Below are 64321 nucleotides of genomic sequence, written 5' to 3'. Positions count from 1 at the left end.
TAAAGGATATTACAGACACTGTAAAGTCAGCCTCATATCTTGACCTACACTTAGAAATCGATGGTAAAGGAAAACTATTGACCACACTTTACGACAAACGTGATGACTTTTCATTCAAAATTGTCAACTTTCCTTTCATCTGTGGCAACATCCCTTCAGCACCTGCGTATGGAGTGTCCATATCACAACTCATACGTTATGCCAGAGCTTGCCTAAATTACGCAGACTTTTTGTATCGCGCTAGAACTCTAACAAATAGGCTTCCGAAACAGGGTTATGTTGCTACAAGATTGATGTCATCACTACAGAAGTTTTATGGTCGTCATCATGAACTCGTGGATCATCACGTTTGTCGTAAATTTTGATCTCCATCAATCTCTAAGTGTAGGTCAAGATATGAGACTGACTTCACAGTATCCTTTATCTCTTTGGGGGTAGATGCGATGTATCAAATCCCCGGAGCTAGGATTGTTTAACGATATCACATCAAACTGAGAAACGGAAACTGAGATTAAAGGATCTAGCTAAACGATGCTCTTTCTTTCAGATCAGATCAGTTATAAAGTCAGCCTCATAAGAGTGAAGGAATAGGTCAGCAAGTAGAGGAGCACAATTTGTTCCCATAGGAATGCCGACCGTTTGTTGAGAAACGCGCCACCACATGCACTGGACAACTATGTTGTCTATAAAAAATTCAAGCATTTTGAAAACATCTTCTGTATAATTGGAAGATGATCTGGAAGTATTTTTACAAAGTATGAAAAAATCTCTACCAAGAACTATGTATTTGTATCTAGGTGTACCATCTTTTTGTTGAAAAACAACGACGTATAATATTTTTGAGTCGGGATTTTAACTGATTACGGGGAATAAAGGTACCCGGTATACAGTGTTGAAAAATCATAGGTTTTAATGCTACTATATTCTGATAATAATCTTGAATTGAGGGTCTCCAAAAGATCTTTCGAATTTTTCAGGATCCACAAGTGAATAAATACTACTACGGGAATAGTTAACAAGTGTTGCGGTAAGACTGGAGACCCTCTTTGACACTATGAGTATAGAATTTAGAAGTTTTGAAAGAGGTTTGGTGGTACATTTTGCAGATACAGCTATATAAAGTTGTTTGTGCGCATTCTTGTGGATTTTAGGAATCCAGTATATAGACGATAAATCACAATCATCGTCTTTGGCAGAGAGACCAAAAGAGGATAGCACAGATTTATGGTTATCCACTATCTCTTCTTTGGAGAGTGTAGTTGCAGTATAGGTCTTACCACTACTATTATTTTCTACATCTACCTCTGATAATAAACAGACTATACAAAAATAAGCGATGAAGATAGTCAGACCCTAGACGCTTCTAGCAATTTCTTAACAACAACCTAGGCAGGTACTTGATATTATATTATTAGTATTACATAGTTACTGACCTAAGTTACCTATCATCAATCATCATCGTTTCTATAATAAATGTTATCCCTATGCTGCTTCTAGCTGTTGCTACGAATTCAAATATGCTTAACTGTAATGCTATATAAATACTATATAGAGTAATGTATGTTTGACTGACTTTATAGCTGATCTGATCCGAAAGAAAGAATATCGTTTAGCTTTAATCTCAGTTTCCGCTGTAAAGATGACGTATTATCTTTACACAATCCTAATTTCGGGGATTTGATACATTGCATCTACCCAAAAGAACTTGAGATAAAGGATATTACAGACACTGTAAAGTCAGCCTCATATCTTGACCTACACTTAGAAATCGATGGTAAAGGAAAACTATTGACCACACTTTACGACAAACGTGATGACTTTTCATTCAAAATTGTCAACTTTCCTTTCATCTGTGGCAACATCCCTTCAGCACCTGCGTATGGAGTGTCCATATCACAACTCATACGTTATGCCAGAGCTTGCCTAAATTACGCAGACTTTTTGTATCGCGCTAGAACTCTAACAAATAGGCTTCCGAAACAGGGTTATGTTGCTACAAGATTGATGTCATCACTACAGAAGTTTTATGGTCGTCATCATGAACTCGTGGATCGTTATGGTGTGTCCATATGCACCATGAAAACTGATTTATTCAACGGGTCATAGTTTTCCTTTCCTCGTTTGTCTGACACCCCGGACTTGACTTTTTATGAGCAACTCGGCAGGTGTTTCTAGAAAAGCAGAGGACGCTTACCCTACCGGTGCACCTGGTCCATGCTCCCAGTTTTTAGTGGAGTCCGAGTTGCTCATTTGCTTTTGTTAGTTTGTATGTATGATTTTAGTTACTTTATGTTCTTCGTTGTGTATGTCTGTTTTCCATGTCTGGTCTTTGTCCCTGGATTACATTCTTTTGATTACCGCTATAACCTTGGTTCCCTTGGTTACTCTTTCCTTAGCTTTAAGAGATTTAGTTATGAATGTATTACACATGGCAGTCTGCCATGGGTAACGAAACAAAAAGAGTAATAGCGGAAATCAATAGAGTGTAATCTAACATAAAGTAACTAAAATAATACATACAAATAAACAAAAGTAAATGAGCAACTCGGACTCCACTAAAAACTGGGAGCATGGGCCAGGTTCAACGGTAGAGTAAGCGTCCTCTGCTTTTCTAGAAACACCCACCGAGTTGCTCATAAAAAGTCAAGTCCGAGGTAGAGGAAAGAGGAAAGAAAAACTATGACACGTTGAACAATTCAGTTTTCATGGTGCAGATGGATACACTAACGATCCACGAGTTCATGATGATGACCATAAAACTTCTGTAGTGATGACTTCAATCTTGTAGCAACATAACCCTGTTCAAGAAGCCTAATTGTAAGAAGTCTAGCGCGATACAAAAAGTCTGCGTATTTACGGAAAGATCTGGCATAATGTATGAGTTGTGACATGAAAACTCCATACGCAGGTGCTGAAAGAATTTTTCCGTTCAGTGTGGTGGACGTGTCTTTCAACAAACGATCGGCATTCCAATGGGAACAAATTGTGCTCCTTTACTTGCTGACCTATTCCTTCACTCTTTTGAGGCTGACTTTATAGCTGATCTGATCCGAAAGAAAGAATATCGTTCAGCTAGATATTTTAATCTCAGTTTCCGCTATATAAATGACGTATTATCTTTAAACAATCCTAATTTCGGGGATTTGATACATCGCATCTACCCAAAAGAACTTGAGATAAAGGATACTACAGACACTGTGAAGTCAGCCTCATATCTTGACCTACACTTAGAAATCGATGGTAAAGGAAAACTATTGACCACACTTTACGACAAACGTGATGACTTTTCATTCAGAATTGTCAACTTTCCTTTCATCTGTGGCAACATCCCTTCGGCTCCTGCGTATGGAGTGCTCATATCACAACTCATACGTTATGCCAGAGCTTGCCGAAACTACGCAGACTTTTTGTATCGCACTAGAACTCTAACAAATAGGCTTCTGGAGCAGGGTTATGTTGCTACAAGATTGAAGTCATCACTACAGAAGTTTTATGGTCGTTATCATGAACTCGTGGATCGTGGATCGTTATGGTGTATCCATATGCACCATGAGAACTGATTTATTCAACGGGTCATAGTTTTCCTTTCCTCGTTTGTCTACCCCGGACTTGACTTTTTATGAGCAACTCGGCAGGTGTTTCTAGAAAAGCAGAGGACGCTTACCCTACCGGTGCACCTGGTCCATGCTCCCAGTTTTTAGTGGAGTCCGAGTTGCTCATTTGCTTTTGTTAGTTTGTATGTATGATTTTAGTTACTTTATGTTCTTCGTTATGTATGTCTGTTTTCCATGTCTGGTCTTTGTCCCTGGATTACATTCTTTTGATTACCGCTATAACCTTGGTTCCCTTGATTACTCTTTCGCACAGATGAAAGGAAAGTTGACAATTCTGAATGAAAAGTCATCACGTTTGTCGTAAATTTTGATCTCCATCAATCTCTAAGTGTAGGTCAAGATATGAAACTGACTTCACAGTATCCTTTATCTCTTTGGGGGTAGATGCGATGTATCAAATCCCCGGAGCTAGGATTGTTTAACGATATCACATCAAACTGAGAAACGGAAACTGAGATTAAAGGATCTAGCTAAACGATGCTCTTTCTTTCAGATCAGATCAGTTATAAAGTCAGCCTCATAAGAGTGAAGGAATAGGTCAGCAAGTAGAGGAGCACAATTTGTTCCCATAGGAATGCCGACCGTTTGTTGAGAAACGCGCCACCACATGCACTGGACAACTATGTTGTCTATAAAAAATTCCAGCATTTTGAAAACATCTTCTGTATAATTGGAAGATGATCTGGAAGTATTTTTACAAAGTATGAAAAAATCTCTACCAAGAACTATATATTTGTATCTAGGTGTACCATCTTTTTGTTGGAAAACAACGACATATAATATTTTTGAGTCGGGATTTTAACTGATTACGGGGAATAAAGGTACCCGGTATACAGTGTTGAAAAATCATAGGTTTTAATGCTACTATATTCTGATAATAATCTTGAATTGAGGGTCTCCAAAAGATCTTTCGAATTTTTCAGGATCCACAAGTGAATAAATACTACTACGGGAATAGTTAACAAGTGTTGCGGTAAGACTGGAGACCCTCTTTAACACTATGAGTATAGAATTTAGAAGTTTTGAAAGAGGTTTGGTGGTACATTTTGCAGATACAGCTATATAAAGTTGTTTGTGCGCATTCTTGTGGATTTTAGGAATCCAGTATATAGACGATAAATCACAATCATCGTCTTTGGCAGAGAGACCAAAAGAGGATAGCACAGATTTATGGTTATCCACTATCTCTTCTTTGGAGAGTGTAGTTGCAGTATAGGTCTTACCACTACTATTATTTTCTACATCTACCTCTGATAATAAACATTGGCTGTAATACGTTTTGCAGACAAAATCAATGCTGTTTTGGGCTTTGTCTGCTGGTACGACAACATATTTGTCACATATAGTAGACAATGTTTTTGCTACATCAGGGTCTTTGAAAATTGATGTAACATTGACACTCATTGATCTACTTAAAACTTTCATTCGTTTCAAAATTAGACCTCACGGCCTTTATACCCACTCTGACAGAGAATCAATGTCTTCTTGTTCTCGTTTTCAGGCGCGTAGCTGAGGCCAAATTAAAGTGTAGGCAAACTTACGGCAGGGGGTCCAGGGGGCGAAGCCACCCCCCGAAGCTCCGCAGAGATAGCGTTTTAGAGCATCATTTTTGCCTCTCCTGGATGTATTTTATCTCCAAAAAAAAATTTAAAAAAATTGGCAAAATTAAGTGCAGACAAAAGCTTTTTTGCCTAACGGCAGCTGCGCGCCTGGTTTTATCCATTTTCTTGTGTAGTCCTCCATAAGAACTTTAAAGTTGTAATTCCAATTTATAGAGCGTGATTCACGGTACTTGGGACATTTAGAAAGGACCTTACGTAGAGATTCGTTTTCGATTATGCTTAAATCTCCCACAATGACGTGACCGGAAGGACCATATTTGAATGGAGAGTTTTTGCAAGTACAGTCAGGTGGTTTAACTTTTAAATCCTCAATCTCGAGTTTCTGCAATAGCATTTTATCATTAAAAATTAATTTTTGGATGCAATAAATGAAGTATAGGAATATGAAATGACCGGTATCGATTTGTCCTTGAAATATGGGGGAATTTTGTTGGTTACGTTTTAAAAATTGTGATGGAGGAGATTAGCCAAATTGCATCTATATACCTTCGTTGACAAACGGTAGTGGAAGAAATAATCGTTTTTTCTTCATCTTGACCCTTTACACAAACTGGTTTAAAAAGTCTTTGGCAACCAATATCCAAAATGAGTCTGTATAATGATGAGGTAGGTTCAGAAACAGGAGTGTCAAGACTTGTTTTGTATAGGGAGTGCATGTAGTTGAGTGAGAGGTATAGCATAGAGTTTAGTTTGAATGTGATAAGTCAAAGAGGTTTTTTTATGAAATGAAGAAGACAATCTATGAAGACATCACGCATATTATGTGACTTTTAGTGGTGATTGCCACGACTCCTTATCCTACTTTGATATTTGTCAAATATATTCATCACATTTATGACATTGTTATATTGGTGTGAAAGGTTTCTCAGCCTTTTGTTATGGAACGCCTAAACTGTCTGATGAGATACACATTTGTTTACGTGTTGTTAATTTTATATTACTTGCTGTGGTTTTATAATTACATGTGGTCATTTTGTATTTACCTTATGTAGGAACATCTTTACTTTATGTCGTTTTGTGTTTACGTTCTGCCATTTCGTCTTTGCACCCGTAAGGTATTGCATTATCTAATCTGCGTATCCAGTATTCCTCTCTTTCCATACGATAGTTTTCACTTAAGACTGATACTATATAAGATACAAGAAAACTTAATTTTGATTTGGCATGTGCAACAAATGTATAACGCAACAGAAATCAGTGAAAGTTAGGCGCTACGTGCGCCCCTAAAATTGGGAGAAATATGGTTTTTTTCCTTGCATGAAATTTTAATTTTACTCTACTTTTACCTCCATTTTTCCGACACAGTCGGTATAGTTTCGCTTTTTACTCTTTGACCTTAAAAACGCTCTTCCATGGAAATCCAAGTCACCTGATCGCAATTCTGCTTCAAAAATGGCCAAATACTGATAACTTAGTGGCGTTCGAAAAAAAAATGCATCGAAAATTGAAATTTCGTGCCATGTGTTATTTTCTGAATGAAGTGTAGAAAATTGTAAGTAAAAAGAACAAATTTTACTGCGTCGGCTATCTTTTTTTTAAAAGATAGTACTTGTTTTTGACTCGCTTCGCTCGGCATTCAATTCTCAGTAGTATTAACGCTCCCCATTAACCCGCTGAGAATTCTTGATCCTCCCCTGAAAAATCATCGATATAAAAGCACAATAAACTATACTATACCCATACTCGTATGAGTAGTGAAGGACGTTAAAAAAACCCTTAGTAGTACGGTGATTTGCACACCCACTGAATTCAAATCCTAACACCACCCAAACCCCAGGGTCAAAACTTTTTAGTTACTTGCGGAATCAGAAATTCCGGAAACATTTCCAAGTACGACTTCTTCCTTTAGAAATTCACGGGTAGACAACTCTTTGTGGGAAAACAAACGGAGGTCATGGCATCCAAGGTTGCCCAAACCGTAAAACAGGGCGTTAAAAGGGCAAAACCTGTTTTATCGATCGATAAAGCAGAAGCAAGACAACGTGTTTTGAACCTGTACAGAGCATGGTTGCGACAGATTCCTTACACAGGTGAAAATACTATGATAAAACGTTGCACTCGGTCAACTAATATCAGTATCAGGTCTTGTGGCAAGCTATATTTATTGGCTATAATTTCTTAGGCTTAGTACCATCTGTGGAGAATGACAACCTCTTGCATTATAGGAGTGTACTTGGTCATTAGCAACTCTCGTGACTTTTAGATTTATATGCAGACACATGCATAAAGATAGTTCAGTGCCGGGCGGGGGCTGTGTGTCACAGACTCAGTGCATGTTTTGAGTGAAAGTTATGCACTGATGGTATAGACATTTCATAAATACAAGTCTTATTTCAAAATTGAAAACTAATCAAAAATTGATCTTTTGATGTGGATTTTATAAACAAATTTAAAAGATAATTTTAGAATAATTAAAAGAAGTATTTTTACAAAAATGAAAATAATTCATAATTTTCACTTTAACTAAACTCAACTTTTTTGTTTCACAATATAATAAAACATCTTGTTTCACATTTTTGTGCCATCTGGGTGTCTGGTACATTTATTTCAGATCATTTCATCTAAAGGGGAAAAAAAGATCAATAAATCAGTGGAAAGGTCAGGGAATCTTGTTCTCTGTGGTGTGATAATTTATCAATGAAGTAGCTAATTAACAAGTTTCTTATCTCTGTATATCATTTGTCTCTGAAACAATTTAAGTTTTTAATATGAACAAAAATTTACTTCAAACTTTTTGACTACTTCATTTATCCCTTAAACTTCCTAACTTCCTCTTAGCAATAAAAACAACAACTTTAAGTTGCTTAGAAATGTCAATAAATGAAAAATTGGAGTTTGTACTTCTTGAAATACTACCTATATGTAATTACAGGCTACTTTTTAAAAAAAATTAGAAGGATCAGCATTCCTTATTTTCTGGACAAAACAAAACAGTGGCCCTCTATTTTAATATTCACAATAATTGTAAATAATTCCACAAAACTTAACAAGACCGAAATAGAATTAACAAGTAGGGTGACTTAGAATGATACACGTGCACATTAGTTGTTTTCTCGGCTGTTTTTGAATAGGGTGGGGTAATCCAGGTAAGGCCATAAAAAAATATGTTTGTTTTTTCCTTGATGTTTGTATATGGTTTCCCGACCGACCCAGTCCGTTTTTCTTTGATGTTTGTATGTAGTTTCCTGACCAACCCAGTCCCTATTTTCTAAAAAAAATCAAAATTTGTAATTTCTCATTAAAAATGCAAATACAAGAATAAGGGGCCACAAAGGGACCAGAGACTTGTATTTTTTTCCGATTTCTTGACAGTATAATTTTACCGTAATACTTCAATTGAATTTCAGAATATTGTGCAATATTGTGTCCAAATGAGTTGTTGTGTTCATAGTGAACTGTATGCCCCTATGTTTAATATGTCAAAAACTAATATTGTGTCCACATATGCCTCAAGTTTGTTAAAAAAGCTGAATTTAACCCTGGTTATCAGCAACTTTGACTGATGGTGATCATGTGCAAAGTAAAATTTCATGACGTCATAGCAATACATGTATATACTTACATCTATATGCATGTCTTTTTTCAGTAAGAGAATATGACCTTACCTTAACAGAAAGAGACTGTAGAGATAAACTGAAAGAAGAGTTTTTGAAACATAAGGATGTCACAGATCTTAGGGCTATTGATATATTAGTAATTAAGGTAAGAGTTTTGTATATTTGCCCTCATGGGTGAAAAAAAAAAACTCGGAATGAAACTTAAGCCAAAGCCATATACAGAGATGAAAGTTTTCCACGGATTTTCCCTTTTTTTTTTGGTGATTTTGGTCATTTTTGAGATCAGTGTAAATTTGTTGAGAAAAGTTTAGGTGGGGGTGAGGTCTGATTTGGACCATTTTTTCCCAGTTAGCCCATTCATAACGCTTGGTTGTCTTTCTGATTAAATAAAAATCATCCAGAAACTTATGTCAGTAAAATCGACCCATTTTCTGGATGATTCTTGGCATATTTTATTTGAACATTCCTTATGGCTTTTGTAAACTTTGTTAACTGGTTCTGTAATTGATACCCTTATCGGATTCTGGTAACGACTGAATTGTGAACCAGTCCCGACTGGTTTAAAAACAGAAGTTGCTATCTCGGTGGCGAAAACATTAGGGTGCACTATACAGTTAAATTAAGATGCACTGTTTCGCACACCAAGTTACCCCAGTCAAATTTTGTAAAATTTAAAATTAAAAGTTAAAATTTGTTGGATTTATTGTTTAAATGTAGTTAAGCATTTATACATAAACAGATGTAATATATGTAAAGGTAAACAGGTGTAATTTAAAGGAAGAATGGTATCCGGAACGTTTCAGTCCCCTGCTGTATTAGGTTCTTTCCTCAGCATCAGATGGCTGATTTTCAAAATACCTGATTTCGCACGAATTTTAGGAACTAAAATTGGGAGAGAATGAATCGAAAAGGGTCTTATTATTTTTACCCTTTTTCCAACTACTCCATGCATGCTTTCATCCTGTGGGAGTGTCTAAGTGCCTGTTATTTTATATAACATAGTAATTGACTGTTATTTTTGGAAAGGCACCCCTGATTTGTACTAAAACTCAGTAATATTTTTTTCAGTATGTTACCATGGCTACTGGATTTTATAACAATAATCACTAAATTACTAATAAATGACTTGAACCTTCACACACCAAGGATTGCACTTTTTTATGACAAAACACTAGAAATTTTGGTGCGGACTGCCTCAAACAGCTTTATTTCAACAAAATGAGACCAAATATTCAGAAATTACCTAACTGTATTGTACTACCTTATTCATAAAAAGGAACCAGTTGATTTTGTATCTGGTGGGGGTCAACGACCTTTCTGAAAGGAACGAACATTGAAAAATTAGAGAAAAAGGACGAACTTCAAGAAAGGAGATTGATTTTTGTCTTGTTTCTCCAAGTTTCTTGATTTGAAATTTATAAAGTGTGTCAATATTAAATAAATCAGTAGTTTGCATTTTCTCATATAAATACAAAAAAGGAGAGTTCGCCAATCTCATTAGTGATGTCATATTCACTAATTTGCCTATCATTAAGTGCCAAATTAGTTGGCAAATAAACAATTGACAATTTCATGATTAGAATCCCAATTTTCAAAGCATTATAACTGTTATTTTATATCCAATTTTGGTTCTGTAAAATATTTCATTTAGATAAAATAATTCATATTTTGTATATTGGAATTTATAACACTTTTAGTCCAATTACTGAATATTTATTTAAAATTTCATGGATAAAAAGAGCTTTATTGGCAGTGTAGGGAACCAAAAGAATTTTTCAATTTTCTTAAAAAATGGAAAAGTTGAAAGAAAAAGAAAAAAAAATGATGATTTAAGGTTGATGCCTTATGCCACTCAATGGATTTTTTGCCAACCAACTCAAAATTGACATCACCAAGAACTATCCTATACTGTAAGTGTAAACCATACTCAGGTCATGTTAAAAATGGTTAAAAAACCTGAAATCTCTGGATTTCACGGGGCTTTGTTTCCTGGGCCCCACCAGGTCTGCGCACTTGGACCCTGCTTGGGGGCTTGAGGCAGCCCGCAAACCCCCAGTCAGATCTTTAGATTTTTTTCAACAGAAGTCACTTTCATCTCTGCATATAAGATTAATATTGTGAAGGCAACAAAAAATAATTCATGCTTGTTCTGTAACTTTTACCTTCTTCACAAATGATGAAAGCTTGTCTATTGGCCACAAGCTCCATCTGTCTGTCCATTCGTCTATCATGCTATGCTTAGGGTTACCTACTTTGCATAATCTTTAACTCGAATATTATTTAAACTTTGCACTGTGTTTATATACATATTGAAGATTTGGTACATTCATTTTGAGGAAATTTGATTATATTTTCCTACATTTTAAGCATATTGCACTGAGCCATTTTGTTGACCATACCTAGTTAATGTAATGTTAACGAAACATATATCATTCTAACTTTGCTTAGTATTTAAACTTGTGTAAAATTTTCACCTTTTATGTGTGCACCATTATTTGTGCATTACTTTAGGAAATTTGTAATTCTAACCATAGCTTTTTAACTTGCTTTGTTGTTTGTTGAAGATGTGATACTAGTCTAGACATGTATGGTTCTTGTTTGTATTTTAAAGTTACTGTAGATGTAAGAATAGGAGACAGTCAAAAATCAAACAACAAACAATTAATAACCAATTGAGCAATTCAAGATGTAATATTACACTCTGTAGAAGTGTTAATCCCACTTCAGTAGTTCAATTTTCATTCATTAGGACCCAGAATCACTGATATAAATGTCTAAACTTGATCAGTTCATCAACAATTATTCTGAGCTCAAAACTATACAAAGAGCTGTATTGATTTTTTTTACATTTAAAATAAATGCCATATGAGGGTGTGCAATTAAGTTTTGATAAAATTCGAGAAAATGTCGTGAACAAATTTTAAAGAAAATTTCAAAGATTCTGAAATAAGATTTTTTAAGAATAAAAAGAACTCAATTTGTAATTTACAGAAGAACCGACAGACAGAACTAAAATTATGAAATGGGGGGATATATTAGTGGAGTATGAAAGTATTTATAGTCTGTTTCATAAAACAAATAATTGATATTTGTCCATTTCAGGGCCAAATGGAACTACGTGAAGTTAGCAACATTTGGAAACAGAAAAATCATGTAATGATGTACTTTAAGGATACTTATAATCCTAAACCTAGTGACTTTCTCTCTAAATTCTATGAGGGACAATAGTACAACAGATAAATTAGTGCTGGATTCATATTTGTTTAAATTAAATGCATTAAATGTTACTTTTTTCTGTTAATACCATTAATGATAGACTGCATTCACCATTATATACAACCACAAAAAATGTCAGCTGTATACATGTACGTGTTATGGTGTGGTGCTGTTGTTTGTGTCCAGAAAATAACTTAGAGTATAAGTATGTAGATCTATATAAAATTGAATCACACAAAGGAAGGCTGTGATTGAGTTTTAGGATTCACTTAAACTATTTAAGAAGTAGAGCTTCCTGATGTCCTGACATTGACTTGAGCATTTTAGTGAATAGATCTCTCAGAAATTATACCACATGGTGTCATACCATGGGAGGAAGGCAGGGACTTTGTTTTGGGGGTGTAGTCACTTTAACTTTTTAGGAATTGGGGGCTGAAAAGGGTCACTTTGCTTCTGATAATGTCGGACTTGAGCAATCTGGTCAGAATTGTATCAAGCTTTAATGATGCGTCTGTACTTGACCAAGCTGTTCTGGATTTTACCTCTGCAGTAGATACTCCTTTCAGTGTGGGAGAACGCTGGAGTTGGATCCCCTGCTCAATCATACCCTAAACTTTAATTATTTGTAGTCACTGCTCCACCTCCTCCAAGTGAAGCACATAGTGGCAACTGGTTGTGTAGGTGTCTCAGTAAAATGATGTGCGTACCTGTAGGCAAGTCTGGCTCACTGTGGCTAACTTGTACAAAGCATGATAGATCAAAAGTGCATGAAATATCTGCCATTAAAATAGAAAAACTGCAACCAATCAATCATTAGATGTAAAATTACAATCTATGGAGCAGAATTTGTCTTCCAGTTAACCATTTACATGTGAATAAAATTAATGGAACAGATCAGATTTTCTTCTCTTTATTCAGTTATTTTCTTAAGATATTTTCTTCTGATTTTAAAAATGTTTAATTGTTGGTATTTCAACTACATTTATAAGCCTTTTGTTATGGTTGGTTAAGTGACTAACCTGTCTACAAACTATTCATACCAACACTTGTTCTTCTACTCTTATGATTAGAACAGGTTTGTAGAACATCCATCCACATTCAGTATGGTATTAACCAAAAAGACTTGACATTTAAGCTGTTTGGTTTTCATTCATTTTAGGCTTTTAATAATTAATGGATGTTTGTAAAGAACTGATGAAAATAATAATTTTGTAGTACCTTGACCACCTTTATTCCAATCAGATGCTGTGCTAAACATATAATCACAATATAACTTGAGCTGTAGCCAGCTTAAATGTGTCTGTATTTGCCTATACTGTTCTGGGTTTTACCTTCATGGTCATATCAAGCTGTACCCTGCAGGGGCTGCTCTGGCTTTCAAAATTCTGTCGCCAGAAAAATCGCCAGCTGACATTTTATGTCGCCAATTTCCAGAAATTAGAGCCAGCGGGGGCCAAAAAAATTTATACTTTTTTTTAAAAAATATGACAGTATCAAGTCAACTGATGAATTATTTTTGTCAATTCATCAAAGTAACCTCTCCATTCATGACATACATGTACACAAGATTCACTCTTGATGCATCATCACATATCACATATTCTTTATTGGCACAAACACAATTACAATAATTGGCAAAGGCCCACATAAAAGTGTAACATATATAGTAGCAGTATACATGTAAATAGAATATTAATCAAATGTTATGAAGAGATATTTGTTATGAAATAATTTTTTCTGATAGAAAAAATAGTATCTAAAAAATTAGTGATAATCTTTAGTACAGTATACGAATCACTGAGTATACATTGTTTCAGTGTGTAGTAATTAATTGAATCAATATCTTTTTCGAGGATATTTGATAATTTGGATATATATATTGACTTCTAACTCTGGAGTATTTTTCACATTTTAGCAAAAAATGGAATTCATCTTCAACCTCCCCAGAGTTGCAAACTTACCATAATCTCTCGTTTGTAGGAATTGATAGATGGCATGTATGAAGCAGGTTTTTCGCTCTAGTCTGTCACTTCCATAAAATAATAAAGTACTATTCCAGAAACTGGTATTTTATTTCTATCAAGGACTTTATATTACTATTCTCACATAGTCCCTGATTTTAAAGCATGTTCACCATTGTTCTTTATGGTCTAATTTATCTTACATTATAATTTGATTTTTTTTAAAATTTAACAAACTTGATTCTTTTTTTTTAAGTGATAAAATTTCTAGCAAACTACATTTTGTACCATGGACCATTAATTGTGTCCCTTTTTAATTATCTTGGTATCTGCTTAATTAGATTTTGGGAATCCCCGTTCTATTTGTTTACCGATTTTCCCGCCAAAAAGTCACATGGCCAAAGTGTGACCTAATGTCATCCATATTCTTTCATTTCTAAGTGTTTAGACATTTTCTGATGGGATAATCATTGTGAAATGGATATAATTTATTCTGTCATTAGGTAAGTCTTTTTCTGAATGTATCACATGGTTAAACAGGGCTGTGAAGCTTGTATGTAGCCACGTGCACATGGCCATTATTGTGTTACCTTTGACCAGATGATGAGAGTTTTGATTGGCTCAATAATATATTTACATTTGATTGACACCTCCCATGATGATATTGTCACTCACGGTCGTCTGGTCTAATTACCGTAAATATCCCTTGCTTATGAACTTCCTGTCAGTTTTAATATACAAAAGTTAGGCGCCAAGAAAATCGCCAACTGGTTATTTTTGTCGCCAGATCAAATAAAAAATCGCCAATTGCGACATTGGCGATGCCCAAGCGCAACCCCTGACCCTGTGAACATTTCTTTTTGCTGATGTATCAGTATCCCAACTTAAAGAGAGATAAAGAAACAACTTCAAGAAATTTACATAATCAAATATGAATCCAATCTTCATTTTAGAAGAATTTTCAACAAATTTTGTCTTCAATGACAAACCTGTCACCTGCTTTTTAAAATCAAGATTTACTGTTATGATTCTTTTTTTTTTATCGGCTCATTTAGTTCCCATTTTTCTTACTGCAAAAAATCCGCATAATGATAATTAATTTGCAGTCAAATTCGTAGTAACAACGGGGAATTTCTAACAGTAAACACCTCTGTTGCTGAATGAAAAAAGTGAATTCAGATCCTCCACATTGCCACACTAAAAACAACAACAATTTCCATCTAATATTTCTTTTATTCTTGTTGTAAATGGGCAATCCAAATCTGTTAAATTTGGTGCAATTTCTTCCAAAATCACATTTAAAAATACTTATAATATCTAATACATATATATAAATTTGGATGTTTTTTTTTCACACAGGGAAAAATTCTCATATTACAAAAATAGCTGACCAGAGTTTCTCTAGCATACAACATGCATACATTCAAAGTTTACCGGTAAATTATAAAATACAAGTTTGTTAGTGTGTGTATAATGATGCTCTGAAACAATTTTACTACTGTAATGAATACTACTTTATATAAAAATTATACTTCAGAATTTCATGAAGTTTTTCAATGCAATAAATAGAATGTAAATTGCCTTCAACCCTAAAAAAAATCAACAATACACACTTAAATGTTGTTACAATGAGTTTACATTTAACTTGTAGGTTGTTTTGTAAAAACTTTTTAACACAGTATTAACTAGCTGTCCACCTAACAATTACGTAAATTTTCACTGAAGTGATCAATTAAAAAAAAAAAAAAAAAGTCACACATTATTTTGTTGCAAGTTTACTTTAGGCATTTTGAAACAGACATTAATTTTTGCTATTAAACTTTCTAATATAGATATTTAACTCCCAGAACGTAAAAAAATAGAGTAATCCCCCTTTAGCAGAGAAACTCCACTTGCCAGAATAATATGAAGCTTTTTGTGAAATTAAATACCCTGAAGCATGTATAAAACATATAAAAGAAATGTGACCTTTCCACAATAAAATATCCCCTGAACAATACTTAGGTGAACAGCTTTTCAAAGAAAACATTTTAATTCTAACAGAAAAAATGAGGTCCTTTATACATATTATCTGACTAGATTTGAATAAACATTCTGTTAGTTGAAACATGTTTTATTTGTAAATTAACAAAATGGATCTGAAACAAGTTATAAATATGTAAGTGGTCTTCTCCCATTCCGTTTTGATGAACTTTAACATACAATTCAAATTCAGGTTTATAAAAATAACACATGTTAAGAAACATTACTCCCTATTATTTTCAAGGAGACCAAAATAACTTAATGTTACAGATAATTCCTTTTATAGTATAAACCTAAATATGGTTTAAATATTTGAAGAAACTTGAAAATTGAAAATCACTAAAAACTCTTGAAACTTTTATAACATTATGATAAGATTCCTACTGCCCAAATTTTCATTGAAAATAATTAGTATATTTACTATGCCTCTAAATAAACAGTATCATCTAGCAGTGCTTTGATAAAAACTCGTTAACAAACAACATACAACAAAGATGGACTTGTCACTTAAAAGCAGAGTCTGTTTATAACTTAATCAAAATATACATATTCATATAGCATATAAATAGATGATAAAATTAAAGAGCACTATTGTTGCTTCTGACATCTTGACTTTCAAGAGTTAATTTAGTGAAGATTAATTGGTTTGTCAAAATTTAGACTTGGGGTCTCACTTGGTATTAAAAAGAAAACAGAATCAACGAAGCTACACTACTGTTCTGGTGAACAAGATCTAAATAAACCTTCTTATGGTGGAGTGGAGTGCACAAAAAACATAGCTTCAATACTGCATATTGGAAACATTTTAACATGCATCTAACTTTTCCTGCACCAGTATTCCTGACAGGTATTATAACACATAATTTGAATACAATAAGAAATTAAATATCCCTCCACTAACGGGGAAATGGAATTTTATAAACCTACCAAAAACAGTACTGTACCTACCCTAATTAAAATATATATGTATATTATTAAGAAAACACTATTATCAAGTAATCCTACACAATATGCTGCAGAGAAATTTCTTGCCCTCATCAGTCTTGATATTTACCAAAAGTCGTAACATAATGTAGGACTCTAATCATGATGTCAATGTCAGAAATAATCTACATGCATGACATCATAACTAATGTCAGATATATTTCCACTTGAGATTTGTGGTCTGAAACAAGCAATGAAATAAAGGGGGGGGGGTGTCCTCATTTTCTCACAAACCAATTAACCATTAAAAAAGTGTCCATTCAAAAGTAAGGATATAATTAACTACAATTATTCATGTAACATTCAAACACAACATACAATGATATTAAAAAAAACACTAAAAATGCATTCATAAATAATTTATAATTTACAATTAATTTATGTACAACAATTCCATTTTTACAATTTGATTCATGTTTACAAATTAAGAGCACACATCACAGTATTTATAGCATATCAATGAGGAAATAAAAGTATTAAAATCGTACAAGAATCCCTGAGCTAAAAATCTACATAATAAAATAGAACTGGTTATTAAATATACAAGATTATAAAAAAAAAAACAGATGTTTAAAAATCATGAAGGTAAAAATTTAGTGCAATGAATATGAAAATGAAAAAAAATCTTCTTAAAAAAAGATTTTCTCTAAAATTTTGTTAAACATAATATTTGTTATACATTATCATTCCACCATAAGAGATGATATATAGATGGATAAAAACCCTTAAAACATTACTAGTTTTATTCTATACCTGTAAACATTTTGTCTTAGAACATATTTAAACAATATCTAAAAGCAAAATAATGACATTAACCTGAAAGTAATTGAAAAAAACTGTGTGCGTAAATTATATAAATTTTCTTCAATTCATTTCAAAATCTTTAACAAATAAAACACAAGCAAATAATCAATAAAAAATGATAAATTTTTCATCTACGTGAAACAAAAAGAAACTCAACAAAAATGAATCTAACAAAAAGCCCTATTAAACAAAATGATTCAACAGACCAATATTACTCAACAACTACAATGATGTTTATTGTATTCATGGTACAAACATTCTAACCCAATAGAGTTCATGAATCAGTCATAGAAATAGACATGTAACTGATAAATGTATCTGTCATTTCAGACAGTTTCTTTTTGTCTCTTTGAACAATCATAGTATTTAGAGATATTTAACTTTAAACAAATGCATGTAGAAAATCACTGAAATATTAAAACTAGAACTCCAGAAAGGCCTTTGTCTAAAAGCACAGGCATTTGCCTAGAATTCAAATGTGTGACACCACAAGATAACATTACCCTAAAGGGACCCAGGTGAGAACCCAAATTGTAAAACTAGGTAGATAATGCTTATTCACTAGAACAAGTGGTCAAGCAATGATTTCATTTTAAGGGTACAGAAACCAATTACAGTGCAAACCATGATGATGTTCAGTAGATAAAGTTAGTCTTCTTTTGATGAAATGACAATCACCTAAACAGCCTGTCAACTGGACAATTGAGAAGATTTTAACTAAAAATATATGCATGTCTAATAACCTGTTTAAATTGTCTATTATCCAGTTCTCTATCAAAGGCAGTTCATCAGGTTATTGTCATTTTGTCGTAAGAAAACTTCATCTACTGAACACCATCATTGTATGTGCTATAAAATGAGATTACTATCCACACATGGTCTTATATTTTATTTCACATTTCAAATCCATAATGTTTTGCTCTAATCTGAAAGTGTACCTGTGAATTAGATATCTTCTGACTTCCGGTTTTACAATAGGATGGACTAAGATGTTAATTATTTTATCTAAGTACAAAAGTATGGCTTTACAAAATCGCAATATTGGTTCATCAATTTATGATCTTGATGTATATCTATTTACATTTTGTCTGTCGATGGAAAGCTACCATCTTTTCCATCATAAAAACACAAACCAAATAGCACTGATACCTCATGAACACAAATACTGTAAGAAAACAGAGTAAGGACATTATTATAGTCTTAGGCCAAAATGAAAATAAAGTTTGTTTCTCCTCACCAAATTGACCCCACCCAAATAATTTTATTGCCATCCTCTGACAAGATCTTAAAATGTACAAAGCAACATATTTCACTTCTTTGATTATGGTATATACAGAATCAGATGAACTTAAGGAAATAAATATTTTCCTACATACCTTCCCAAACCTAAGTGGTAGTGTCAGGTTTGGGGAAAAAAAACATTCTTTTAAGTGTGCCCTTGAAGAATAATCACAGATGAATATCACATAAAGTACTGGTAATTCAGGAATAATTGTAATAATTCTTCCTATTATTGGAATTATAATATCAAACCTATATGCTAACTCAGTGATTGCATTATCTACAAAAATTTGACTAAAATAATTCCTACGAAAGTTGTTACACCCATGTTTCTTATTTCGCATTGAAAAAAAAATAGTGTAATAATATCTGAATGGAAAATACTTCAATAGAGTTGACCTAATTAATAGTAATTTTTTCTAGTTCCAAAATGAGACTAAATATTTTTACAAAATGTATAAAAATAACTGCTGACAATTCTTTAATTATAAATCAATTCTCTGTCTATCCAGATTTTACTTCAATGGAAAAACTCTATAATTGTAAAAAAAAAATAATAAACTGGTTTAATGCAAGTTTCTTGGATTGTCAAATGAATGTTAACATGCATATGGATGAAAAATTAACCCTGAATTATAATTATCTGAGATCATTATTTTAAATCCACCGTTGGTATGGTCCAGTAATCATTGGCTGTGGATCAATCCATCTTGTTACCATGGTATCTGTTGTCAATGTATCAGCACGGACAGTATTAGCATCCCACATATATTTGTACTGAGCAGCACTGGTCTTTGTGATGTCAAACTTCTCTTTCTTTGTCTTTTTCTTCTTGCCTGCCTTTTCCTGTTCTACAATTACAGACTCTGGTATTTTCTCACCTTTATCATTATTAGCATTCATCACTTCTTGTAATCTTTTCTGGCGCATACGTTCACATTTCCGTTCATACATGTACATGCCATGATGTTCATAGTTAAGATTTTTGTGCTGATAGAAGACCAAACTAATTCTTGTTGGATTGTATCTATTGGGATTTTTCAGTCCAGTCGTAGCATGAAGCTCATGTTTGGCAACTTCAAAAAGAACTGACCCATGACCAAGTGCTATTGCAACGCCCCCTACATCCTGATCACGGAATGCTTTCTCATTGTACTCCATTTCACACTTTAAAATATTCTGATCAATATCTTCATTTACTTCAGTGGAGTTAACAGCTCCTGGAAATTGTTCTGATATACAATTATCATTCTTTATATAATGGTTATCCATAGTCATTTTGTTCTCTATATCAAAAGATTGTTTGCTGAGGTGTTGATAAGGCATATTTTGAGGTAGATTCTGTGAGTTTGAACGATTATCTAACTCATTACTTCTCATACTAACAGCCTCAGATAACAAATAAAGTGGCGAGTCATACGATGAGTTTGGCTTATCTCCTTTATCATCAATGAAGGTATGAAGTGAAGTATTTTTTCCAGAGGTAGCAAATTTTTGATGATCAAAACTATTGGAAAGCAGAAATGGATTATTTTGTGGAAAATGTCCACCATTGTTACCACATGCTACAGAACCTGTTTCATTCTTACATGGATCAACTTTAGACTGATCCATTGAAACATCACTTGAAAGGTTACTGCATCTTTCCGACCCAGTCAGTCCTCCATTTTTATTACCAGGATGATTCTGTAACTCAGTATTCTCTCCTGATGAACCTTTAGAGGCACATCCAGCATGTAGACCACTTCTCATTGCTTGAGTAGACTGAAATCCTGCTTCTGTTCTTGTATGTGGATCAATATTGTGTTCATATGAATTGGAATGTGTTGGAAAGTTACTTACATTTGATGGTAGAGAGGAGTTTGCAATAGTCTGTATTGGAAATCCAGCTGAACATAAGTTATGATGTGGAAGAAAATCAGTTCCTATTGGAAGAATTTGGAATGGAAATTGTTGCCACTGTTGTGGTGAAAAATTGTTTTCCATCATTGGGTTTTGACTTGGACCATCATTCTTATTCTTTGAGGACTGGGCAGGCAGATTTCCTTGTATTTGACCTGCAGGATTAGAATGAACATCTCTGTTTGAATGTTGATAATTTAAAGCATCTGCAGTTTTTAAATTCCTTATTGTAGCATTGTCAGCTTGTAACTTTTCATTTTCTACAGTTGAATTCTGTACTAATTTATTCTCCGATTGTTGTGATTGACTTCTATCACTTCCATGAGACTGTATCTGCATGTAAATGTTCTCTTTAGCAGGACAGTTGCTTCCTTCAGTGGTATGTTGTGAAGGAAAGTAATTCTGCTGAGAAGGATAGTTATTCAAAATTTGGGAATAATTTTGTGGAATACTGTTAGAAAACTTTCCCTGTTCCATATGAGAATCATTCTCCAAAGAAGACTGGGCTGAGCTTAAGTTACTACCTTCTAACTGAAGAGTTAGATTCCCATTTGCTTGAAAATTGTTGTCACTAGAAAACTGTTGAAAATTATTCCAAGTAGCTTCTTGTTGTGGTCTGCTACCACTTGGTTGTTGAGGTAGAATATTTTTTCCTTCAATAGAGTATTGAGACAGGTGACTATTCTCCACAGATAATTGTTGTGGTTCATAAGTATTTCCAGTAGGTGTTTGTTGAATAGGCTGACTGTTCTCCACAGATGACTGTTGTGGTTGATAAGTATTTCCAGTAGGTGTTTGTTGAATAGACTGACTGTTCTCAACAGATGACTGTTGTAGTTGATAAGTATTTCCAGTAGGTGTTTGTTGAATAGGCTGATTGTTCTCCACAGATGACTGTTGTGGTTGATAAGTATTTCCAGTAGGTGTTTCTTGAATATGCTGACTGTTCTCAGCAGACGACTGTTGTGATTGACTTCCGGTAGGTGTTTGTTGAATAGGCTGACTATTCTCAGTAGAAGCTGGGTTTTGAGACAGAACATTACTGTAACATGTACTAGCCATTGCTTCATGGCTTGATTTGTTCTCAATCTTCTGAGGTATATTTAAAGTTTGTTTATGGGTTAAATCCATTGGAAAACTGCTATGCTGCCCATGCTGATTTGAGGTATTTTGTTCAAAAGCACTTGGTAAAGGATTCTGAATTTCCTTCACAATGCCTGCAAAACTGTTGCACATTTGTTCTGTGTTGTTTATTTGCCCTGAATAGCGTTGAGCATTTTTTTGATTTTGTTCTTGTGGATGATTTGACTGATGGTTCTGATAATGAATTTTGTCTTCGGCAGAATTCTGAGAATTGCATTGTGGGTAATTAAACTGATGACCATGACCATGTATTTTGATGTCTGCTGCCAGATATGAATTGGGTATCGAAGATGGCCTATTTTCATGTTGTGATTCATGATCATCTCTTTTACTTGATGAAGCTTGATGTGTTGGTTTAATATGAGGGGATATTCCATTCATGTCATATGATGGCTGCCTTTTTTCTGAACTTTGGTGATTTTGATCTGAAAGTTTTGCTTTCTTGGCAAGTTTCTTTGCCTTCATTTGCATTGAAGCCACAAAATCTGGAGGTGGGAAAGACCCACATTGATAAAAATAATTCCAAAAGGAATCATAGAGATCAGTGTATCCCGACTTGGAAGACATATTCAAAGCTTCTTCATAAACATTCTGTAAATTCTTGGAGTGTGAACTTTTTCTGCCTCGTTTTGGTTTTTGGGGAGTTCCTGAGTTTGACTTGTCATTTTCTGATTGGTAGTATAGATCTGATGCAGACACATTTGATTCCTGAGGTGTATTAACGTGACCATTTTTTGGCGTGGCAGGTGAGTTGGTTTTACTATTTGTACTTCCTTTCTTTCGACCAGGACTTCCTTTCTTCCCCTCTTTTTTCTTCTTTCGAGATGGGGTAAGAGGAGTGGCTCGTATTCTAGCCTCCATCTGATAATAGTTCAGAACTTCTAATGCACCAGATTTAATCTTTTCATACTGAGCCTCTTCACTTCCATGTTCATCTGACATGTCCATGACATAGAGAGGTAGAACATGCAGCTGTTCATCATCAGCTTTATCCAGACCCCTGTGTTTGGTTAATGTTACAACCTGTAACAAAATAAATACTAATTTATTAACACTGGAGAAATTTTACACTGATTGGTACTTTTAATACCAATAGGTCAATGCCACTGCTTGTGAACAAAAAGTCACTGAGGGTATTCACCAACCCAGTACTCAGACCAACAATACATCATAATGTATTCATCGAAATTGGATATCACAATGAGTCCTGTTAGTAGTATTAAATATGGAGCTACAATAATAATGCTCCATTGGAATATTCTAGTAGAACTTATTGGTCTTTGATTTGTTGGTTTTGAATATTTCTTTTATATGATTTACTTTTGAATCTTGAACTTGATAAATATTTAGTTCTCATGCTGCTAATGAGAGTTTACTCCTTGAAACACATAGAAGTACAACATACCCATATCAGTAATATTCATATGATAGGTATTCTGTATTCGCAACACTGATAAGAGATAATGTTATCATCAAAATGTAAGCTACATCTTTATTATATGCTCTTACAGTAAATAAAATCATACTCCTAAAGAAATGATGTGGCAAAATTGAAATTTGAGTGAATGGTTAGGAACCATACATATATATACCATATTGCAGGTAATTTACTCTATGAAAAGCATTAGTAATTGTTTGTGTCCTTTATTTTTTCACATCTTCAGATTTATTTGAATAGAAATTATATGAAAAATACCTTTACTAAAATATTGTGAGCTTTTATTTTCATGAATTACCAAAGTTCATGAATATAGTGAAAATTTCCTGCTATATGGTAGAATCCCTGAAAACCTTACCACAGTACTGCCATTGTTCATGTTGTGAAGATCCTTATGAGCATGTGCACAGAAATCAACACAAGAAGTGACTCCAGAGAATGGACGACCTTCCTTCAAACCAAGTCTACAGTCCCTCGCTTTATCTTCAAAGGCAACCTGTAAAACATAACATCAAAGTAAAAAAAGTATTTAAATAAATAGTAAAATGTATTTTGTAAATTTCCATTTAATCCTTAGACCAAAGAAGTCGTTGTGTGGTAATGAGTACTTACAATAATTTTAGGATTTAGGTTTTCCAATGTGTTTAGATCTAATGCTGCAGATGAGATATTTACTCCTTCAAATGTACAGCATAATAAAAAAAAATCAATACACACATTTAATTTTTTTTTAATTCGGAAATCACTAGGTTCATGTCACTGTTGATGTAAAAAATAAAAAAAAAGGTCCTAGAGGGTACACTGGCTCAGTAATCAGAGTTGTCAAACTGGAGTTGCATCATAGACTTCTTATGGAAATAAATGACAACACAAAGTTCACAACACCTCAAACCCTAAGGCTTTATCCCATGGTAGAATTTTCCTATGCTGAATTTCAAGATTTCTTACTTTGATACTTACTCTTGTTACTTACTTATATTTTAATCTAATGCTGCCTATAATAGTTACACCTTGAAACTTGTGCTGAGTACAAACAATATGAATATACATATTTACAACATAATTGGTATTTTTTAATTTCATTAACATAAACCTAAGTTTCCTTCAAATTAGATATGAATTGTCTTTTTTTTTAATGATTCAACGACTAAATATGGGATTTTGTTAGCTTTAGATAAGTGTATGGTCCCTTTCATCAACTTCAGTGTGTGCTACATTATCATACCTGGTTGTCATAGGCATCTGGTGCAACTTGTTTATACAGAGGAGCAACATCAGTGGCTAACTTCTGAAATCTAGATTCTAATTCTTCTTCCTGAAATTGTAAAAAAAAAATATAAAAAAGGATTTACCATATGTTTAACTGATACTGTGTACACAATTTCATGGTTTTAATTTACCTAAGAGCTTGTGAAACATTTAGGAAGAGACTATTTGTGTAAAAGAATTAAAGGAATCGGGTATTCTGGGTCTTTATCATTGCATTCTGAGGACAGATCTGTCAAGTCTCTAGCAATTTGAAGCAAAATGACAGCAATTTTCCTTTCATCTTCTTTTTTCCTTCTTGATCTTTCAAATTATTTTAGCAAATCTAAAGTTGTCTTCTAAAAAATTAGCAGAGTTTTGCTTTCAATATTTTACTTCATTTTTTTACCAAGAATTCCTGCCTAGCATGAATTTTAGATCATTTATATCCTATCGTAACTACTGTAAAGCAGGTAATATTGGCAAATCTCAGCAGTCTTAAAAAGTACAAACCATTTACTCTGGGTTTTAGTTCTCAGTGTACCTATAAGCATCTGCCAAATGAAAAAACTCTAAGTCGCAAAATTTTACAACTTCCAAAATAATCCGCCAAACAGTATTAGAATACTGGTGTTAGTGTGCTTGGTAATAATCCTGACGTCTGCTTTACCTCATCTATCAGTTTTAATGAAAAAGACCAGCATTTCTGCTCTTTCTCTCTTCAAATGTATTTCCAAAATCACTGTTTATACTCCAATTTTTTACTTTAAAATGAGTAAAACTAACCTTGCTTGTATCTTTCAGTTTAAACTTTCTAGCAAACTGACTTCTGGCAAATTTACACCCATTAAAGTACATACTCCAGGAACAGCCAAAGGAGAATGATGCGCCTCTCTTTGACAGATTAATTCCTTGGCATGCACAGGTTTTTCTGTAAAACAAAAGTAAATATATAAAACAACAGGAAGTGGATCTAAACAGTGGAGTATTTATTGTTTATGGGGATACTTTATGAAATACTGGCATGCACAGGTTTTTCTGTAAAACAAATGTAAATATATAAAACAACAGGACGTGGATCTAAACAGTGGAGTATTTATTGTTTAAGGGGATACTTTATGGAATAATTTATGGAATATTTAAACAACAGGAAGAGGATCTAAACAGTGGAGTATTTATTGTTTAAGGGGATACTTTATGAAACACTTGATGTGTAAAACAGCAGGCTTGTTTTCCATTAATTGGAACAGCTCATCTGATATGTCTACTGAAGTGAAATACAGGGTACAAACAAATAACTGAGCATGAATCTGTGGTTCAAATGGAACAAACTATATAATGGAAAGCACCCCAGATAAAGGCTCAATTAGATCAATTGTTTGTGGGGTAACACTAAGAACACTGACTGTATTTTTCCAAACAATTTCAAATCCTGAACTCAAAGAATAAAATTTAAGTGCCATGGCAACCACGGCATTTGCCAAGTCATATTTCCAGGATTTAGAAATTTTACCATCCTAAGTGTTTCAGTGGATATGAAGAGAGAGTAAGAATCTGAAGTTCAAATAATTAGAATTTTTTTCTACAAAAAATCAAAGACTTTTTCATGGGGAGTCTTGATAATTGTACCTATGTACAGTTGTGTAGCACCTAATATGGCAGGTACTGTTAGAGAAGTACCTATACTTTTTGTTGGTATTGCATGCAGTACCTAAAATTTCTAAAAAACAGTACAAAACATATTTTACTTAAGAGTAGACCCAATAAAATCTGGGCTGCTACATGTCAGTAGTAATGGCAACTGTTTTCCTCTCTTATAATTGATGTTGCTATTAATAGCAGAAGATCTTGTACATTTTAGCTGAGTACACAGAAATTTATTTTTGCCTGGCCAGACACAACAAAAACTAGGCTACAAATTACCTTTCATTAGTACCACATCTCCTTTCTGTTTCAAATCCATTGGCAGTGAGTGTCTTTCTGAGGTAGTCATACATATCTGCAGCAGTATCTTGTTCTATACCTTCCCAGGCTACTGCTACAACAACAATGACAGCAGTGTCACAGAAATGACCAGGTCGCTGTTTCACCACACATAGGTACTTCTCCTCGGAGCTTGATCTTCTGATTATCTGTTGTAAATCATAAACAACATTTAGTAAGACTGGTCACAGAAAACCTGAGTCAAATTTTTGTTCATATCATGCAAGTTTTGATAACTAAACAAAGTCTACATTCTTTACCTTTATTCCGCACATCAAATTTGATTCTCACTTATAACATCAACTACAATGTAGCAAACCATCAAACATTGATTCTATTCAAGTGTGGAGTTCAGCAAATACTTTATTATTTTTAAAAGAAAGCATTCAAACAATAAAGATATCAAGGCAACAGTTAGCTGGAAGGTTAAAATACAAGATGTCAAGTTTACATTTTTTTTTTGTACCTTATCAATTATGGATCTTGAGAATAAAGATACAGTCAACCCTCGGTAGCTCGAACTCCAAGGGAGCACTGAAATGCATTAGAGTTATCGAGAGTTCGAGAAATTGAAGTTTGTAGATTTCCAGATTTTTGTCATTGCCCGTCCGGGTTTGACTTTATCATTAGAAATTGCTAACTTCCTACAAAGTTTTGTTAGTTCTTGGATATTTTTCATTCTCTTTCGGAAGATAATGATGACTTGTAAACATTAAAAATGCTGTGTTTTCTTTAAAAAAAAAAACTTTCAGATTTTAAGTTCCTTAGTCAGTTTTTTGTTTCACTTTATTTTCTTTGATGCTTTCATATTGAGGTCGGAACATTCTTGAACTTCAATCAGTACTATTTAAGGTTAAAACTACATAATTAGTGATGACTTAAATGCTACCTGTAGTTAACTAAACTGACGCTTTGATTAATGATAGGGTTTCAGATTTTCACAACTTTTATTACCCAATCTGACAAAATGGCAGACGAGTTCCAGTTAGTGAGGGTTATTCTCTAAGATATATTACTGAACAGACTGACTAGTCAGTTCAAGGGTTCAAGAAATCCAAGGTTATTTATATTGGTTATATAGGAGAAAAAATTGGTACTTCAAATTGTGTTCGAGAAATCAAGGGTGTTTGAGCCATCTGAGTTTGAGCGAGTGAAATTTGACTCCCATTCTAACCAATTGATTACAAACATGTGACTTTTTGGTCACCAAGATATAATTCAATTTCTGCGAGGGGTTTCCTATCATTATACACATTTCAAGTTTTCTACAAATCTCTTGGGGGAAACAGATTCTCCTTCAGTCTATGCTTGATTTAAATTTTTTCTACACTTTCTGCATGGTAAAATCAAGATTTTAAAAATACCCACTTAAGCTGATATGTTGAAAATCTTAATTTTACCATCTCCAAAGGAAAAAAAAACTTTGAAATCACTCATTACTGAAAGAGAATCTAAATATTAAGGCAAGTCACCTAGCTTCCAGTTACATGCATCATTTCAACTTTTAGCCCATATTTTTACTTTGATTCCTATCAAAAAAAATTACTTATGATTATAAAATTAGAAACTACCAACTGCAAAATTGAAGTGCTATTCTCTATACGAATCAAGCAGTGGATGAAGCATGGTGGAAAAAAAACACAAATCTTTCAATGAAACCATATTCAAAAATGTTATCTGAAATGTACAAATGGCATCCATTTCTTTTTCAAAAGTAAGTAATTTGAGGTATTAATTATAATATGAAATGCACTGCAATATCATCATCGAAGGGAAAAAAGTAATTTTCTACCTCTCATTCTATTATAACTTTGTACTTTTCTGCATCCTCTGACATTTTGAAGATGAACTGTTAGTTGGTCTTCAGTAAACCATTATCTATGAGTGATTTTTCTGAGGGTGATTCATTATTTTCAGATTTTGACTGATTCTTACAAATTCCAGCTTTTAATTTGGCCTAAGCTGGGACTAAGACATATTTTTTGAACATGTACTGAGGTGGTACCAGGAATCAATTACACAGGACAATATTTTAAAATGTCCCGAATCAAGACCATAAATTTGCTACAGAGTTCATGGCAATATCCAGTCTCACAAGAAGCAGAATCAACCATCATTACATCCTTACCCATTTAGCTATAGGGCATCCCTGTGAGCTCTTTCCCTCTTTACCAGTATATCTAATTTTCTCAATACGTATTGCCTTGCCAGATAAACCAGTCCTGTAATAGAAGTCAACAATGAACATTCCAACAATCAAAACAACTACTAAAACTTAAAACTTACATGTATATTGTATTTTGTTTGTTTGTTTGTTGGGGTTTAACGTCCGAGCAGCAATATTTCAGCTATATTCAGACAATGAACATGAAATGGATGATAAAATGAACATGAAATGATAAAAAAAAAGGATGGGTCAAAAGGACAACAGGGTCCACAAATTTTGATTGCCACTAGAAAAAGGGGGGATGGGTAAGGTCGGGCAATTTAGCCTCCTGTGGCGGAGCGCAAAGGTTCCTACTCCTATCAAATACCACAGCAGGGTTCTTTAACGTGCGAGGAATGTGGCATCTTTCCCAACACGGTGCACCACTATGGTTTGCGGTCAGGTTTTCCGTATTATAGCCTGACAACCCCAGCATGTAACATGCCAGGGGTACCCCATTCCACCACCTGGGGCACACATCCCAGTTGCTCTGTGGGCAGAGCGCCTAGCCCCCGGCTAGGTTTCTGAGCACTATTTAGTCGCCTTTTACGACAAGCTTAGCGCTGCTGCAGGCCTATTCTTTCGACACCCGGACCTGCATGGGGTTGTATATTGCATTTAAATAATTAAAATACCATCAAGCAAAATAATATTTTGAAGTACAAAATGTACTTTTTTTTCCACAGAAATGAGACAAGAGAAAGAATCCCATCAATTTTCCCCAATTTTCACAAATAGGAAGCAAATATTTTTTTAAAATGTTTTAACTAATAAAAAGCTTTACCAAGCACAAAATGATACGACATCAGTGGTTGAAACCTGGACAGTTGGGGCAAGTGTGGACATAATATTAGTTTTTGACACACTTAAGCATGGGGACTTTCAATACATTATGGACACAACAACTGGTAAGTAAAACAAAAATCAAAATTTCATAACAACTTAAGTTATCGTACAAAAACAAATTGTACCCAGAAGACGCAGACAACTTCGCCATAACATTATACGAACACAAATTTGTTTCCATTCACATAAGAAACCCTGCAATTATTCCTGATTTAGAAGTTTCCTGAAAAGCCAAAGTAAATATTCAATTTAGGAATGGTCTATATTTCATGATATTCAGGACTTAAACATTCTTTGTAAAACTTTCTGACAATAAATGAGACATTTATGACTAGGATTTGCTAAATGGTCTTTCATAAATCATTTTTTTATACTTCTGGTCATTGACAGTTTATAAAGAAACTGGAATATCGCAAAATATCAACATGAGTTATTTAATTTTATTATTGTTACAACCTTATCCGAGGCTCGTTTGTTATAATGTTGAAATTCAATAACTTGAGTAGATATTTTGCAATACTCAACATTCACGAATTATTAAACCTTCTTCATGATTTTTTTTTTTTTTTTAAATATTTTAGCTACTTGACATTTGAAATCAGTCATGTCGAAAATTCTAGTAATTGTTCATTTGTGACATCACCAATAGAGTAAGAAATATCACAACCTCACTATCAACGTCATATCACATCGCCAATGGTATAACACCACAAATTTCTAGTCATCCAAGAAGTAGACGAAACCACAATTTATCCTCTACATGTACAATGTACATGCATCTTTTACAGAGGACAAACAAGCAAGATTCCAAACATTATACTTTTAATTTGATGACATAATTTGGCCAGGAATTTACTCGGAATCAATTATCCTCAAGCCATTAACATTCAGACAGTGACATTGATGAACAGAGCCCACTTAAGGCGAGTTATTTAGTAATTACTCAATTAAAAAGGGCAAAAACTCTATTATTTTGTCACCAAGAGAGTCTTAAAATCCATCAGCAAAAATCAGAATCCCAATTAAGAAAAAGTTGGAATGAAAAATATTGTTTAACGAAACAATTTCTGATAAAATAGGAAAGAATAACAATATATTTGATAGGTGCTCTACTCAGTCTTTGTTATATAAACTGTATTCTGATCAATTACTCATACAATAACAAAGGAGTGATATTTGTTTTCAGCCAAGTGAGAAATGAAGGGTGATTTATCTGAAGCTGTTGATGTTAATAGTAACTGCTGAATCTAAATAGAAGGTAATGTTATTAGTCTGAATGGTTTAGTTAGAATTGCCTTATTTGTTCATTACAAATCACTGTACAATCAGGCAATTTTTCCATTTTTCTGCCCATTTGCATTACTTTTATTGGTCAGTAAGTTATTCAAATTGGACATACAGGATAATTAACATACATTTGTACATGTACTTTAGAAAAAATCAATCAGAACTACTTCACTGAAAAATGACCATGGACACAGAAAGGAGAACTACTTCTTGAAAAATATGACAGAATTGTAGTGACACGTGTATCAAAGTAGTTGCATCCACCAGGTGGCACTAAAAGTATTTAGTTAGGTATTGCTACAAATTAAGAACAGTAACTTTTCTAAACATTTTGGTGTGAAGCGAGGAGCACACAAAAAAGTAACAGTAAAAAATTCAACCTTGAGAATTGATCAGAAAAATTCTGGACACATTCTTCCACCTATCTGAGGTTTTCCTTCTTTGTAATGAAGAAGGCTGAGGAGTTGTAATTGGAGTCCCCAAAAAATTTACATACGAGACAAAGTGTTCCTCACAGCCTAAAAACACAGTAATTGTATATACACACATGGTAATGCACCAAAATGCCTATTCGTACTGAGAGTGACACATGTTACAAAGCAACCTTCACCTTTAAATACTGTATGTAAATAAACCACCATTAAAGTCAGCAGTATAAAATTGCATAAAAATGTCAGACACAATGCAATCAATATGCAAGTCAGCTTCACGAATTTCTTGTCAAGTTCAAGGTCACCTAAGACATGACATGTGCAGATGGGAATGATTAAAGTGAGAAATTAAAATGAACCATAGGTCAAAGTTTTTTTTCAAGTTTGTCTTCTTCAATAATGAAACCTAGCATTTTATTATAATATTTTGGATGTAGTGTAGACAGTATTCCAGTACTTTTATTATTATTATTATTTTTTTCTTTTTTTTTTGGTAGGAGGGGGGTGTTTCTAAATACAAAAGCAAGGACCAAGAAGAATTCTATGACTAACATATGAACATTTAGTCATAACACAGTGCTTTTTATAGAAAGAAGTTTGTTCACAAAGTTCTGTTTTCTGTATTACTTTTTGTTACACTGCTGTATTGTCAGGAAACAAGTTTATGGCAAAATACAGTAACATAAATGTATGCAATTTTTTTTTCTACATAAAACCTTCTTGAGCTGTGAAATGGCCAAAATAAAAATATCATCTCCCAACCCAATTTTTTCACCCCCCATAAAACTTTGTTTTGAATTTTTATCCGAATTTAGGTAAATTTCTTTCGAATAGACAGCATTTTTCACTTAAATTGATATAAAATTTTTTAGAAAACTGTCTACCTGTTTTCCCCAAATTTAAAAAAAATGTTGAATCTAGGAATTTTTTTTGATGGCCTATGTTAGCAAGCACTTTGCTACTGGTATATATAACGATTGCTAGTAGGCTAGTTTGCTACTGATATACATGTATGTAGAAGTACACTATTTCAAGGTAGATGTGGGAGGGATGTTACCCTGAAGCTTCCTCTCTATACACTTATATAAATGTAGGATAAATGGTTATACATGTACCTATTTTCCATTAATTCTCTGACTGCAGCAATACTTCTAGCAGCACCAAGATGGGTGTAGTATGGTCCCTCCTGATCTTCTGAGGGTATATCTGTAAATAACATATTATATAGTGTTTTGATGAAGTGTATTGTACAGTCATTCAGAACTGAGGCGTCATGTGACATTAATCAAATTCCTACTAAAAATGTCCATTTAAGATCACAAAATTTTTTGCTGAATGACCTATCATCTTATTTTTGTCAATTGATAAAATACATGTATATTGTACACACTCACTAATGACCCATGTTAATCAAACATGTGCATGTACATGTGTAAATAAGAATTATAACAAAATATTATAAAAACAGTATAGGAATATCCAATTACATGAACAAACAGCCTTAAATACATGTACACACACGTAACAGATCAAATGTATTGTTTTAAAATGCTGTCAGCAACATAAAATCATATTACTTTATTTATAGCAATGAAAAAAATAAATATATATTTATTTATATCTTTGTGTTAATTAAAATTTTAGCATGTTAATAAAGTTTACAGAAAGTCTTTATACACTGCACAAGTACAGTAACATGTACATGTATATGCCTTACATGCAATTTTTTTTTTTTTTTTGAAATAGAAAAGTAATTTGAGGTTCAATCAATCTGTTACACTTCATCCTAAAGTTTCCATTGAATTTGTAGTGAAGTTTCTCTGACATAATTTACATATGGCCAGTAAAGATGGTATTTTAAGTCAAATCAACAAAAAGTTTTTATCACATTAGAGGCTGACCCAAGGTTTATGAATGGGACATAATTAACTGCCAGGCTATGTGAATCAGGAAATAATTGACACCAATTGAGAAAAATTAGGAATTTAAGCTTAAAATATTCTTTTTTGCAATTGCATGTATAGGTGGGAATACATCCCCTTTGACTGCCCCACTGTGCATGTTCTATACATACATGTATCATCATATGTACATAAAATGAAGATTTTCTATACACCCAGTACATGTACATGTATGTACTGAACATAAACTGTATGCAATATTTTATTTTTCAAACCAAACACTGCAGAACAACATACCAGTGTATTATCAACATGTATATTGCTTTCTTCTTTCAATGTGAAACTTAACAGTAAAAGCCTGTACTAATAAAATTATTTTGATGAGTCTGTTAAAATAAACCAAGTTATTCACAGTGAAAAAAAGAATATTTCTCAAGAAGTTTTATAATAGGGATGACTTTAATGACTTGTATTGCAGACTAAAGTACATTCTATATACATGGATGGGCCATTAATGAAGTGCAGGGCTGTAAACTATAAATTCTGCTTTTATATACATTGTACATGAATTAAAGTTGACCTTAACCATTTACACTTGTGATAGAAAGCAATAGTAATTTATCCTACAGACATAACAAGTTTGACCTTAAATAACACTTCATGTTAATACAAGTGGTATGATATATCTTTAGCAATCTACTTGTGATATAAATGTCTGCCTCCTAGCTACATGTAGTACCCTTTATTCATCATTGTTGTCAAATCAGGACTAAACTGATGGCTTGTTTCGACATGAGAAGACCTTCTGAAGTGCAGACAATTTATTTATAGAAACTTAAATGGTTTTTCGGCATGACTGCACCATTTCGTAAACAGAAGGACATTTCCCATTAATGAAAACTGTCCTTCTATTTGTTTACCATGAACAATATACCAGAGCTGATATGTAACTATCTACCTCAAAAAAACATATCTTTAATGAAATTATTGAAACTGAAATTCTTAACATTATTCACACCTACAGTGCAGTGATCTAACAATGCAATAGGTTTCGTGAGATCCAAGCTAGGAATTTGGCAGGAGTGGAAACATTCGAGCTGTGGATAAAGAAATGGCTAACCAACTGAAATCTATACACCACCATGCCCCAAACTTCTTTTACAGGGGGATAAACATTACATATATGTATTTATAAAGCAATTCTGAAAGCATTTTTTTCCATATATTTTTAGACACTTAAAATTCAAACAAAAGGCCATAATAAAAAAATTCATAGATTCTCATCGAAATTTTCAAAACAATATGGGTGGGGAGATGAATTTTATTTTTCCTACAGTAACTGTCACTTTTGCAGAATAACTAGTGTTGTTTTAAGTATCGTTTGCGTGTGTTTGTGATCCATTTTACCAGCACAAATGATTGAAACAGCTGTATCAAAGTATATGTGTCTCTATAATACTGCTATATCCGTACCAGTTTTCATCAATTAGGAACCATTTTTCAAAGAAATTAGCAGTGCAAAACTATGATTTACAAACCAGAAGTTACTTAGTAATGATTATTATAAAAAGTTCCAGACAAGACATGAAATATTTCCAGAAACTTAAGAGTCTGGGATGATTTTTCAGCATGGACGAATATCTAGAAATATTTTTTGTTATGGCCAAATGTCCATTTTTTTCATTTTGGAGGAATTTTTCAACCAATTTTTTGTTTTGACCTTATTCCTTCATGGTTGAGGTAATTACCCCAAAAATCAATTCCATTTTCACATTCCTGGTGTATGATGTAGTTTCAAGGAGATCCATACCATATATCCATACTTGTAACTTATACAATTACACTGAACATGTATTCATGCTTGCTTTTGGTCCCTAATTCCTAAACATCCCCCACCCCAATCTGTCTAAATCTTTCAAGTTCATAAAGATCATTCAATAATCTTTTACTCAAAATATTTTATGGAAACCAGAAAATGGTTGTTTTTGGCTCTTTTCAGCACCTATTCCTAAACAATAAAATTCATAAACTGCAAAACCATTCTGACCTTCATGGTATTGAATCTTGTGGTACAGTATCTCTGTATGTATATTATTGTACATGTGTACTTAACTTACAGTTTATTAAATGATGATTTAAGGTTCCTTATTCCTTAACCAACTTGGTGTGTTAACTTGTACTAAATTTTCTTCAAGAATATTTCCTTCTATTCAAGAAGTTATGAACCTTACAGTTTACTTATAATAATAATCTTACATCCTGGTCCTCTACATGAACACTGAGGCATGCTGAGCTTTTCATTATTCTGAAGTCTGGAAAGCAGCTCCTCTTCTCCTGTAACTTTGGTCTTAATTTTCTGTACATGATCAGCAACCCATGCCAACTGATCTAATCCAGATTCTGGTACATTTTCACTTTGTTTTAAATCCAGTAAAAGATCATTAGATTCAGAGAAAGACTTTAATGATGGAGGATCACAGAATAAATTCTCCTTTTCATCATCAGAATTATCGCCATTAAGTAATCCAGATAGTTCAGATTTTTCATCTGTTTCTTCATTTTCAAAACTTTTATCAGTGCTGGTATTTAGATTTTTTTCTAACCGAGACAGTGCACAAAGGGAACTTTCAACACTTTCAGGTATTTTGAAAATTTCATCAGTAACATGTAATTTTTCTGAGACTTTTATATCTGACACAGAAGTACTAACAGTATTGAAATCAGATTTAGTCAGGGAAATAGCACTTTCAGAGGGAAACGAGACAGAACTAAATAACATACCAGCAGACTGAATTAACTTGTCACTCTCAAAACTTGAAGAGGCTGTCAAATATTGACTTAAATCTTCAATAATATTGTCATGTGGAAGTTTGTTGTCCACCTGAACATGACTGGAAAGTTCTTTTCGATGAGGAGATTCTTCACCTGTAGCAGAAGACTCAATCTGAGAGGCATGTTCATCTTTACTTTCACTTTTATTTGCATTTAAACTTTGACTAAGATCCTTCCATTGAGGTGCTGGAGTTTTAAAATGAGAACTAAAAGTTGGAAGAACAGAAGTTTTAGTACCTATCTGACTAGAATCTTGAGTTTTATCAGAGCTTCCAGTACCCATGTCATTTGAATGTTCAATGGTCTTCGAAGAAAATTTTGGTAACATATCTGAGTGTTCATCACTAAATTCATAAACATTGACTGGTACTTCGACTGGTCTTGAACTTGTCACAACTTCAGAAGTTTCAGATTTTGGAATTAATGAAAGACTATCACAGCTTCCATAAGTTTTAGCACTATATTTCAAAGATAAACTGGTACTGCTGGTTATAAAATAAGGTAATTCTGATTTTGAATCCACAATGTCTACTTTCTTTTTCTCCTCACACAATGGAGAATACCTCATTCCTAATTTTTCACAACTATTACAGCATAATTTATCTGTTTTGAAAGATTTATCTGCCCCTGAATTGGATGAGTCATCTTCCCCTGAATTTAACAACTGCTCGTGAGCTTCTATGAAGTCCAGATCCATACTGACATCATTTTTATCATAATTCTTAGCATCATGTTTTTTACTTTCTCTTATTTCAGCTGCTGCTGAATTAAGGATTTCTTGAACTCTATTCTGAATTTGATTCAATGCTTCAGAATTTGCTTGAACAGACTTTTTGATATCGCAAGATAAATATTTGCTCTTTTGCTTTTTTACAGTAGGATCTGACACTTTATCATTCTTAGTATTCTTATCTCCTTTTTTCTTTGGTTTTTTAATTTTTTCCTCACCATCTCTTTGAGTAGTACTTTTCCTTTTTAACATATGTCCATCATGTGCAGCATTGGGCGAGTACATGTGTTGTTGATGTGCCATTAAGGCCTTCATCATGTATGGATCACTGTAATAATTTGGCAAGAAAGGATACATGTGTGGATACTGGCCATTCGTTGTTCCCTGAGTTGGTGACAAAAGTTCTGAATCTATTTTTAATTTCTTTTTCTTCTTAACCTCCTTATTAGGAAATGGAGGTGAATCTAAAGGGTTTATCAAAGATTTTGATGCATCATTTCCTGACTGGGTAAAAGCTTGTATTGAATCAGTATTGACTGTCAATGCCTGTGATTTATCAAAAGAACTTGCCCTGTTTAAACTTTGACCAAAATTCTGACTTTTGCTAAAATCGACGGGTTGTTCTTTTAGATTTTTTGAAGCTACATTAGCAAGAGAATTTGAATCATATTGTTTAATGCTGAAATCCAAAGGTTGAGAAGTCTCTCTCTGTCCTAGATTTTGTCTTTGAGTTAAATCCAATGACTGTTCTTGATGCTGCCAGGAAGTGTTCATTTTATTTTCAACAGTTTGCTTATTTTTAGAATACTGTTGGTAAGATGGGGAAAATGGACCACATAATTTATTTTCAGCAGGACTCTGTACGGTGGGTTTCCAGTGAACTGTAGTTTCATGATGGTGGATCTGCTGCTGTTCTTCAAGACCCTGGGACAATACAGATAAAGTTTGTTGCTGAGATTCCTGATTCTGTGACACTGCAGATGTAATTTTATGATTTTGTTCAGGATTTATTGATGAAGCTGATAAAGATTGCTGTGAACCGGCTACTGAAGATTGCTGCTGTTTCCCAAGACTCTGTGGCAAAGCCAAGGATGATTGCTGCTTTTGAATGCAAGCTGCTGATGTATTATTGCTTTTCCTGGTATTAGTTGTTGTGTTTTGAGCTTTTGGTTGTGATTTTTCTGATTTTACTGTTGATGATTGGATGTTTTTATGATTAGCTGCCAAATAATTATCATAGAAACCATAACCCGAATATGAGAAATATGGGTTTTGAAAAATGGCTCCACCTCCAACATTGAGAGCTGCCATCTGTTGATATGCTTTGACAGATTTCTGCATGAGTTCTAGTTGTTGCTGCCATAATGATTTAAGGTGAGGGTCAGAACTAGCTGGTGGGAAACCATTTGACATGTTGGACATAGCACCAGAGGTTTTCTTGCTCTGAAAATAGAAGAAAAATCCCTGATAAAATTGGTTTGTTTTAATTTACTGATGTGGACAGTTGAAAATGATTTGGCCTGTCTGTAATGTATATCCTTGACTGCTTGTCCTTAGTAATCCATCATACAAGTGAATTATTGCATTCAAAAATAAGCTACAAAATCATAGCTAATGAAATATAGATTACAATCTCTGCATACTATATACCTGCCAGTTTTTTTAGGAAAGGTTGAATTTTTATATGTATTTGTATATTTTTATTCTAACAGAAGCTACATGTACAAAAGAAGGTGAAACCAAAATTTCTGGCCTGAAGGTCAAAAGGCAAGAACATTTACAACTTATATAAAACAGGAAACTAAAAACATTAAGTACAGATGTACTAAACCCTACTTGATCTATTTAGTCTTATTTTTATGCTTTTAATTTCAAGCACATCTACATATGAAAAAAAACTTGAATACACATACAGAATGAGTAATATAATCAGCAACCCAATCAATAACACAATAAATCAGAATCAGATTACTAAATACTATTTTAACATATTGCTAACCTGGAAACATATTGCTGGTAGCCTGTCAATCAATGACTCCAGTGTGACCTAGTAATCTATTTACTACATGTTAACACTCAAGATAAATATCATTACATGTACAGTAAACCCTCATAAGATTAGTGCAATAGGGTTTAATTAATCAGGTGAATTCATTAATCATATTTTATTTCTTTGATTGTGCCATGTGATGCTTGTTTTTTTTTTGAGTGAGAAAATCTGAACATGAAGAAAAATAAGTTATTTTACATAAATCAACCAACAGTACACATGTATGTACAGTGAAACCTGTCTAAACCAAACCCTGAAAAATAAGGAAACCTGTCTAAACCAAACCCTGAAGAATCAGAAAACCTTCTAAACCAGATACATTGTTGAAGTCCAAAATAGGTTTCATTTAAGTCAATAAACCTGGTCTGTATGATCTGTTGTTATCACAAGCCAGTCCTTATGGAAATCAATACTGGCCTTTTGTAAAGCTGTATTGTCCTGTGTATTTTTTTTTTATTGTTGAAAAGGGATACAAAACAGGCCAATATGACTTTCCAAATTGAACCGGGCTGAAAATTGGAAAAGTTATAAACCAGGTAGATTTTTATAATAATTCATACATATATAAGGAATAGGGCAAAATGAGAAACATATTTGTCGTGCCAATTTTAGCATATAAGCAGTCATGCCATTTAAATTTCTGACAAGCTCAAGCTCAAAAATTTTTATGAACTTATATAGTAATCCTTGGCATGTAAGTCAAATTCTGCAAGCCCATCAGCATTTTTACTAGCCATGGCTGTTGGTCAATTTTGGTAGATTTTTACATTTATTTAATGAATTTAGATACAATGTATGAATATACTAAAGGATTGTAGCACCCAGCATGGAAGGTAACACAGACACTGTTACCATTGCACCCAGCATGGTGGTTACCACAGCCACTGTACCACCCAGCATGGAAATATCACAGCCACTTCACCACCAAGCATGGAAGGTACCAGACACTGTACCACCCAGCATGGTGGTTACCACAGCCACTGTACCCCATTTGTAGGTACAGTTTGTTGTTACACTAATCCTTTAAAAGAAAAGATTTCATACAGGTCCATGCATATTGACCCCCCTTTTTTTTTAGAAAGTACATGTATACCAATAAAAATTCATATGCTATACCTCTGTCACCTAAATCTTGTACTAATGAAATTTGTTATCAAGTGTACTTTTCTTCATGGATGTTAAATATTCAAATCAATAACTAATAAGACATTGATAACCTGTACCCTATTTATTGTTAGATTTGTATTAGTATTTTGTTATTCTTTGCTTTCTTTCATACATTCTCTCACTAAGAAGAAAATTATTTAAAAAAATCTCTAAGTACTTTTCTGTTAAAGAAATGCACTTTCTAAGCCAATCAAAATATACAACCATAGCAAACAAACCCCTAATATATTCATAGTCAATCTCATTTTAGAAAAAATAATTATTTAACTGACTGATATTACAATCCAAAGATTTTTTTAACAATGCACATGTAGGTTGTAAAAAATGATAATTCCTGAATATTGTAACTTAAGTTTGATTTTTACCAGATGTCTACCATAAAAAGCAGAGCTAAACATGGAATCCAAATCTTTTCAGGGCTAAATATAGAATAGTAATAGAAAATCTAATTTAGAACCTGCAGAAGTAAATCACTTTGTAGCTTCTTAAAGTACATGTTAATACAAAATGACTTAATACAATTTAACAAAAAATGGTTTGGACTGCTTTATTTGTGTATAAAAAAAATAACATCAGTATGATTGTTTAGATCAATCAATTATCTAAATTTAGAGAATTCTTGGGTTGATCAGTAAGATGTCTCCAAGCCTGAATTTTAGGGCAATATTCAGCCATCACCTTTGTAACATTACTGAATGTTACACAGAAATCATTTTCAATGCAGCAGTTATTTTCAACATCTGTGGTTTTACCCTTCATTCCTGCTATGATGAAGACATGATACACCTGTCCCAAAGCAGGAACTCAGTGGTTTTCTTGCCCTTTTATTCGCTTACAGGTTTAGCACAACATAATCTATGTAAGACTGTTTTGGAGGTTGTCTGATGCACATTCTTCCCACATCTTTACTAAACTATTTATATACAAGTGCTTAAGAGTTTGTCTGGTAGACATTTCTTGAACATCTTTATTTAACTAGGATGTTATACCTATGTGATAATACAACTGAATTACTAAAATCAAATTCTTTCTCCAAAATGATTAATTTTTTAGGGATAAACATGTAATCCCCCTTATGTCATTATCTCAACATCTAATCATACAGATACATGTAATACCATATCTTAACCCCTTTAACAGTTTTTGTCAGGTACTTCAAAATCAAATACATATACTTAATCACATTTTATGCAGGAAACATTTTTTTAACAGGAAGGCACATCATATATATTGAACTGACTCATTCATAATATATGCTTTCCTTGTAGAATATTGTCCTGTTGTAACAAACCTAATCATACAGTACACCACACTAATATGCATAGAAAACAATTTAAAAAAATACATAAAAAGATGTAAGAGAGTTATCATGCAGGGGTTTCATTAACTTTTAAGGCAGGTTTTCAGAAAGTAGGAGGTACCAAATATTCCCTACTTGCAGAGCTCAGGATGCAGCCATATTTTATCCTGTTTTTGCAGAGTTACCTCCCGTAAGAGCAGGTATAATTTCGAAGTCTAATCGATATTCAGATTTGGGTGCAGAAAAAAGAGGTAACTCAAATGAAAATGGAATCCCCAGCAGACAAACACAACGGTGTTTCTAAAATTTACAGGGTGTTTCATTTTGTTGGCAGGTTACATAAGGATGATTTTTATTTGTATTCCGGGTAACGAAAATTTATGGCAGGGTCAGTAGAACGAGAAATTCCCTTTTGACTTTCAAGATTTTCTTAAGTATCATCCATATCAGATGGAAACCGAATAGATACCTGCTCCAAAGGGAGATAAATGTTGACAAAATGTTGGTCTGCAAGTCGGGAATATTTGGCGAGGGGTTTAGGGCGTAGCTGTGGTGGGGGACAAAGCCCCATAGATGCTCCAGGATTTAAGCTTTTTTGTGACTTAAATTTGTACTTAAAAATATGAGATTAAATCAGCAATATTTGAATATTTACTTCAGTTTTGTATAAAATATATGAATTTGAAATCAAGATATATGATAAATCATAACCGATTATGTCTGAAAACCCTAAAATCTAGAAGCTCCCCATGATTCCCACCAGATCCATTTCTAGACTAATACTGATAAATGTAATACTTGGTTCTTAGGCTTTTATTGATTTGTTACAAAATTGTTACAGACTACGAACAAAACTAAACATTTTGTTAACTGGAATTCCATATCATGATTGTGGTTCCTAGGTCTGAATTTTTTCACATTACAATGTACATTGTATTTATTTTCTATTATTATTTATAGCAGTGTTGAATCTCGGGTCATTTTTTTTTTTATTTTCTTGGCAGCAAAGGCCAGACATGTTCTTTTCAAATTAAGGTTTTCCAGAATATTTTTATCAAAACTCCCCCGCCTAATTGAATGGTCGTTCCTAAAATCATATTGGGTAAAAGTTTGTTTCACATGTTGACTCATTGTCAACACTAAAAATTCCTGCACTGGTTTGCACAAATCACAACAAATATCAGGAAAAGGGACAGGTATGGGGCAATTCCAAAAACAAACAGCATGCTTGGCACGTTTTCACAGAATCTTCACCATTGTTTAGCTTTTTGTTCAGCACAAAATAATTGGTTATTGCTCTGCCTCTTCATTTAGACATCAATTTGTCTGTTATGTTTTCGCTAGTCAACACTGTTAAATCGTCGTAGGTTAACTACTAATACCGTAGTTGGTATGGTCTAAAATGTGTAACCCGTACCCATACCAGTACCAACTTTTCCATCTACCCAAATACTATTTTGGCAATATCTTCATTATCACATGATATTTCCAACTGAAAGTTGGTACATATTTAAAAAAATGATATGATGGTTAGGCTAAATTTAATGATTTTTAAAATGTTTATCAATTTTTTCGATTTTCTCTTTTCAAGAGGTCTAAAACGTGTAACCCGAAATTCCCATACCTAAAAATCAAAGTCAAGTATTTTTGTTATCTGTACAATTTAAATGCATATTTGACATAAGAACATCATGATATTATCAAAATTTTTATTGACAATAAATTAAAATCACATCAGATTATGTTTATGAGACTTCGTTTTTTATTCTGGATAAGATCGTATTCATTCTTTGCTGATACAAGGATTGACGCTAGATACGCTATGAAATTCAAACTAGATCACTTCTTTTTCAAAACAATATCAAATCTTTCAAAACTTTATCCATAATCTTAAAGTGAAGTTTTACCCTTTTAGTGATTTTAGAAAACCATGAAATTTGGATAGGAAAGTGAGAAATAGTCAATAATTAGTTTGGTATGGCAACTTCCGGTTACACATTTTAGACCTTTTGACAAGATAAAACCGATCAAATAAGAAATATTAGACAAATATACATCATTTTTTTTTTATTAGAAATGAATTTAAACGGGCTTTTCCACATCTCATGCAATTGTCAGTCCTTTACATACCCTAAGAATGAATATTTTAGCAAAACATCATTTGGGTACAGGGAAAAGTTGGTACAGATAGGGGTACAGGTTACACATTTCAGACCCTACTAAGGGCGGTTTTAACGTCTTGCATGGACGGCCCAATTTTTAATTTAGATATTCATTTCAATTATATTTTTAACTCGTAGGTTATATCTAAGCGCTTCCAACATGGACCTCAACAAAGACACCCACAATACCAGAGATCATGATTTCGAGACACAGACAACGCATTGAGCGATCCTTGATATCTATTTAATAGGTTTTTCCTCGTGATTTTTTTGTTTTTATTTTATTCTGCCGGTACCAGACGCTACCGTAGATGGGTAAAAGTACTGGATACCCGCTCTTAATGAAAGCTCTGATCATGGGAAAAAGATTCTAGCAGAAATCAAATATAATCCAGTGACAAAGACCAGACATGGAAAACAGACACAAACAACAAAGAACATACATGTATAATAACCAAAATAATGTGTACAAAGCAAAAAAGGTAAACGTGGACTAAAAACTGAGAGAATTAACTAGGTGCACCCGCAGGGTTAGTGTCCTCTGCTTTTCTAGAAACATCCGCCAACTGCTCATAAAAAGTCATATTACCTTTAAACACCCAGTAAATCAGAAAGTTCTTTAATAATATGCAAAATGCGAAAATAAAATAAATTTACACTGCTACAGTTCTGCTACAAACCCCCCACTTGTACATGAAGTTGTTATTGGACAGCACCCCCCCACTTCTACATGAAGTTGTTATTGGACAGCACTACCCACTTCTACATGTTGGACAGCACCCCCCCACTTCTACATGAAGTTGTTATTGGACAGCACTACCCACTTCTACATGAAGTTGTTATTGGACAGCACCCCCCCACTTCTACATGAAGTTGTTATTGGACAGCACCACCCACTTGTACAAGAATTGTTATTGGACAGTACCCCTACTTGTACATAAAGTTGTTATTGAACAGCACCAAATCTAATTAAAACTACCTCTCATTGAATGTATTGGACAGACAAGGTAATATACCACCAACTTGTTGAGCAGGGGTATAAAAACTAAAGCACATATATTCTCTTTTTCATCAGTTAAAAGACCTTTTACTCTAGAACCAAAAATACAGGAAAACATAGGAAAATGAAGGAGTAATCAAGGGAACCAAGGTTATAGCGGTAATCAGAAGAATGTAATCCAGGGATAAAGACAAGTCATGGAAAACCCAAATACACAACAAAGAACATAAGGTAACTAAAATCATACATATAAAGTAACGAAAGCAAATGAGCAACTCAAACTCCACTGAAAACTGGGAGCATGGACCAAGTGCACCGGTAGGGTAAGCGTCCTCTGCTTTTCTAGAAACACCCGCTGAGATGCTCATAAAAAGTCAAGTCCAGGGTAGACGAAAGAAGAAATGAAAACTTTGACACATTGAACAAATCAGTTTTCATGGCGCAGATGGATACACCGGAATGATCCATGAGTTCACAATGATGACCATAAAACTTTTGTAGTGATGACTTCAATCTTGTATGAACATAACCATGCTTCAGAAGCCTATTTGTTAGAATTCTAGTGCAATACAAAACGTCTTGGCAAGCTCTGGCATAACCTATGAGTTGTGATATGAACACTCCATACACAGGTGCTGAAGGGATGTTGCCACAGATGAAAGAAAAGTTGACAATTTTGAATGAAAAGTCATCATGTTTGTCGTAAAGTTTGGTCAATAGTTCACCATCGATTTCTTAGTATAGGTCAAGATATGAGGCTGACCTCACAGTGTCTGCAGTATCCTTTATCTCAATTATTTTGGGGTAGATGCGATGTATCAAATCCCCGAAATTAGGATTGTTTAAAGATAGTATGTCATCTATATAGCGGAAATGGAGATTAAAGGATCTAGCCGAACGATATTCTTTCTTTCGGATCAGATCAGCTATAAAGTCAGCCTCATAAGAGTGAAGGAATAGGTCAGCAAGTAGAGGAGTACATGTTCCCATTGGAATGCCGACCATTTGTTAATAACACATCCACTACACTGGCCAAATATGGTGTCGATTTAAAATTCCAGCATTTTGTAAACATCTTCTGCATATTTGGAAGATGATTTGGAATTATTTCTTACAAAGTATGAGGAATCTCTATCAAGAACAATATATTTGTATCTAGGTGTACCATCTTTTTTTTAAAAAACAACGATGTATAATGTTTTTAAGTCAGGATTTTAACTGAGTATGTGGAATAGAAGTATACAGTGTTGAAAAATCATAGGTTTTAATGCTACTATATTCTGATAATAGTCTTGAACTGATTGTCTCCAAAAGATTTTTCGTATTTTTCAGGATCCACATTGAATTAATACTACTATGGGAGTAACAAGTGTTGTGGCAGGATTGCAAACCCTCTTTGACAGCTGTGAGTATAGAAGTTAAAAGTTTTGAAAGAGGTTTGGTGGTACATTTCGCAGATTCAGCTATGTAAAGTCGTTTGTATGGATTCTTGTGGAGTTAAGGAATCCAGTACATAGACGGTAAATCACAGTCATCTTCCTTGGTAGAGAGACAAAAAGAGGATAGCAGATTTATGGTTTTCCACAATTTCTTTTTTGGAGAGTGTGGAAGCAGTATAAGTCTTATCACTGAAAAGTCATTTTATCATGAAAAAAAACAATGTTATACAAAAAATTGTAAAAACCTCTTATGGTTTAACACACACCAAGTACATTTATCAAATTTATATGTATACAACTTCAAGCAAACAGCAAACAAGGAAGCACAAATTTATTCAATACACCACTTCTTGTAGCTGGTACAAACAAAAATCTGCAAAGGAGCTTACTTATGATTCAGATGTCCAAAATATCTGCAATCGTACCCAAATCCATGTACATAATGTACATTTAGATAAAAAAATACACTGTATGTTTAAGTAAAGACATTTCGCTGCATGTACATGTACATTCCAAATAAGGTTTTTTTAAACAAAGACACTTTTATACCCTCAACATCTGAACTTTCAAAAAAAACCACACAATCAACTAACCACTGATTCCCAAACAAAACTAAACAAACCCAAACAACAGCTTTCCTACACCTACCCAGACAAATGTTGCTTAATATCAAAATTAAGATAGAAAACTTCAATTTTCTCCTTACTGAATCAATACCATCAACACAATAGAACTGACTGATCAATTATAACTGTACTATTTAACAACAGATTAAATGAATGGCTGAATAAAAGAAGCTTATAGCTACAGAACTACACACATACGTAAATTAGCACACTTACACCTCATGTTTCTTTAAAATGCATCATAAAAATGTAAATCTGCAAATTGTTGCTAATATCATAAACCTGTGACACACCATTATCATATTTTATACTGATCATAATGGATTCCATTGATGTCAGGCAACTTAAGTAATAATCAATGGACAGGATTCCATATTTACTGGAGTGAAACCAAAGGTAGAATTATGTCAGTTATTATCCAACCAAGTATCTAAAATGGACCAGATTAACCAGGTCAATATAACAATAAAAAAATCAATAAAAATGCTCTTACTTCTGCCTGGAGTAAACTCTGTTCCATATTAACTATACAGTAATATAGTGGGGAAAAAAACTTGATAACTACTGAGGTGGAAAAAGGCTATTGTACACAAAGCAGTTATCTAATAGTTTGTTACACTGTAGTGAACACCTAAGTAGGTTCCTTTAAATAAAGTTTAAAATACTTTAAATGGGATATCTTTGTCAATTGGATATTTAAAGCTTCACTTATGCCCAATTTTAGCTATAAATACACACTAAACCACTGTAAAATATAAAAAAATTTATATTTATATAAGAAGTGTTTTCATGTTTTTTTTTCTCAACAATACAAAGTATGTATCCAGGGTTCCAGCGATTGGACCCTCCCCACCCCCTTTAAAGAAAATTTAGTTACATGTATGTGCAAATTTTAGGCAAAATTAAGACAAATATTACCCTGAAATCCCCACCTTTATTAATTGTCTGGATTAATAACCCCCCCCCCCCCCACCAACCACCACCACACACACTCCTTTTTATAAATTTCAGACTTCTGGATCCACCTCTGATCCACTCTTCTTTCCTGAGGCAATAATAGCATTGTGCTTTCTGAACTATTTTTTTTCTAGAGAATGCACTATGGGCACTATTCAATTCTACAACTTACAAAATGTGCTACACACAATGTACATACCTATTTCATACCCAATTGTGACATCATTGAAATGCAGATTTGTGAGATGCACAAAATCCTCTCTCCACCCTACTATCAAATTTGTCATCCAAAGGTCAAATGACCTTAATACAAGGTAAACTGCAATGGCGTTAATTAGAAATTATTTTTGAAATACATGTACTGTATAAAAACCCTTCCCCTCATTTCCCATTCTGAAGTCACAATTTTCATGCTCTTTTTATCAATGGCATGGACCCTTTCCCAAAAACAACAGGAAAATATTACTGTTAAGGAGTTGTAGTACTTCTGAATTTCACATGTGCAAAATAATACTCGGTTGAGAAAAAAATCATTTAATATAACATCCATGATGAGTTTGAATAATGCAGACCCTATCAAACTAAACATTGGGATCAAAAACACCCCCCCCCCCCCCCCCGAAACATACTCAGCTTAAACAGGGAACAATAATTTGGCTGTGAGTACTATTTACTGGATCCAGACTTTTAACATTCTGACACAAACCATGTGCTCTCAAAAAGGGGGAGATTAATTTCCCTTAGTCAGTCCTTAATTTTACACAAATTTTATCATGTTTCAATAATGCATGAAAGTCACATACATGATTGTAAACATGTATACCTTCACAATACATCATTAACCCTGACTGTCAAATATGTGGAACAAATCCAGGACATTTTAACCAGACAGACTAACACTTGAAAATGACAGTTTGATAACAAAGCACTCAAAACCTAAAGGCACTTATTCTTGCAGATAAATAAAATCCCATTTACATAATGCAGCTGATAGTCAACATCCTTAAAAAGTAAGACTGACATTTCCTCACTTGACCTCACAGCTATGTGCCCCTGTGATTAATTCTCTATCATTTTACTCAACTTAGATCTAGTCATAACAAAAAGTCCTGTAGACACCCAAATAAGATACTTCACTGAGCAGGGCCAAACATAAAATTACATTTGTTAACTATAACCACAATATCAATTTTTCAGTATTTTCAGTTTGATTATGCCACAAACCCATTCACTTTTAATTCCCTCCAATAAATCCACAGCCCTAATAAATTGTTCAAATATAACCTTTTATCTTATTACCTTTTCTCACCTAGGAATAAAAGGCACACATTTGCTTTCTTATTTGGCCTAGATTAAGGAATGCAGACAGTGTCTTTCATCTGTATGTAAATTGGTGCAGAGATATAAAGAAGTTTGGGAGAATCTGTCCTCCTCCTGCTATTGTTGACAATTACATAATCATAGAATTATGTGTCTACCACAGACAGATGTACAATGTACCCTTGCAATGTGATAATTTACAAATTAAAAAGTGACCAATTTTCTCAAAGTGTCAGATTTATCATTGGAAGGGAATTACAATATCACAGACAGTCTGCATTGTGTTCGTTTTTATATCCACTCAAGGTCACAGCTATATAGACTGTAGACACTGCAGTGTTCTATGTGCACAATTGCATCCCATAAGATTTCATTCACACATTTTATCGAAAAGTTTTTAAATGGTTTCATGTCTGAAATAATAGTTCATAAAATTTAATTAAACATTTTATTTCTACAAAACTACCATAATTTCCTAAAACCAAATGTAAATGAAAGAACAATGATCATTATAATAAGATGTGTAAAGAAAGTTTTCCCCCTCAAATTAAATCAAATCAAGCCTTAAATTATGACTACCATCAACAAAACTCTCCAATTAACTTAATTGAAAACTTATATTAACACTAAAGCATAGAATTTACTGAGAAAAGACAAAATATGAACATGCTACCATCATGGTGACTCATGAAAATGTTATATCTAGTACCAAAAGCCTAACAAAATTCTTTCATCTTGAGGAACAAAATTAATTTATCAACCCCTTGACAAAGTATATAAACAGACATAAAGGAAAAATAAATATTTTCCTAAAAAAAATTAGGTCATTAGCATAAAATAAATACAACTAAATCAATGCAATGTGTTATTGTCATTTTTTACATAAAATCCATACTGTTGTCATGGTAACTTAACAAATCATACTAAGAGAAGTGGTTATTGATTGTAAAAGATCTGGCATTCCTAACATTATGTGTTCTAATTTCACTGAATATTTGATAAGAAAACCAAATTAGAAATATGCATCAAGTTCAGTATCCATTGTATGTTTATATTCAATTACCTATATGTGTATGTATTACCTATAGAACTGTACTAGATAAGAAAAAAAGAGTTTCCATTTAACAAAGGTTATTCAGTTCATGTTAATTTCTAATTCAACATCTACTACAGGTTATATTAAGTGTGGGATTCTGTATCATGTTATTTATAGAAATTATAGTTGTACGGAAATCCCCTGAAACACACGACTGTTTTGTAAACACACGTGACAATCATTAACATATTACAATAAGATCATGTGACTTAAACGCAAACCTTTACTATAATAAAAACCGTTGGAAAGTTATCTTTTTTTCTTTTTCAATTCCTATCGAGCTCAGAATATTCATGAATTTATAAATACATCTATTTGACCTTCTAAAAATTGTTTTTAGCCCACACAAAAAATCGAAGACAAACCTAAACCTAATTCCAAAATTGAATACGGCAATATGTTCATCTACATGTACGTCCTAGCTGCTAATATTTGTAATATACAAACTTTGCATCATTTCTACCCGACTTCAAAACAAATCCACCTCCGAAATATTAATAATGGCATGATATTTTCTTCTTTTCAATCAAAACGAATTATTTCTTTGCATCACAATGTGTGATTTTTTTTACCTAATGTTGAACTTGAATAGTAATACTGTCATATTCACCTTCTTTGTGTACCCAATCTTTCTGAACACCACAAACTTGTATAATTCTGAATGCAACGAAGAAAAAAAAGCATTCATCTCATCAATATTCAAATTCTAAATATAATCTAGTATAAAACTGGAAATCCCCTTATTCTATACACTTATGTTTACACATGACACTCTTAAATACAACAAACCACTGATCATGTGACAAGTAAACTGTCAATGGCTTCAAATCCAACATTGTAATGAGATAGCAACTATTTCAATAAATGATTGGCATGTAAACATACTTAGCATAGTCAATAATCATCAATATTTTTATATAAAAAAATCCTGACAACGATTGCTTATGACTGCTTTTGTTAAATAAAAGAAAATCATAGTACCAGTAATACATGTAGTTCAAAATAAAATTTGTCTACATCAGTACATTTATAAATTAAACAAATTTGCAAGAGAGCCAAATTCATTAGCATTTGTCAATGTAAAAAAAAACTTATTATATCATCATCAATAAGGATATAGATTAAGTCCAGTAGCTGACCACAAAACTTTCAGTTTGTTTGGTAACAATGCTTCTCAATATTGACAACTATACTGAGTTAGAAATAGTAGCCTGCCCACCAGCCCCAAGACTGACTACTTTTTGACAGGGCTGGCTAATTTTAGCAAAAATTTATATAGCCTTATAGTAAATATATTGAAATATTGAATTTCAGGACTGGTTGGAATTTGAGTGTGTTTCCTACCTAAAGATCATTTAAAATAACCCATTCCCAAAATTCTAAACACTATTACTGTATCAGGTACAGATTCAAGGGAAGACATGACAATCTTCAAAATTGACATCAGCCAGACAGCCATGGTTGGTAAAAGTAGGATTTGGCTAATACATGTATGCCAATGATTGCTATATACAATGTAAGTTCATCAAAATTTTTAACTCGGGCTTGTTATCATAAACTGGTGTGGCAAAGCCTGGCTTGATGGACATCAGAAATAGGTGTGGCAAAGCCTGGCTTGATGGACAACAGAAATTGGTGCTGCAAAACCTGGCTTGATTGACGTAACTACCTCTATTCTGCAAATTGAAGTCCAAAACTGTTTTGCATAAAATCTTGATATTTAAATACTAACATCCCCCCAAAAAAAATTGTACAAGTTAACACTAGTGTTACTTAGGAATTTAAACTAAATATTAAGTTGACAGATGGACAGAGAGACAAATTAAGACTCAAAACTTAATTGGACCATAACAATGAACAACTTAGAAACAAATTGACTGTATACATGTACATGCACATTCTTCAAATAGCACAAAAATAACTCTGGGACAACAATGCAAATATTCGATAAACATACGTAACTTTCTGACACAGTTAAACAATATAATGCTACTATTACATAAACTGATACTTCTGCACTCAATAAATATTGTCAACTCTATGGAACCATAGTTTAATTTTCTATTAAAAACAACAATTAAATGCACACTATCATCATGATCCGTTCAAGTGATTAACTATTTATAGAACGGGAAATCACATCTAATATTGGTATACTTTATGAATACCGTATTTCCTCAAATAAATAAACCAGCTCTAATCTTCTGCCAATTATACCTTTGTGATGGGTAAATTGTTTAATAAGAAATACTTATTCTATAAAAGGCCACTTGAGATTCAAAAATAACATTGTTTAGGTCATAATAAAAAAAGTTCCTAGATTCTTATCCAACTTTTCAAAAGAAAAAAAATGAAGGCAATGGTGGAGAGGGCGAGGCCAATTCTATTTTTATTTCAATTTGGAACCATTATTGCAGTATTCCTAATTTAAAAAAAACATAACACTGAGGCTTCCTTCCTTGCATTACATATGGTAGAACCTCTCAGTGATGGATTTGGCTTCATTCCTTACATTACATATGGTAGAACCTCTCGGTGATGGATTTGTCTTCCTCTTTTGATAGTTTTGGTTGTGAGTACTTCTTGTAAACAACTAATATTTTGATTATGATCTTCCTACATATTTGATTTTAATGCTGCTGATAAGAGCTTCGAAACTTAGAAACAAATAAAAACCAAATCTGCAATGATTAAACACGTAATAGACTTAGTCCATGGCCAAGAGCACACACACATATGGGTTTAAAATCGATTCTAAATATTAACAACCAGTATTTCTAACTCTATTTTTCCATCTAGGATAGAAAAAAAATATTGGCTTTATTTTTCTTCTTTTTTTTCGGTAAGACAATCTGCAGGCTTTTAAATTTTTTTTTTCAAAATCACAAATAAAAACTTTGGGGTAGGTTTGAAGGAGGGTTGGTAGGGTGTCCGGAAATATAGCATTTTTTTAAGGCCTAACAGCCCTAAATACCAAAAAATTAAAACAGAAAGGCAGTCAAATATAACAACAGGACTTATTATCTGTATTCTTTGATTTCTCAATGTTTTACTGTCAAACTTGTATATGCACTTACACTTACATGGGAGTATCAACAGGTCATCATTCAAATTTTGTAAGGGCCAGATAGTAATTCACTGTGAAGTTGAACATGCTGTTGTATATTTCTTGCATTGTCAATCATGTTCTTCATGCATTTTTTTTTTTTTTTTGACTGAAGTATTATGAAATTTGTGACAGGGCTCTACGATTCCAGTTTTCCAGGAAAACAGAAAAATTACGAAAAATTTGCTCATTTTGAAGGTGTATTTCTATTATAGGGAAGGAAGTACATGTAAATATTCTTGCCAAACTTTCTCATATATACAAGACATAAAAAAAGAAAAATTCTGCAGCCTTGACAGTATTCCTACCTGTTTTTTCTTAACCTTGCCTGCTTTAGACAAATCCATCCCAGTATTTGCAGTATTGCTTGACATTCTACTGCTGGATATACTTCCAGTCTTAGTCAAATCTTGTAAACTGTCATTTGCACTATTTCTGGACAAGTCCATTCCATTACTGGAGGTATGATCAATTTTAGACAAGTCCATTATGCTGCTACTCCCAGGCTTTGACAAATCTAATCCTTTATCCAAAGTACCCTTCAAAAGCCATGGATCAGACAAGGACCTGTGCAGGGGTGTTAAATGAAGTGAGTCATTACTGCCAAACTCTTTGCTTCGCCTACGGAACTCTGCTAATTGACGAAGTTTAGATTTGACAGACGTATTTGTTGTCTTTTGTGAAGAAGCATTCAGGGCTGGGTCCCTTGAGTTGGGTAGAGAGTTCTTTCCTGACCTCTCCGGTCCACCGTAAAAACTATCCATCACTCATTTTCTTGCAACCTGTCAAAGAAAAAAAATATACATAAACATGAATATTTTAATATAATACTACAAACCAAGTAAAAACTATGTTTCAACTTAAGCAATTTCAATATTTTCACAATTACATTGATTCTATTCATTCATGTAATATTTTCATCATTACATGACTGCACAGTTCATGAATATCATTAGTGATTCTCATAGACAATGTAATGTTATTTAGATCTAATTTTCCTTCAGTGTAGAGTGGAATTCTACCTTTAGAGTTCTTTTTATACTGTATTAAACTTCCAATATTTGTGTTGTTTGCTAGGTCTCGTAAAATCAGTTCTGGTAATGTAAGCCATAAAAACACCAATGTTATTTTGGAACATTTTGACTGAAGTCTCATGAGTATCAACTATCATACGTGGTAGCCTTTCAGGCTCGCTTCATAATGTCATATACATGTATCATTTTTCTAAAAATTCTACATGCAGCTCACTAATAAATATTTCTTAAAGTCAGAAAGAAACAGTCAATAATAAAAATATCAGATAATTGGTGATTAAAGTCAAAACTTTTACTGCTCCATCATTCCCATGACAACTTTCTTACTGTAACAAATGCCAGTTGACCATAGTGCTGAAACTATAGTTACCTCACTATACTTCCAAACTAAACTATTACTTTTGATAGGATACGATCTGTGTAAGCAGTAGATGGTAGCCAGATAGCAAAAGGCTAGATGAATGTGGCTTATTAATTTTTGAGGATGGCCTATACAATTACAACATGTACATTGGAAATGAGCCACAGCATTTGTCTATGCCTTTATTTCTATAATAGTGTAGCTAATGCAAATTTTTACTACCGCTTACAGAGACACTACATTTTCACATATTGTGATTTTAACTACATGTATAATTATGGATTTTCATTGTATTATTTTATCCTCCGTAATCAATTTGAATCCAAAGTATTTCCAAATGTGTGATCAGAAGGTAGCAGGGGGATCTTTTATCTTTATTTAATCAGAATTGATCAACCTTGGCTTGGCTGTGCCATCCGGAATTACCATTTTGTCCATGAACTTAATTCTAACTTCTGTGTTAAAGATTTCTCATGGGTAACTACCAAAATAATGACTTCCAGTCCCTAGCATGTACTGAATCGGAAGTGGAGTAAATTGAACCGTGTATGGAAAATGAAAAAAATAGCTGCTTTATCAGTACCTTGGAGTATTGTTTCACAGTATCAGCTGCATCCTAACATCAGTAATTTATTTAAAAATCATTAAAACTATCCTAAAAATTGTTGAAAAACTCTGTTTTTTTAACAACCCAGACAAACGGAAGTTTACAAAGTTAATTACACATGATGTTCAACATACGATTTTTTACATAACAAAATTAAATTACGAAGATGATAAAAAATCTCATTTCTTTAATTACAAGAGTCATAAATCTGGCAAAAGGTGTTAATTACTGTGTAAACAGGTAAGATTACATTTTATGACAGGTAAATAATCTCTGAGGAGCAATCAGCTGACTAGGGTTTACAATTAGAAAATGAATCCTGATTGGATATACAGTAGATTCCGCTTAATTGCATACCCTATTTGCCAGTAAAAATTATGCAAATGACCGGGCTATTCTTACAACCGAAATTACGATTTTACCGGAAGTGTGAGTTCAGGTAAGACGACGATACTGTGGATCAACCAGGGATATCACTGTTCAACATTTCTGATCTGGTATTTAATTGTTATAGACCTTCATATTGTATTGTTCTTTTATCAATAAATAATAATATATATTGTGTTTATCTTGTTTGTTGACCTTCTTTACGTTGTGTGTATTTATAAGTATAACCACGTGTTTCTCATCTATAAATAGTAAAGTTATTTCCTGGCCTTTCTATGAAAGAAAATCCCGTATTTCATATTTCAGCCAGGATTCAGTGTAATATTCATCAATGTTTACAGTTTCTGGGCTTTTGAAGTGGTCTGTGCATTTTTATTCCTCTGTTCAATCACCATTGTACACTGATAGTTGTGTATTATACGTGTCATTGACCTCAATATATTCCTATGAAGTGTGGATAATATGGGGCACCTTAGGGTAGTTGAATTCATTAGACATTGTACTGAATGAATGATGACTTTTAATTTTCGGTTGATATTTATGCCTAGTATCAGGGATTGACACTAACAGTCGCCCAGTCGCCCGTGGCGACGATAATAACCATTGTTTGTCGTCCGAGTGGCGACCGTAATTTTGGTACGTGGTCGGGTTTGTTTTCCGGTTTTTAGGCATACCGGAAATCGCAACTGGTTGAATTTTGCGTACAAATACAAATAATAAATACCAGTTAGTAAAGACCATGGTAAAATGTGGCGATACATTGAAGGGGTAAAGCCGATTGCGAAGGAACAAACTAAACGATCTCCTGCAGAAAAACGAAAGTACTCTAAAGAGTATGAAACAAATAAAAGAGTTATGATCTGATGTTTGGTGTGAACAATAAATATTATTCCAGCTCAGAAAGTGACTCTGGAAATGAATCGTTGGATTCTGATTTAGATGAGGACTTTGTTTTTGAAAGACTTTTTGACTTTGGAAGAGATTGATGATGTTTCACTGTTTCAATCACTAATGAGTTTTAAGTCATGATTGTTTAAGAATTAATGAAAAAAACTATTTTATGAAATGTTTATTTGTGAGTACTCACTACAGTACTAGATGAGAACCAATAAGGTAATAAACTGAAGACGGGGAAATAAATAGTTTATTCCATAATACTTTTAAAATCTCTTGAAAAGAAATGTATTTTCAAACAATTACACATTAAACTAATATTCTGAAAAATTTTCTGGGCGCCTAACTTTTTTTCTGGGCTCCTAGATTTTTTAACTTGGGAGCCCGGGTGGCAACCAAGATAAAAAAGTTAGTGTCAATACCTGTAGTAACCCAAGCTCACTAAAAACTGTTCAGCTCATTAAAGAAAAGAAAATTTACATTGATAATCATTTGTAGTCTGAAGAATTTAAATAGGGACAAAAAATACCCCAAGCCGCATCATAAGGTGATGTTTGGCATGTCGTCAGAAGTCATTGTTGACCTAGGTGCTTGTTTATTTTAATGCAATTAGAAATCATTTAAATTGTCTTTATGTCCATTATGTTTTTAATCCATAATTAACACCTCTTGATTGATGATAACCTAGTTTTTACAACAATAAATATGATTGACATATTTATGACCCGAAGGCTTAAAATAGAATTTGGGAAACCCTGTCTTTACCTCGATGAGGCAAAATTCTCTATGCAATAAACCGAAATGCACCTGCAAGGCCTATGCAAATAAGCGATTTTTTCCCTAATAGAATAATAGGAAATGGTTTTGTGCAGAAGAAAATTATGCTAATAACCGAAATATGCAATAAAGCGATATGCGATTAAGTGGAGTCGACTGTACCACTTTTTTGTGAACATCTAATCATTTTCTAAAGATTAATTTCTACTCCACAATTAATTTGACTATATTGTCATTTTAACAGGTCTCAAATTTGTAGAACCATGTGTGTAAACAAATTTGTTTATGAGTTACCTCCCATGCAGCCTTTACATTTCCTGTAATATCAACAGTGCATTATATTTTTCCAATAAGTTTTGTTTGCAATAATTAAAAGAAATACCATTGTTTTAAAATTGTGATGATTTTGGAAGTTCAGTATCAATATTCTTGAAAATTTGTTACAATTCCTCATATACTGCACCTCATCGTATGCATTTAATGGAAAGTAAGAGTCGCCCAAGTTTCCTTCTACCTTTTCCAGGGATTTCATTAATTTTTCAGGCAGGAGGTACCAAATAAATTTGGCAAGGGGTCTTGGGGCCGCTTAAGGCCCCCAGTAGGTCCAGGGCAATGCCTTGGTGGGGGTCCTGGAGAGCAAAGCCCCCCAGAAGCTCCTGGATGTTAGCCTTTTTGAGATTTAAATTTTGACTTGAAAATATGGGATTAAGTCAGCAATACTTGCTTCAGTTTTGTTTAAAATATATGAATTTGAAATCAAGATATATACTGAATCAGAACTGATTTATTCTCAAGACCCTGAAATCCAGGAGCTCCCCATGATTCCCACCTGATCCATTTCTAGACTAATGCTGATAAACTTTGTCGACTGTTTAATACTATGCCATTTTATATGAAATTTTGATAAATGTCATATTTTGTTCTTAGGCTTTTATTTACTTGTTACAAAATTTGAACATATAGGAAGCATAGGAACAAAACTAAATATTTATTCAATGAATTTCCATAACATGTAGTGGTTCCTAGTTCTGATTTAATTATTTTCATAATAAAACTTTGTTGTTGTTAATTGCTTAATTATTACTGTGACATGTAGAGCAATTGCATGTGTCTTATTGTGAAATATTGGTCTAAAAATCATAGTCTGTTAAGAAATTCTTTGCTTCTGAAAAAGAACAAGGCTGGAAATTTTAGTCTGGTTTACTTTTAGATGGACAGAATTTTCTAAACATTACAATGTAATTATTTTCTATTATTAACTATAGCCGTGTTGATTCTCGGATCCAATATTTTTTATATTCTTTTGAGCAAAGGCCAGACATGTTCTTTTCAAACTTAGGGTTGCCAGAGTATTTTTACCAAAACTTCCCCTCCCCACCGAATCCAATGGTCATCCCTTAAATCACATTCTGTGAAAGTTGTCAACACTAAAAATTCCTACACTCATCTGCACAATTCATGACAAATATCGGGAAAAATGACAGGTATGGGGTAATTCCAAAAATGAACGGCATTTTGTTTGATATTGGTAAGTCACCACATGTTTTCTATAAATGGACACTACGTTAAATCGTCATAGGTTAAAACACTTTGGCAATTAGATTCCGATGCGGACCTCGATACAGACATCAATACAAACAATAATGAACACTAAAGATCTCGATTTTGGAGACATACCCATGGCCTACAGACGGGACAATCTTCAGATACCTATTTACTAGATTTTTTCTAATGATTTTTTTTTGTTTTTATTTTATTCTGCCTGTACCAGACGGTACTGTAGCCATAAAAAAGTACCTGGTACCGGCTTTTAATGAAAGCACTGCTCTTCTCTAGAAACTATACAGCATCACACTGACACATAACCCAAGATAGGTTTACTTTCACAAATAAACTTACTGTACTTTAATTGTTCAATTTCAAAAGTAGATTACTAACCCCCCTTCAGCTGACATCAATGGGAAGAAGGAAATATCTGCTCAATGTATTCTCAAATAGCAGAAAGGAATTTGAATGTAAATAAAAGTTTTCTCATTTATTGTTTTTTAATTTCAATAAAACTTTAATTAGGTTTGGAGGAATCAAACACAAAAACAGAGTCTTACAAACTTCAATCTAGGATAGTGCATCCACATGTTGTTCAACTGAAAAAGGCACTATAATGCTATAATGATTGGCTCATTCATACATTACTACAGTAAAACCCATGCAGTTAGCCAAATATGTCCTGCAAATGTTGGTTCACACATTGTCCCGCATAAAAACACACATGGGGATTTTCAAAAGTTGGCAGGTATGATAGTATTATAAATGTAGTTACATGTATGTCATGAAGAATAAATTAGTTTTTAAATAAAAAAAAGATGCTGAGTTTACTCTTCACAATTTAATATGGATGACATGCATAATTGCAGTGAGATATGATTTTGTATGATTATATATACACGTATACAGTACTATGTATGCACTAAAATAATGAATGTAGCATTCAAACAGGTTTTAAACCATGAAATGGGTGGGACCCACCAAGTTCATCTGGGACTCACCTTTCAAAAAAAATGACGAGTCCCAGGACTCACCACATAAAAATCCTAGTGAGAACCCTGATTAACTGTAACATGCTATAATACATTGTATGTATATATATGGACATGCTCCGAGACATTATTAATGGCTCAAATACATTCTGTCTGAATTTTTTAGGGGGGGAAATGGTGTATGCCTTCAGTGATTATTTCAACTTTTAATGCAGTCACATACAGCTTGTGTCAAGGGAAGTTTTGGATAATCCATTTGGTCAGGACATCAGCAATATAGCAATATAGTGGTGCATTATCAACAAATATTATTCAAGTACAAATACCTCTGCCCTTAATATGCTAAGCCATTACTAGCCTGACTACTAAATTAAACTTGAATAATAAATTGGTAGATTTTGAATGATTTTCTAATTAAAAGCAATTTCTCCATTATTTTAAAATTGGTTTTGCCTCTGAAATCAGAGAAAATACCAATTTTGGCAGCCCCATTGCCTATCTTTGTAGCTACACAATCAGAAATCAACAGGAATAGCAACCACAACTGCACCAATGCCTATCTTTGAAGCTACACGATCATGAGCTACATTGTCATTTAAGCATATTTTATGCCAAGAAAAAAGAATATGTCTGTTTCAGGTTACCCTATCTATCCTATCATATTTTATTGGTATTTTCTTATGAAATGCCGCTAACCTTTCATTTTTAGTTGAGCACCTTTAAAGAAAGTCCATATAAAATAATTTTAAAAAGTAGATTTTACCTACCTACCAACCTATTTCTTCAGCCAATGACCTTAAACAGACTTTTTTCTTGGCATTTGGAATATAAAATGCAGATTTTACACTATACGTGTGGTCACACAACATTGTTCTTGAATTATTTACCTGTCATACGCGTAATTTTATGTCAATATTTACGGCATCAACACACCGCTTTGTTTTGTGTGTGGTTCTATTTTTATCCAGGAGCATTTTTGTGTATCAAATATTGCACCCAATGATGGCCTAATTAACGATAACAAGGGGTTTCTGGGACAATTGGCCTAGATGCCGTTTATTGAAAGAGAGTGTTAACTGGTCCACAACGTGGGGTCTCTGATCGTCTGTGATAAAAGATCAAAGGATTTCCGCGAACCGACATGGTCACCATATTGCGGAAGCAAAAACGGGATATGTCGAGAGTTTTCTGGGCTCGAAACTGTGTATTTGCTTTATTTGTTTGCCTAATTACAATGTGCATGTGTTGTATGACGTGCATTTCTCACCTTATTTCTTTAATCAAGCCATAGACATCGCCGAGCCGAGCACTCCACTCTCACCCAATATGCAAATCACTCAGACGGTCACGTGATCAATCCCGTCGCACTTGACTGACGAGAGAACGTGATCAAACACATGCGGTCAAATAACGGTATCAGGATTATCATGATTAATTTGTTTATAGTGTAATTCAGTTGAATGAATGTAATTAAGGATTAATCGTTGTCAATCATGTGGAAATAACAAATTGTTTATCTACTTTAATTCAGAGAAATTATTTGTTCGGCCAGGGTCTATGCTTAGTCCCTCCTTCAACAAATTAAGGGGGGGGATTGGGGGCGGCACTTCTGATGTGCCACTGGAATAGGTCAATTTTCCAGCTTGCAAATGTGTGAATGAGTGCATTGCAGGTGTGAGGGAAAACGAACATAAATATATGATAAGATTGAAATATTATATGGATAGTCTAAGAGTGATCTAGGGAACCAAGGTTATAGCGGTAATCAAAAGAATGTAATCCAGTGACCAGACATGGAAAACAGACATACACAACAAAGAACATAAAGTAACTCAAATCATACATACAAAGTAACAAAAGCAAATGAGCAACTCGGACTCCACTAAAACTGAGAGCATGGACCAGGTGCACCGGTAGGCTTTTCTAGAAACACCCACCGAGTTGCTCATAAAAAGTCAAGTCCGGGGTTGACAAACGAGGAAAGGAAAACTATGACCCGTTGAATAAATCAGTTTTCATGGTGCAGATGGATACACCATAACGATTCACGAGTTTATGATGACGACCATAAAACTTCTGTAGTGATGACTTCAATCTTGTAGCAACATGACCCTGTTCCAGAAGCCTATTTGTTAGAGTTCTAGTGCGATACACAAAGTCTGTGTAGTTTCGGCAAGCTCTGCCATAACGTATGAGTTGTGATATGAACACTCCATACGCAGGTGCTGACGGGATGTTGCCACAGGTGAAAGGAAAGTTGACAATTTTAAATGAAAAGTCATCACGTTTGTCGTAAAGTTTGGTCAATAGTTTTCCTTTACCATCGATTTCTAAGTGTAGGTCAAGATATGAGGCTGACTTCACAGTGTCTGTAGTATCCTTTATCGCAAGTTCTTGGGGGTAGATGCGATGTATCAAATCCCCGAAATTAGGATTGTTTAAAGATTATACGTCATCTATATAGCGGAAACTGAGATTAAAAGATCTAGCTGAACGATATTCTTTCTTTCGGATCAGATCAGCTATAAAGTCAGCCTCAAAAGAGTGAAGGAATAGGTCAGCAAGTAAAGGAGCACAATTTGTTTCCATTGGAATGCCGACCGTTTGTTGAAAAACACGTCCGCCACACTAGACAAATATGTTATCGATTAAAAATTCCAGCATTTTGTAAACATCTTTCTGTGTATATTTGGAAGATGATTTGGAATTATTTCTTACAAAGTATGAGGAATCTCTACCAAGAACAATATATTTGTATCTAGATGTACCATCTTTTTTTTTTTTTTTTTTGGAAAAACAACGATGTATAATGTTTTGAAGTCGGGATTTTAACTGAGTATGTGGAATAGAAGTACACAGTGTTGAAAAAAAATCGTAGGTTTTAATGCTATTATATTCAGACAATAGTCTTGAACTGATTGTCTCCAAAAGATCTTTCGAATTTTTCAGGATCCACATTGAATTAATACTACTACGGGAGTAACAAGTATTGTGGTAGGACTGTAGACCCTCTTTGACAGTTGTAAGTATAGAAGTTAAAAGTTTTGAAAGAGGTTTGGTGGTACATTTTGCAGATCCATCTATGAAACGTTGTTTGTATGGATTCTTTTGGATTTTAGGAATCCAGTATATAGACGGTAAATCACAATCATCGTCCTTGGTAGAGAGACCAAAAGACGATAGCACAGATTTATGGCTTTCCACAATCTCTTCTTTGGAGAGTATGGTAGCAGTATAGGTCTTATCACTGCTATTATTTTCTACGTCTACCTCTGATAATAAACATTGGATGTAAAACGTTTTGCAGACAAAAACAATGTTGTTTTGGTCTTTGTCTGCTGGTACGACAACATATTTGTCATATATAGTAGACCATGTTTTTGCTACATCGGAGTCTTTGAAAACCGATGTAGCCTTGGCACTCATAGACCTACTTAAAACTTTTATTCGTTTCAAAATTAAAGACCTCATGTCCTTTAACCACTCTGACAGAGAATCAATGTCTTCTTGTTCTCGTTTTATCCATTTTCTTGCAGAGTCCTCAACGGCATCCATAAGAACTTTAAAGTTATAATTCCAATTTATAGAGCGTGGTTCACGGTACTTGGGACCTTTAGAAAGAATATTACGCAGAGATTCGTTTTCGATGATGGTTAAATCTCCTGTAACGGAGTGACCAGAAAGACCATATTTGAATAGAGAGTTTTTGCAAGGACAGTCAGGTGGTTTACCCTCGGATTTGTCTTTGAAATATGGGGGAATTTTGTTGGTAACGTCTTTGTGGTGGAGGATGTTAGCCAAATTAATTGCATCTATACCTTTGTTGACAAAAGGTAGTGGAAGAAATGATCGTTTTTCTTCATCTTGACTTTTCACACAAACTGGTTTAAAGAGTGTAGAAACCAATATCCAAAATGATGGCAACAAGTTTGTATAATGATGAGGTGGAGTCAGAAACAGGAGTGTCAAGACTTGTTTTGTAAAGGGAGTGCAGTAAAGTGAGAGGTATAGAATAAAGTTTGGTTCTAATGTGATAAAGTCCAAGAGGTTTTTGTACGAAGGGAAGGAGACCATCTATGGAGACATCATGTAACTTAGGTGACGTATAGTGGCGATGGCCACGACTCCTTTCCCGTCTTGGATTTTTGTCAAATAAATTCATCACATTTATGCTATTGTTATTATGGCTTGATAGATTTCCTATACTTTTGATGTTGTCATTGCATCCGTAAGGTATTACAGTAGCTAGTCTGCGTATCCAGTACTCCTCTCTTTCCCTACGATATAGTTTTTACTTAAAACGGAACTGTTCGTACGATGGTAAATGTTTTCTAAAATACGAACTTTCATAGAGAGGATTGAATGATCTTGTTGATTAAAGTTGATTAAAAAAATCCTCGTCCTATCGTAGAAATGCATGATGAATATTGGTTGGTTTTATATGTCTAATGTACTATTATCAAGGATACACTCCTTGTATATAGGAGATTAGGTCT

General features: G+C 33.6%; 2 protein-coding genes across 2 annotated transcripts; one reads left to right on the top strand and one right to left on the bottom strand.

Moving 5' to 3' along the window:
• The first annotated feature begins 7090 nt into the window (after positions 1-7090).
• Positions 7091-12080, top strand: LOC148620511 (NADH dehydrogenase [ubiquinone] 1 alpha subcomplex subunit 6-like). The gene is made up of 3 exons (XM_088581423.1): positions 7091-7266; positions 8823-8938; positions 11896-12080. Exons 1-3 carry the CDS (start codon positions 7131-7133, stop codon positions 12019-12021), a joined length of 378 nt encoding a protein of 125 aa, XP_088437549.1. The 5' UTR covers positions 7091-7130; the 3' UTR covers positions 12022-12080.
• Positions 12081-15183: 3103 nt separating this feature from the next.
• Positions 15184-61186, bottom strand: LOC148620510 (uncharacterized). Its single transcript, XM_088581422.1, has 10 exons — positions 61093-61186; positions 53537-54010; positions 35700-38448; positions 32658-32748; positions 28901-28994; positions 26713-26921; positions 25576-25720; positions 24770-24859; positions 23903-24040; positions 15184-23129 (listed from the first exon to the last, which is right to left on the bottom strand). The coding sequence occupies exons 2-10, from the start codon at positions 53990-53992 to the stop codon at positions 19719-19721; spliced, it is 7383 nt and encodes a 2460-aa protein (XP_088437548.1). The 5' UTR covers positions 53993-54010; positions 61093-61186; the 3' UTR covers positions 15184-19718.
• Between the last annotated feature and the right edge of the window lie 3135 nt (positions 61187-64321).

This window comes from Perna viridis, chromosome 4, assembly GCF_037379345.1.
Source record: "Perna viridis isolate PV_CMFRI_1.1 ecotype Kerala chromosome 4, ASM3737934v1, whole genome shotgun sequence".
In the NCBI taxonomy this organism is placed as follows: Eukaryota; Metazoa; Mollusca; class Bivalvia; order Mytilida; family Mytilidae; genus Perna; species Perna viridis.
The sequence above is the reverse complement of the archived record's forward strand: the minus strand, read 5'-3'. Positions and strand labels throughout refer to the sequence as shown.

What these genes read in the sequence shown, in the direction of transcription:
- LOC148620511 (XM_088581423.1), top strand. Translation starts at nt 7,131, where the DNA reads ATGGCATCCAAGGTTGCCCAAACCGTAAAACAGGGCGTTAAAAGGGCA. An exon ending in GCGACAGATTCCTTACACAG is followed by an intron (nt 7,267 to 8,822) that starts GTGAAAATACTA and finishes GTCTTTTTTCAG; the next exon opens with TAAGAGAATATGACCTTACC. An exon ending in TTGATATATTAGTAATTAAG is followed by an intron (nt 8,939 to 11,895) that starts GTAAGAGTTTTG and finishes TGTCCATTTCAG; the next exon opens with GGCCAAATGGAACTACGTGA.
- LOC148620510 (XM_088581422.1), bottom strand. Translation starts at nt 53,992, where the DNA reads ATGGATAGTTTTTACGGTGGACCGGAGAGGTCAGGAAAGAACTCTCTA. An exon ending in AGAGAATTAATGGAAAATAG is followed by an intron (nt 28,995 to 32,657) that starts GTACATGTATAA and finishes CTTCTATTACAG; the next exon opens with GACTGGTTTATCTGGCAAGG. An exon ending in AACTGAAAGATACAAGCAAG is followed by an intron (nt 24,860 to 25,575) that starts GTTAGTTTTACT and finishes TTACAATTTCAG; the next exon opens with GAAGAAGAATTAGAATCTAG.